Source organism: Mesocricetus auratus, unplaced genomic scaffold (assembly GCF_017639785.1).
Source record: "Mesocricetus auratus isolate SY011 unplaced genomic scaffold, BCM_Maur_2.0 Super-Scaffold_100021, whole genome shotgun sequence".
In the NCBI taxonomy this organism is placed as follows: Eukaryota; Metazoa; Chordata; class Mammalia; order Rodentia; family Cricetidae; genus Mesocricetus; species Mesocricetus auratus.
The window spans coordinates 21,572,380-21,644,468 of NW_024429202.1; positions in this window are offsets into that span (position 1 = coordinate 21,572,380).

Below are 72,089 nucleotides of genomic sequence, written 5' to 3' on the forward strand. Positions count from 1 at the left end.
CTGTGAATCCCTTGTGTAGCTTGAGTATTTGAAAGAATATTTTATCATTCAATTTCATATCATTTGAGACATAGTCAATTCATTTCCATTTATTTATTGGAAAGTATTTGTGTTTTTGCTAATCCACATTTAGATGTAAAGTAAGTATGATGAATAACAGTGTCAATTTGAAAAGATGTAGAATTATTAAGGACAAAAATATGATGACTTATGGGTGAAGTAGGTTATTAATTAGATCAAAAGAGGTGGGAAGGCCAACTATTGCGTGCATCATTCTCTGACTGGGAGTTTAGACTCAATCAAAACTGTAGAGTTGAATGTTAACATTCAGCCCTCTACTTCCTGAATACAGAAGCATGGTAACAGGTGTTGAGCAGCTAACTTCAACTCCTGTTACCATGAAATCTCTGGAATGATGATGGTAATTTTGAACTGTTAGCCCAAATAAACCCTTCCTTGTATGAATTGATTTTGTTAGGCTTTTCAGCATAGTTATAAAAACTGGAACCAATTCAGTGTGTGATGTTTTTCTACTTTCTTAATTTTGTCTTTTCATGTTGGTGACTATTCCTTGTGTTCTGAAAATGCAGAGAGTACCATGTTCCAGAGCTCTTTTCTATATTGTTGTTTGGGTCAATTATTGTGTGACTCTTATTGGTTGCTATTCATTTGTTTAAACAGTTTATATTATATAAATATGTTTATATTATATTATTAAACGGTTTATATAGACACATATACACAAATATATAATATTGCTTACATGATATTGATTTGATATTGGCAACTCTCGTGTGGATATATATTAATGAGTTTCTTCTAGATTTGATAATATTTTAGAATATTGTTTTCCAATGCTTTCCTCAATCGTTTTCAGTATTTTATCAGATTTACTGTTTCAGTTCTGTAATGCTTATTCTTCCTGCCAACCATTTGGGCACTGCCGTGATGTCTGAGCCCCCAAATAACACACAAGACACTAATTTAATTAAGAAGCTGTTGGCCATTAGCTTGGTTTCTTAGGGCTAGCTCTGAATTAATTATTAACTCATAATTAATAATATGTATTATTATAAGGACTTATATTTTGAAGTACACAGCTTCATGCATCCTTTCCCTGCAATTACATGGTGATGACCCATATCATTACATTTCCCAGAATCCTCCTAGACTCCTAGTCCCAACTATCTTGCTTCTCTATTGGATAACAGTTCTTTATTCAACAACATCCAATAAGAAAACATATACATAGAATGACATCCAGAATCTCAGTTTTCTAATTATTTTGGTTTAGAGTTTTTCCTCTTGCATTTGCTTATTTTCCTGCAAATTTTAAGATATTATTTTAACTTAAAGAAGAAAATGCTTGGTATACCTACTCTTTTGGTATTCATTTTATTAACTTTTACACTGATCTGTTAAAATTTAATTTGTCCATTGATTTTGGACTTGGTAGTTGACATTTTGCTAAGACACAGAGATGGATCATTAAGTTATTATTTGACAACTTTCACACTTTTCATATAAGAAGAAACACCTGTAAACTTTCTTATTGGAGCAGCCCTGACTATGTCCCATATGATGTAATATTATTATGATGTAATAATATGAATACTTCATTTTCATCTGAGTTTAAGAATCTCTAAATTTCTACCTTAATATTTTCAATTACAAACTTACCCTTTAGGAGTGTTTTCTTTGATATCTATGTATTTATGCAATGTCTGTGATTCTCTTCGCTGTTCACTTCTAGTTTTATTCTGCTGTGATCTAAAAAGATAGAGATAACATTTTTATTTTGTATTTGTTTTATTTATTTATTCATCTCTCATACAATCCATCCCAGCCACTATCTCCCTCTCCTCTCCCTAATCCACTCCTACTACTCCTCTCTCCTTTATCTGTTTCTCTTTGCTTTCCCTTCAGAAAAAGAGCAGGATTCCCAGGGATATCAACTGAACTCAGCATAACAAGATACAGTAAGATAGTCAGATACCCTCACATTAAATCTGCAAGAGACAATTCAGTAGGAGGAAATAAGTCCCACAGAAGGTAAAAGAATCAGAGATACCCCCATTAACATTTTTAGGAATCCACAAAAACAACAAGCTTAAGAACCACAGAATGTATGCAGAGGGCCTGTTTAAGACCCATTGTTGCTTCTGTTTCTGTGAACTTCGTTGAGGCCAGCTGAGTTGATTATTTGAGCTGTGTTATCCTCCTTTCCTCAACACCTTTGCTCCTACCATCCTTCCTTCCACTCTTCTGTGGAGTTACCTTAAATCTGCCTACTGTTTAACTCTGGGTCTCTGCATCTGCTCTGATTAGCTGCTGGAGAAAGCCTCTCTGACAGTGTTTGGGCTAGGCAACAATCCTACGACTATAGCAGAACATCTCTAGGAGTCATTCTACTGGCATATTCTTTTCTAGTTGTGTATAGTTCTACCATAGGACTTGGAGCCATCCAGTTTCTGAATCCTGGATGGTAGGAAAGGCTAATCAGTCACACTACAATCCACAGATCCATACAAGTTATTTGAAGATGAGAGACCTAGGGGGGGATACATGGATATCTTAGGAAAGGGGAAATGTAATTGATTTTATGGGTAGACTGGTGGTGGGTGGGGATGCGTAATGAGAATTCATCCTGCCAGCCTTGTCCTAGTGCCACTTTAGTCCCCAAAATAACACACAGAGACTCTATTAGTTACAATCCTTTTGGCCAATGGCCAGGGCTTCTCATTGGCTAGTTCTGTCTTAAGTATTAACCCATGAATATATACTTCTATAAGTACTTATCTTTCCAAGGACACCCTTCTGAAGTGTCCTCACCTCCCAGGAGATCACATGATGACTTTCCTCTCTTGACCACATTTCTCAAAATCATCAACTCCTTGTCTCACCTATATTGATTCCCTATTGATCAACAGTGCTTTATTTACATATACACAGAAGGACATCCCCATCACGGATGACAATGGAGGATCAGGGCAGGAATGGAGAGATGGACAGAGGGAGAGAGTACCAGAAGAAAAGGTTGAAATAAGAGGACATTTAGGGTGTTATATGCAAACCTAGTACATTGTAGGTATGAAGAATTGCATAGAACATGCCTTAAAAGACATGCAGAAATATATAGATATATTCAAAATTAATGGTTTTAATGGCAGATATATTAAATGGCAGCCATTAAAACCATTAATTTAGAAGAAAGGCAGAAAAATTAAAAACAGAGAAGGGAAACTTCTAAAAATGAGAATGAAATGAAGGAGAAAATCATATATATCAGCATTTCTTCTGTTATGAATGGGAGCAGAGTTCTTCATCAACCAAGCACCCATTTTTCCTTTGGGGTGCAATATACTGATAGAAAGAAGGGTGCCATTGTCCAGTCCAGTAACTCCAAACAAACTCCACCAGTTTATCTTATCTGCTGGCTTTGCCTCCTACACATGAATTACCTACTCTTCACAAATATTTCCCAATTCAAAATATGGAATACCTGCCCTCCCTCAACTCTCATCACTTTTTTTCTGCTATACTTCATTTTCCTCATTTCCTTCTGTAGTTATTAATCTCTCAGTATTATGAATATCGACAAAGGCACCGTTCATATATTTGCCTTTCTAGTTGGTTTCTCCTTCTCCTATGATACCTTGGTTTTGTTTCCTTGGAAAACCCACAGTCTTTCTCAGCTTGACACATTGAGACCCACTGACCTGTTTCAGATTCAGCTCACTCCTATTTCTGTGATTACCAGCATCTTCATTTTCCTAGAACATAAAGGGTATGGTGTTTTGGAGATAGTTTAAAGTCATATCATCTTGTCTCCTCAAGAAAATCCCCCACTTTTTTTCTTCTCTTTCAGGAACTGGTCTCTCCTACAGTTCAGTCTGAGAGGAACTGAGAAACATAATGTGAGCAGATCTGGGATGAGTTGGAAGAGGGAGAAACTGAGATTAAAACACATTGTGTATGTGGGTTATGGGGGTTGTGCTTCTTTATACATGTTTCTCTTATTGGTTAATGAATAAAAGAGTTTGGCTAGGGGCCAAGCAGGAAGGATAGGCAGGGCTCCCAAAAGAGGAGAATTTTAGAAAGTGTAAGCAGACAGCAGTCATTATGTAGGCCCGCAAGGGAGTAATAGGTATGGACCATTCTCCAGTAAGATAAGACAATGTGGAAATACTTAGATTAATAGAAATGGGTTAATAATTAAGACAGAGCTATCTAAAAGGAACGCCTTGTCACCAGGCAACAGGATTATAATTAATACAGCATCTGTGTGTTTATTTGGGCTTGAGGCACCTAAGGGACCAGGCTGTAAAGAACCTACATCAATAAATATATGGGAGAAAAAGTATCTACTTTCAAAAAAAAGTGAGAGTCCACTCTTCGTGTCTGCTTCACAATTACCTGTAGATTTGTGTCTCTAGCTTCATTCCTCAAGCTTAGGAGTCATATCTTCTTTTGTTTCTGGCTCAAGGTAGGTTACTGGGGTGGTCTTCTGTCTTTGACTATTTTCAACTTATAGAGTGTATCATTTGCTTTGAATATGTAATGCTATGTCTCGTTTTGTTTAACTCCCTTCTCCATATACTGTTTCCTCTGGTGGTTTTCTGTCTTTTACTAATATCAATTTCTCTGAACTCACTGGTTTTGTGTTCTCTATGGGATTTGTAAAAACATAGCCGAGTATTGTTTATCTCTGTATCACCATCTTCTAAAATCCCCAGAATGATTTACTTTATCTGTTGTAAGAGTTCATAGTATTTTCTCATCTAAGTAACTGAGGCATGAAAAAAATGAACCTGTGAACTTCCTGAGTTAGCCTGACACAGTCATATGATAGTCACATTTGTAACAAGGATCTAAGCATTTCTAACCATTGCAGTTGCATACAGGGTTATTCAGACATGTGAAATTGTTACAAGCGATATTGTAAATATTTTCATCTCCTGAGAATCTGTGAGAGGAAGAAGATTTTATAACATATGAATCACATGTTTCCAGACTATAGTCTCTAGAAAATGAATCTCCTACTTTGGACAAAGTGCTCTGCTCCTTTGTGCAGTGCTGACAGCAGCAATTGATTCAGTTCCTTGCTCAGTTTTTATATATGAAGAATAATTGAAATAAAATTTTGATTATCTACGTAAGTGGTTTAATCTTTACAGAACAATCAATTGAGTTCAGGAATTAGAGCATAATGTAATCTATGATTAACATAAAATGTTATTATTTTATCGGAACTGAAATGAAGAATCAATGTTTTCACTAGAAAATTGGCAACAGAACAAAAGAAAAACAACAACAACATCTTTCTCCAATCTGTGCTGTATTCAAGCATAATTTGTCATATTCTAGTGTATGATCTGTTTGTCTATAACCGTATTTGATCTCTGCTGATCTGAATCATACTTTTTAAATCATCAACTACTTACTTTGTGCTACTTTATCATGCTAACGCATTTTAAGGAATTTACAGAGGCTTTCTAATACTTTTATTTTGGCTTGGAGCTATTGGCTGCATTTCTTATTTCTATTAAAGCAATTCTATGCATCTGTTTTCCCTACTTAACTGTAAGTGTTGTGAAGGCAGAAATCTTTCTCTTCAGCTGTATGGTGCTTTAGCAGATTGCATGTGAAAAAAGAATACTCGAAATGTCAGTGTGATGTTAATTGACTAGTTAACTTTCATGATTGAAATCTTAAAAACCAAGTGACTTGGATATTCGTATAATATAATTTATTGAAACAGTTATTATTGATTTCCCTCTAAAATAGTAACTAACTGGGTGTATAGTTGTATATTCCTGTCTATAGTGAAAATTTTGGAAGAAATCACAGTTAGTGACATTCTAGGTACCTGGCAAAAGTGGAATCAATAAATTCTGGTTGCGTCAAGGCTGAGCATGGCATCTCCTCACAGGAAATGGGCTCAAACAGGCTAGCTCATGCACCAGGCTTAGATCCTGGTTCTATTGCCTGGGGCCCCTAAGATAACCCAAGCTTCACAATTGACTCCCATATACAGAGGACCTGGTTCAGTCCCATGGAGGCTCCACAGCTGATGTTCCAGAGTTCATGAGTTTCCAGGAAATTGATTCAGCTGTCACTCTAGATTTCTCCATCATGAGCTTGACCTTCCTTGCTCATATATTACCCCCTCCAGGTGTTTGGTTGTGGATTTCTGTATCTGGTACCATCATTTAAAGGATGACAATCTTTGCCTGTAGCTGGTGTATTCACCAATCTGCTTGCAAGGGAAAACCAGATAGGGCATACCCTCCACTGTTGCTTGGAGTCTTAGCCTAATTCATCCTTGTGGATTCTGGGAATTTGCCTGGCACCAGGTGTCTTCCTAACCTCATAGTGTTCTCTCCCTCGAGATATTACTTTCCTTACTCTCCCTCTGTCTTCCCCTACAATCCCACTGCCTCTTGTTCTCACTCCCCATCTCCATCCCCACCTTTTTAGTGATCCTTTTTATGCCCAGTTTACCCAGGAGATGTCTTCTAATTCCCTTTCCCAAGGAGAACCATGTGTCCCTCTTAGGGTTCTCTTTGTTACCTACCTTCTTGGGAGCTGTGTATTGCTGTGTGGTTATCCTTTGCTTTATATCTAATATCCACTTATGAGTGAATACATACAGTGTTTGTCTTTCTGAATCTGGGTTATTTCACTCACAATGTTTTTTCTCGTTCTGGGTATTTGCCTGCAAATTTAATGATGTCATTTTTTTCTTATAGCCAAGTAATATTCAATTGTGTGAATGTACCACACTTTCTTTATCCATTCTTCAGTTGAGGGACATCGCGGTTGTTTCTAGTTTCTCACTATTATGAATAATGCTGCTACGAAAGTTGTTAAGCAAATGTCCTTGTGATATAATTGAGAATTCTTTGGGTATATGCCCAAGAGAGCTATCACTGGGTCTAAACGAGGATTGCTTCCCAATATTCAGACAAACCCCTATACAAATGTTCAAAGTCACTGTACAAGTTTGCATTCTCACCAGCAGTGAAGGAGTGTTCCCCAGACTCCACATCCATTCCAACATAAGCTGCCCTCAGTTTTTTTGACCTTAGACATTCTGACAGATACAAGAAGGTATCTCAGAGTAATTTTGATGCATATCCCTGATGATTAGGAATGTTGAACAATTTCTTAAATATCTTTCAGCTATTTGAGATTCTTTTGATGACAAGTCTCTATTTAGCTCTGTAACCAATTTTTAATTGGATTAATTTTTTATTTTGATGTCTAGTTTTTTGAGTTCATAATATATTTTGGAGATCACACATTTGTCAGATGTGGGGTTGGTGAAGATCTTTCCCCATTCTGTATGTTATCATTTTTTCTTATTTACCATGCCATTTACTTTATAAATGGTTTCCAGTCTGTCAATGTAATCCACCATATAAAACATACTGAGAGGGAAAAAAAAGTACAAACGTTCATCTCATAAGATGCTGAAAATCCTTCAAGAAAATCCAACACCACTTCATAATAAAGGTCTTGGGGTGGATCAGGGATACAAGGAATGTATATAAATATGATAAAAGCAATTTGTAGCAAGCAAGCAACCAACATCAAATTAAAAAGAGAGAAACTCAAAGTGATCCCCTAAAATCAGGAACAAGACAATGCTGACCACTCCCTATTTACTCAAAATGTATGGAAATACTATCTCTCTATATGATTAAGTGTAATCATTGATTGTGATGTTCTAAAAAGTGCTAATCATTTTGTCTTAAGAAAATGTATGTGGTCTATAAAATCAATTTAATTATTAGTTTACAAGCAGTTTTTAAATGAGGAACCATATCTGTATCACTGGCATATTTTAATTGTTAAATTATTATTTCCTTATATTTAAAGTGCATCATAAAAAGTGGATATTGCAATTATTAAGCTTATAAAGACATATCTTTTCATCTTGCTGTGATCTACACATTTTTTTTGGTTTTTCAAACAGAGTTTCCCTGCATTGTTTTGGAGGCTGTCCTGGAAATCGCTCTGTAGACCAGGCTGGCCTTGAACTCACAGAAATCCGCCTGCCTCTGCCTCCTGAGTTCTGGAATTAAAGGCATGTTCCACCAATGCTTGGCCAACCTACACATTCTTATCTTGTGATATTGCCCGTATTAGTTCCAAGCACCTCTAGGTAATGTCTTCAAAAATATCTCCACATTTATAGCAATGTAGTAGAGGCAAATAATAAAAGAAATCCAAACTATATTCAGTGATAGTCTAATATTTGGAATACAATATAAAATAATTAAATGTTACAATAATCTAATATATATCTTGTAGGATAAGCAAAGATGTTATATTTTTTTAATTATTTGAGAGAGGTTCTCAGATCTTCAAGCCACTGTTCCTATCAAACAGTAAGTTGTATTTTTTCAGGTTTTGAACTCACACACAAAATTAATATAAAAGTCTTGACAAAAATATCAGTCTCAAATATATTTTGAGCACTGGTAGACATTATTTGGTACATGGTCAAATTTTTGAAAGAGACATTTTCTTCCTTGTTAGTGTTACCTTTAAGTATATCAGTTATAAAGTATATGATATTTCTTTTTTCAATATATAGCCTTAGAAAATATTTTATTTAGGTAATATGTTCTTAGTGTTTATTTCAAACAAAGTGAGGCAATCCCTAGTAAATATACCTTAAGCGATTAGAATCCCTCATTACTTTTATGATCATACAGATGTCCCCTAAGGGGCTCTAACTTTCAGAGCTGGAATGAGGCAATTCAATCATGGTAGCAAGCAAATTGACCAGGGAAGCATATATCCGTGCCATATAGTACCTGATGAAATGTAAAATGAGTAATAAGAGGATTAAATACTCACACATTTCTAAATCAAGTGCTTCATGGTTTAAGTATTACTTTGACCTCCACCACTCTTTGAAAATTATATGCTGTTAAATATTTATTTCATGTTAGTTAAATTTCAGTAATGTAAAAGTGATATAATTTGTCATCATATCAAATGCCACATCAAAGTTAAAACATACACTTTCTGATATGATCTGATATTTTTACATGTCTAGATTAGGAGCCTCCATGTAGAACTTGATTAGGGAAATGATATGTGGTAATGAAAGTTAAGATACTTTTGTAAATGGATATCATGAATCCATATTATCAAAATGATAAGGCAAGAACCAACCTTTTTATGTTGGTTGACCTTCACAAGTAATCAAAACCTCTCAAGCATATCCTGAAAAGGCTATGTAATCAAATACAGTAACATGGTAACTTGATAGTTATTTTTATATGGCTATTTGTTCCAGTACAGTTTAGTGATACTTGTTATTTTCAACACATGAAAAGTTTACAATGCCACCTTGTACCTAACAACAATAGAATGATATTTCTCTGATGACTTTTGTTAGTACTTTGTAGCCCGTTGTCTACGTTGTCCTCAAAGCTGCCCTGAAACTTCACCTGATGAATTTGATCCATGGGAAGATGGGACTTACCAATCTTGCAGTACCCCTTAATTCAAGAGACGTGAAAATTCTTGTACATATTGTCTTTTAATTCTAGATGATCAACCTCAGATTCAAAATTTATGTATCATTTAATTTAAGTTATGGCAGTGCTAGTTAAGTAGACTTGGGTATTTAAAAAATGCTCCAAACTAAGATTTTTTCATGATTGTGTCAAATGTAATAGTTTACTAATTTTATGATATCATAGACAAGAACTGAATTGTGTTTAATATGAACTGGGAGTACAAAATCAGGTATCTGTAATATGAGTTGAGAACAGTAATTTGATAACCTAAATGAAAGTGAAAATAGTTTCCAATGAACCATCAAGTGGCATAGTAATTCCTACGTTTGGTGGCTTATGGGTTTGCACTGTATCTATTGACAAATTGCTAATAAAATAAAGTCTAAGAATGAATACTAAATCCTCATACAACTCTACCACAGAGATACCTACAAAGGTAACAGGTGTTACAACATTTGGTTTCTGGAAGAAAGGGAATAATAAACTGAGAGGTATGGTATGTAGATATAAAATAATATATTCTGTATAAAGAACAGCCTATTGCAGAGCATAGTAATCTATGAAAATCAGTGGTTCAAGATTTTGAATGTAGATATATAGCCCTTGTTTGCATAAGGATCACACTTGTCTACTATTAAGCATCATACCAACCATCTAATATAACTTCCCTAGAGTAATAAATGATATTTCTGATACTCTGCATGGTAGTAGAGAAGGAATGCCGTGTCTTTACTGCTTGTTGTACTTCTCACAGCATTGTACAAATATCCAGCACAAGGCTTTGTCTTTCAGGTTACATATATCCTTGCCCTGGAGAAGTCAGGTTGTTTGCTCATAATGTGATACTATCAGGTAAAATACAATTGGTCCTGAAGCTAGAAAGTGGGAGGCATGGGTGTTTAAATTCTGTATTGAAAAATTATTTTTTATATTTAAATTAGAAACAATTTTGTTTTACATGTCAAAGTTCCCTTTCCCTCCCCTCATTGCCTGACCCTAACCAACCCTCTATTCCCTTACATTTCTACTCCCCAGTGAGGGTGAGGCCTTCCATGGGGGATCTTCAAAGTCTGGGATATCATGTGGAGCAGGGCCTAAAGACTCACCCATGTGTCTAGTCAGAGGGACTATCCCTCTATGTGAAATGGGCTCCCAAAATCCACTGTCAAAGGCCTCATATATTGCCAGGCATCATAACTGACACCCGCATACAGGGGATCTGGGTCAGACCATTAGCACCCCTTTGTTTAGGTCAGCTGTTTCTGTTGGTTTCTGGAGTATGATCTTGATATCTTTGTTCATTTCTCCTCTATCTTTACAACTCGATTCCAGGAGTTAGTTTCATTGTTTAGCTGTGGGTGTCTGCTTCTGTTTCCATCAGCTACTAAATGAAGGCTCTAGAATGGCATATAATGTAGTCACCAATCACATTATAGGGGAAGGAAATTTAAGGTAGTCCCTCCACTATTACTTAGACTCTTCGTTGGGGTCATCCTTGTAGATCTCTGAACATTCTCAAAGTACCAGATTTCTCTGAAAACCTGTAATGTTTCTTTCCATTATGGTATCTCTTTTCTTGCTCTCCTCTATTCTTCCTCCAACTCAAACCTCCTGCTCCCTCATGTCCTCCTCTCATCTCTGTTTCCCACCTTCTCTTTCTCCTAACTTCCTCTTCCCTCCCAACATGCTCCCAATTTGCTCAGCAGGCTATGTCCCTTTCCCCTTCTCCAAGGGACCATGTCTGTCTCTCTTAGGATCTTCCTTGTTTCCTAGCTTCACTGGAAATATGGATTGTAAACTGATAGTCCTTTGATTTATGTCTAATATCCATATATGAGTGAATACATACCATGTTTGTATTTTTGACTATGTTACCCCACTCAGGATGGTTTCTTCTAGTTCCATTCATTTGCCTGCAAATTTCAAGATTCTATTGTTTTTATTCTGCTATGTAGTACTTCAATGTGTTAATGCACCACATTTTCTTTATCCACTTCATTTGAGGGACATCTAGTTTGCTTCCAGGATTTGCCTATTACAAACAATGCTGCTATAAACATAGTTGAACAAATGTCTTTGGTGTACTAATGGGTGTATACAAAAGAGTGGAATTTCTGGATCTTCTGTTAGACTGATATACAATTTCCTGAGAAACTGCAAAAGTGATTTCCAAAGTATCTACACAAGTTTGCATTCCCATGAAGTAGTGTTCCCCTTTGCTCTCATGCCCTCCAGCATAACTGTCATTGATGTTTTTGATTTTAGCCATTCTGGCAGGAATAAGATGGTATCTCACACTTGTTTCGATTTGCATTTCCTTGATGACTAATGAGTTTGAGCACTTTCCTAAGTGTCTTTCAGCCATTTTAGATTTCTCTATTGAGAATTCTCTATTTAGTTCTGTACTCCTCTTTTTAAATGGCTTATTTGGTATTTTTGTCACTAGCTTCTTTCATTTTTTGTATATTTTGGAAATCATCTCTCTGTCAGATGTGGGGTTGGTGAATATCTTTTCCATTTCTGTTGGATGTTGTTTTGTCTTGTTGATTGTGTCCTTTGCCTTACACAAGTTTCTCAGTTACACGAGATGCCATTTGTTAATTGTTGAATTCAATGTCTGTTCTTCTGGTGTTATTTTAAGGAAACAGTCTCGTGTACCAATTCCTACAAGAGGACTTCCCACTTTTACTTCTAAGAGGTTCAGTGTGGTTGGATTTATGTTGAAGTCTTTGATCACTTTGGACTTAAGTTTTATGTATGGTGATAGATATGGATATACCTGTAGTATTCTACATGCCAGCATTCAGTTGTAGCAGCACCATTTGCTGAAGAAGGATGGAATCTGTCTTCTTATCCATTCTGTTATCCTGAGTCTTTTTAAATGCAAGTTTAGACCATTAATGGCCATTGACTGTTAATTCTTGTTTGTTTTGGACTTACTGTTGGTGGTAGTATTGTCTGTTCTCCCCTCCTTTTTCTTCTTAGTACTGTTGGTAAAGTGGGATTACCCATTGCATATATTTTTGTGATTGACGTCAAGATCCTTGTGTTGAAATTTTCCTTCCAGAAATTTCTGTAGAGCTGGATTAGTGGATATGTATTGTTTAAACCTGGTTTTGACATGGGCTATCTTGTTTTCTCCATCTGTACTGATTGAAGGCTTTGCTGGGTATAGTAGTCTGGGCTGATATCTGCGGTCTCTTAGTCTTGGTAAAATATCTATACAAGAGCTTCTGGCTATCAGAGTTCATGGAGAAGTGAGGTGTACTTCTGACAGGCTAGACTTTATGTGTTACCTGTTCTTTTTCCTTTGCTTTTCTTAATAGTCTTTCTTTATTTTGTATGTTTGGTGTTTTGATTATTACATGGTGAGGGAATTTTTTTTGTGGTCTCCTCTATTTGGCATTCTATAAAGTTCTTGTACTTTCATTGGCATGCTTGTCTTTAGGTTGGGAAAGTTTTATTCTATAATTTTGTTGAGTAGGTTTTCTGCACCTTTTTGTTTGGTTTCTTTACCTTCTATATTCTTAGGTTTGACCTTTACAAGGTGTCACATATTTCATGGATATTTTGTGTTAGGGATTTGCTGGACTTAAGATTTTCTTTAGTCAATGAATCTATTTCCCCTACTGTATCTTCAACACCTGAGTTTCTCTCTTCCATGTCTTATATTTGTTTGCTTATACTTGCATCTATAGTTCCTGATCAGATTTTCTTTTTCCAGCATGCCCTCCAACTGTGTTTTTTTATTCTCTCTTTTTCAGCATTGAAGCCTTTAAGAATTGTTTCCTTCACTTGCTTGGTTGTTTTTTTCTCGGTTTTCCTTGTTTCCTTTAAGAAAATTTTCTATTTCTTGCAATTTTTAGTTTGTCTTTTCCTGCATTTCTTGAATTTTTGTTTGTTTTTTATACTTCCATTTCTTTCAGGGATTTTCTAATTTTCTCTTTGACTGTCTCTATCATCTTCTCAAAGCTACTTTTAGAATTGTTCTCTTCTGCTTCTTCCGTTTTGGGATGTTCAGGTCTCACTGGTGTGGAGTCTATAGACTCTGGTAGCATCATATCCATCTTACTGTATCTGTCTGTGTTTTTATACTGTTGTCTTCACATTCCTTCTTGCAGTGTGTCTGCAGCTGGGTGTCTCCCTCCTGTTGGGTATGGGTCCAGGGTTCTCTTCTGGTGGGTGCAAGCAGGTCAAATACTCTGATGGCTCACTTCTTCACACGTGTGGAGATAGGACTGGATAGACTGTTCTGTAGTGGGTTCCTTCATGTGCAGTCTCCAAGCCTCAGGAGGCTTTGAACAAGGCACTGGAAGACTGGTCAGAAACAGACCTATGCTCACCTCCTCCCATGTGTAAAGGCAGGACTGTTACCATGACACATTCATTGATACATGTTGTTATAATTTTGGAAGCCTAAATAATCTGGATCTTCTATATGTGAAGAATGCAGTCTCTAATTTTCTTATCTTGTTGTATACCTATGAGAAGAGTTGCTGCATAATGCCTGGTCTAGTTTATTTTTCTTATTAATATATAAAGTGAAGATTAAGATTATTCACTTGCTTAAAAATCAGTGGTGTGCAGGAAAGAGATCAGCCCCTCCAAGACCCCAACCCAGCGAGTCCAGCTTCAGGTGAGATTGGGTCTCCAGCGGGGACCGCCCGCCCATCACCCATCCCCCTCCATCTTCAGGGCCGCCCCTGGCATCCAGAAGAGCCGCCCACACAGGAAAGAGATCAGCCCCTCCAAGACCCCAACCCCAGGGAGTCCAGCTTCAGGTGAGATTGGGTCTCCAGCAGGGACCGCCCTCCCATCACCCATCCCCCCCCCGAGATCTTCTGGGCTGCTCCCAGCACCCAGAAGACCCGCCCACACAGGAAAGAGATCAGCCCCTCCAAGACACCAACCCCAGGGAGTCCAGCTTCAGGAAAGTGATCAGCCCCTCCTAGACCCAACCCCAGGGAGTCTAGCTTCAGGAAAGAGATCAGCCCCTCCAAGACCCCAACCCCAGCGAGTCCAGCCTCAGCATCCCCAGCTTCAGCTGCAGTAAGGAAGGAGACCAGTGGAGACGGAAAGACCCCACCAGCACCCACTGGAAGAAGAGATGGGAAGAAGACAGAATAAGAGATCACTCAGCAATAGAAACACCAACATGAACCCACCAGAATCCAGGGGTCCAACACCAGCAAGACCCGAAAAGCACTACATAGATGAAGAAGAGGATACAGACCTTAAAAATTATTTCATGAAGATGATGGAGACCCTCAAAGAAGAAACAAGGAAATCCCTTAAAGAAATAGAAGAAAAAACAAATAAAAAAAAATCCATGAAATGGGGGAAAAATTCAAGAAATAAACAAATTTCTCGAAGAATCTAAAGAGCACCAAAAAAAAAAAACAAACAAGAAAATTAAGGAAACAGCTCAAACAGTTGAAGGATTGAAAGCTGAAATAGAAACGATAAAGAAAACACAGAATGAAGGGATGCTGGAAATAGAAAAGCTCGGTAAACGGTCTGGAACTACAGATGCAAGTATCACCAGTAGAATACAAGAGATACAAGAGAGAATCTCAGGTGTTGAAGACTCATTAGAGGATATAGAGTCGTCAACCAAAGAAAATCTCAAAACCAACAAATTCTTAACACAAAATATCCAGGAAATATGGGACACCGTGAAGAAGCCAAACCTGAGAATAATAGGTATAGAAGAAGGTAAAGAACTTCAACTTAAAGGTACAGAAAACATATTCAACAAAATCATAGAAGAAAACTTCCCTAACCTAAAGAAAGATATGCCTATGAAAGTACAAGAATCTTACAGAACACCAAATAGGCTTGACCAGAAAAAGAAGTCACCTCGCCATATAATAATCAAAACATCAAACCTACAGAGTAAAGAGAAAATATTAGGAGCAGCTAAAGAAAAAGGCCAAGTAACATACAAAGGCAGACCTATGCGTATTACACCTGACTTCTCAATGGAAACGATGAAAGCCAGAAGATCCTGGTCAGATGTCCTACAAACGCTAAAGGAACAAGGATGCCAAACCAGGCTACTATATCCAGCAAAGCTCTCAATTACCATAGATGGAGAAAACAAAATATTCCATGACAAAGCCAGATTTAAACAATACGTATCCATGAATCCAGCTCTACAGAAAATGCTAAAAGGAAAACCTAGAGCCAAGGACGATAACTACATTCACAAAGACACAGGCAATATATAATCATACTTTACAAAACACCAAAAGAAAAAGGGAGGAGAAACTACACAAAATAACGTCACTAACAATAAATCAAGCGCAAACAAGGATCACCAATCAATGGTCATTAATATCCCTCAATGTCAACGGCCTTAACTTGCCTATAAAAAGACACAGACTAGCAGAATGGATACGAAGACAGAACCCTTCCTTCTGCTGCATACAAGAAACACATCTCAACACCAAAGACAGACGTTATCTCAGAGTAAAGGGCTGGGAAAAGATCTTCCAATCAAATGGCCCCAAGAAACAAGCGGGCGTAGCAGTTCTAATATCTAACAAATTAGACTTCAAATTAAAATCAATTAAAAGAGATGAAGAAGGGCACTTCATATTCATCAAAGGAAAAATACATCAAGACGAAGTCTCGATTTTAAACATCTACGCCCCAGATACAAAGGCACCTACATTCGTGAAAGAAACATTACTAAAGCTCAAAATGCACATAAAATCTCACACACTAATAGTAGGAGACTTCAACACTCCGCTCTCACCGCTAGACAGGACCTCCAGACAGAAACTTAACAAAGAAACAAAAGAATTAATAGAAGTTATGGCCCAACTGGGTTTAACAGACATCTATAGAACACTCCACCCAAATACAAAGGGATATACCTTCTTCTCGGCACCACATGGAACCTTCTCTAAAATTGACCACATAATAGGAAACATAGCAAATCTCCACAGATACAAAAAAATTGGAATAACCCCCTGCATCTTATCAGACCACCATGCATTAACATTAGAATTCAACAATAACACAAATCACAGAAACCCTACAAACTCATGGAGATTGAACAATGCACAATTGCACCATCCCTGGGTAAAGGAACAAATAAAAAACGAAATTAAAGACTTCCTCGATTTCAATGAGAATGAACACACAACATACACAAACTTATGGGACACTTTGAAAGCAGTGCTGAGAGGAAAGTTTATAGCACTAAGTGCCCACATGAAAAAACTGGAGAACAGTCATACTAGAGAATTAATAGCACAGCTGAATGTTCTAGAACAAAAAGAAGCAAACTCCCCCAGGAGGAGCAGATGCCAGGAAATAATCAAATTGAGAGCTGAAATCAATCAAGTAGAAACCAGGAAAACACTGAGAAGAATCAATGAAACAAAGAGTTGGTTCTTTGAGAAAATCAACAAAATAGACAAACCTCTGTCCAAACTAACCAAAAGACAGAGAGAGAACATGCTAATCAACAAAATCAGGTATGAAAAAGGGGACATAACAACGGACTCTGAGGAAATCAAGAGAATCATCAGGGCATACTTTGAAAATCTGTACTCCACAAAATTTGAAAATTTAAAGGAAATGGACAATTTCCTGGATAGATATCACTTGCCAAAACTAAATCAAGAACAGATAAATAATCTAAACAGACCTATAACCCCTAATGAAATAGAAGCAGTCATCAAAAGTCTCCCAAACAAAAAAAGCCCAGGCCCAGATGGCTTCAGTGCAGAATTCTACCAGAAATTCAAAGAAGAGCTCATTCCAATACTCGTCAAAGTATTCCACACAATAGAAGCAGGAGGCTCACTGCCAAACTCTTTCTACGAGGCTACAATTACCTTGATACCCAAGCCACACAAAGACACAACTAAGAACGAGAACTATAGACCAATTTCCCTTATGAACATTGATGCAAAAATACTCAATAAAATACTTGCAAACCGGATTCAAGAACACATCAGAAAAATCATCCACCATGATCAATTAGGCTTCATTCCAGGAATGCAGGGATGGTTCAACATTAGAAAATCTATCAATGTAATCCACCATATTAACAATCTGCGAAAGAAAAACCACATGATCATCTCACTAGATGCTGAAAAAGCCTTTGACAAAATCCAGCACCCATTCATGATAAAGGTCCTAGAGAGATCAGAGATAACAGGAACGTACCTGAATATAATAAGAGCAATATACAGTAAACCAACAGCTAACATCAAACTAAATGGAGAGAAACTCAAAGCAATTCCTCTAAAATCAGGAACAAGACAAGGCTGTCCACTCTCTCCATATCTCTTCAATATTGTACTTGAAGTTCTAGCTACAGCAATAAGACAACAAAAGGAGATAAAGGGGATACAAATAGGAAAAGAAGAAGTCAAAATTTCACTATTTGCAGATGATATGATAGTTTACATAAGTGACCCAAAAAACTCCGCAAGTTTACTCCTAGAGCTGATAAACACCTTCAGCAATGTGGCAGGATACAAGGTAAACTCAAAAAAATCAGTGGCCCTATTATATACAGAAGATGAAGTGACTGAGAAAGAAATCAGAGAAACATCACCTTTTACAATAGCCAAAAACAGCATCAAATATCTGGGGATAATGTTAACCAAGGAAGTGAAGGACCTGTATATCAAGAACTTTGTGTCTTTGAAGAAAGAAATCAAAGAAGATACCAGAAAATGGAAAGATCTCCCATGCTCTTGGATTGGTAGGATCAACATAATAAAAATGGCAATCTTGCCAAAAGCAGTCTACAGATTCAATGCAATCCCTATCAAAATTCCATCACAATTCTTCAAGGACCTGGAAAGAACATTAATCAACTTTATATGGAAAACAAAAGGCCCAGGATAGCCAAAACATCCCTATACAATAGAGGAACTTCAGGAGGCATCACCATACCTGACTTCAAGCTCTATTATAGAGCTATAGTCCTGAAAACAGCTTGGTATTGGCACAAAAATAGGCAGGTAGACAAATGGAACCGAATCGAAAGCCCTAATTTTAACCCACACACCTATGAACACCTGATTTTTGACAAAGAAGCTAAAACTGTACAGTGGAAAAAAGAAAGCATCTTCAACAAATGGTGCTGGCATAACTGGGTACTGGTATGCAGAAGACTGCAGATAGATCCAAGTTTATCGCCTTGTACAAAACTTAAGTCCAAATGGATCAAAGATCTCAATATACATCCAGCCACACTGAAACTTTTAGAAGAGAAAGTGGGAGATACTCTTCAACGAGTTGGTACAGGAGACCACTTCTTAAACATAACACCAGTGGCACAGGCACTGAGATCGACAATTAACAAATGGGACCTTCTGAAACTAAAAAGCTTCTGTAAGGCAAAGGACACAGTCAAAAAGACAAATAGGCAGGCCACAGAATGGGAAAAGATATTCACTAACCCTACATCTGTCAGAGGGCTAATCTCCAAAATTTACAAAGAACTCAAGAAACAAGTCTCCAAAACACCAAAGGATCCACTAGAAAGGTGGGGTACAGAGCTAAATAGAGAATTCTCAGTAGAGGAGGCTAAAATGGCCAAGAGACACTGAAGAAAGTGCTCAACATCCTTAGCCATCAGGGAAATGCAAATCAAAACAACTCTGAGATACCATCTTACTCCTGTCAGAATGACTAGAATCAAAAACACCGAAGACAATTTATGCTGGAGAGGATGTGGAGAGAGAGGAACACTCCTCCACTGCTGGTGGGAATGCCGACTCATACAGCCTCTTTGGAAATCAGTATGGAGATTCCTCAGGAAAATGGGAATTAATCTACCACTAGACCCAGCAATTCCACTCTTAGGCTTTTATCCAGATGAGGCAGGTTCATACAACAAGGGCATCTGCTCTACTATGTTCATAGCAGCATTGTTTGTAATAGCCAGAACCTGGAAGCAACCTAGATGCCCCTCAACTGAAGAGTGGATAGAGAAAATGTGGTACATTTACACAATGGAGTATTACTCAGCAGAAAAAAACAGTGGAATCTTGAAATTTGCAGGTAAATGGATAGCACTGGAAGAAACCATCCTGAGTGAGGTAACCCAGTCGCAAAAAGACAAACATGGTATGTACTCACTCATATATGGATTTTAGATATGGATCAGGATAGTGCCAGTCTGCACTTCCACAGATAGAGAGTCTGGGAAACAGGAAAGAACCTAAAAGATATGCATATATGCATAGTACCCAAGAGAAGAGGATGGAGACAAGATCCTCTGAATGGATGGGGAACACGGTGAGGGGTGGGGGGGAGTGGGACCTGGGAAGAATAGAGGGGGTAAAGAGGAAGGGAATTGGTCATGGGGGAACAGGAATTGAGGGGGTGGGAGTAGAATAGGGGGAAGAGGGAATCATAGGATTGAAGACAGATCAGGCACCAGAGTGACCTCGAGCGATCTAAAGGTATAACATCAACTGGCAAGCTAAGCAATAGTGGAGGGACCACCTCGAATGCCCATTCCTGATAATGAACTTGATGTCTATAACCATCCGGGAGACTTCATCCTGTGACTGATGGAAGCAGAGGCAAACACACAACTAATCACTGAACTGAACCCAAGGAACCCAGTGACAGAGAGGAGTGATGAGCAAATTGGCAAAGAATGGGCTGGCAAAACCAGCAGAGACAGCTGATCTGAACAGGGGAGTGCTCTTGGACCCCAGACCGACAGTGGGGAGGCCAGCATGGGACTGATCTGGACCCCCCAAATGTGAGTATCAGTGAGAAGGCCTGGGCATGTCAATCCCAGTTCCCTCTCCCTCCCCTCCTCCCGCACTCCCCTTTCCCCCCACCCTCCCACCCTATTGCCAAATCCTTCCACATAGGGGATATCAGAGTCTGTCATTTAATCTGGGTAGGGTCCAGGCACTCCCCTAAGAGTCCAGGCTGAGAGAGCATCCCTCTTTGTGCTATAGGCACACGAAGACTGTTTGTATATCAGGGATAGACACTGATCCACAGCTCAGGGCCCCATAGGTTGCTCTGGCCTTCTCGCTGACACTCACATTTGGGGGGTCCAGATCAGTCCCATGCTGGCCTCCCCACTGTCAGTCTGGGTCCAAGAGCTCTCCCCTGTTCAGATCAGCTGTCTCTGCTGGTTTTGCCTGCCCATTATTTGCCAATTTGCTCATCACTCCTCTCTCTCTGTCACTGGGTTCCTTGGGTTCAGTTCAGTGATTAATTGTGTGTTTGCCTCATACTTTTGTAGCAAACCATTTACCAATGTAACCATTTCCTTATCTCCTAACAGAAATAGTTTAAAGAATGAATTTAAAAAGGGAAGGAGTCAGAGAAGAGGAGAGCAGAGGGATGCAAAAGAAAGTGAACAGCATTAAATTTACTTAAACTAATACAAAGACCATCATATAAAATGTACATATTTGCAGTTGATGTAAACATATTTAGATGAATATAAATGTGAATATCACTAAAATTAAATCCTGTTTAGCCTACCTTTTTCAAAAATGTTATTTAACAGGGAGTCATCAGAAAATAAGCTGATATATATATACATTTATATATGTATTTTTAATTACAAAGTGAGTATTTTGAAATACGTAATGTTAAAATAACTAAGTAATTATGATTAATAATTTTGTGCTATGTGTAAACAAAAATATGTGTACTATTATAACCTTATGATTCCAGCTATGTAATTCAGTAAAAATATGACTTCATACATTAGGTGTTATAAAAAAAGAAACCAGAAAATTAACATTCCATGCTTTATGAGAAACAATTAATGGCTAGTTGAGTAAAAGTAAAATATAAGAAAATAATTTCCAAAGTTGCTAATAGCAATCAGAATAGAGAAACAATACACAAAAAATGAGGATGATAACTGGAAAGACAGATCAGAAGCTAAATACACTTAACATAATAAACAAATAGAAATCAAGTCTTTTGATATATATAGTCATCGTCCTAAATTAATGGTAAAATTGGCAGTTGCTACTCATTTTGGCAAGCCCAGACTTTTATGCATTGAACAGGAGAAGGTGGTTAAATCTATAACAGTTACATACAGCAAGCCAATGATAAAGTTTCCATTGTTTTAACAATATTAGTTGAAATTTAAATGTTGTATAATACTTAACGTTATTCATTGTTAAATTTGAAGTTTAAAGCCATACCTTTCATTTTCTCTTATATAAAGAGGTTTTGAGATGCCTTTAACTTTGTCACCATTATCAACTTATGACTCAAATGGCAATAGAAAAATCATTAAATGATTTTTATTTTATTCAGTCTATAAGAGTTGTAATTGTTTGATTAACTCTAGAACAGAATTATAATTTTGTAAAGCTATACACAATGGTTTGAGTTATTGTAAATGTATTATTTTTATTTGTTTTAAAAATGTTCATTGGATGAGGAATGCTTGATCAGTGGTTAAACCTACTTACTAGTCTTCCAGAAGACCCGGTGTCGATCCTCTATATTATATCAATCAGATGATTACTTATCTAGAGTTCCTTGGCATGTGATCCCTCCTTTCTGGTATCAATTGGCATGTACATATATATGCTAGCATATTCAGAGATATCTACATTAAATAATAAATAAGTAGTACAATATATTATATATACCTATGTACAAAAGCTGTAGCTTTGCCCATCATGTAAACGTGGCTAACATCAGTGTCAATGACTTGAATTCAGTTTCCAGGTCCTTCAAGTTTGAAGGAGAGAACTTACATCCTCAAGTTGGCTTTTGACAACCACCTATACACTTAGGTATACCTAAATAAACCTGAAAGTTTTTAAGTATTTAAATCAAAATGTGATCCTTAAAAATAAACAATTTGAACTATGTACTGAGACTATTGCTTAAAGAGTAAAGACAAATAAGTAAATGAGTTAATAAAATATCAAGATAAGCATTTAGCAAACTATTAACAAGAATCATCTCAGCATTCTAATGTTGAAAAATATTTATAGAAATTACTCCTAAAAAGAAAAAATATTTATAGGAATGACCCCTAGAAAGAATAATAATTTAATTAAATAACTTGACCAAACTTATGTGAAAGAGGTGACTTGATAATTGGAGATATTCTTTGCCCTGAGCAGTACATCTCATTTACTGTCACAGGTGATATTTTATCTAAAAATTTACGAGGGAAATATTGCTGCTTTACTAAGATTTGTTCATAGAACAAAGAGATAGAAAAAAATAATGATGCTGAACACATCTTTTTCAGTTAGCAGGATTCTACCAACTTCTCTCCACTCACCATGTTCCAAAGCCTTCCCAACTTCTAGTAATTAACATTTTACAACCAAAATCACATATTTTAAACTTCCATATATGAGAGAGAACATGCAGTTCTTTTCTTTCTTTGTCTGGTATATTCAATTAACATAATGTCCCCCAGTTCATTCATTTTGCTACAAATGAGAGGATATCATTCTTTTTTATGGCAGAATAAATTTTAATGAGGACACAAAACTTTTATTTTTAATGAGAATCACTAAAAAGTCTTGATGAAATGGACTTCATTAAGATTTTGGATTTATGTTCATTCATAGACACTATAGTATTGAGGGATAGAAAAAGAATCCAGGCATGATAGTGTACACTTAAAGTCTCAAAATTGAAGACACTGAAGGGGATTGTGAGTATAAAAACATCTGGGATATAAAAAGGACCTTTTCTCAAAGACAAAGAAATACAAGGATAGCTAAATAAATGAGAGAAATATTAATATTCATAAGCAAAAATGATACATAAATCTCAATATATACCCAAGCAGGCATTTGGGGCTTTAATAGACCTTACAAACTACATAGGAATTTGCCTCTGTAACAGAGGCTCGACTATTCTTTATATAATCAAATGATTTCTGATTGGATCTGATACACACTACAGATATATAATCATGTCAAGGACTACAGACCTTTTTACTGGTTTGTTGCTGGGAACTAACAGACATGAGGAGTTGACCACCTTTTTTTTAGTTTTGATGACTGGACAAGCAGTCACACTACCTTCTAAAATTTATTTTAACAACCATAGATTAGAGAAATACCCAAATTTCTTTCAAAAATGTTCTTCTTGTAATAAGAAGATTTAATAATGACTATCTTGGTTTGTCAATTTACTGAATTCTTACCAAACAGTCTACTCTAAAATCAGGGAATGTATTGGAAAAAGAAATGAAGAGTAGAAGAAACAAATGATAAAAGAGAAAGCTGTGATATGTTGCCTTTGGTTAGTGAAGTAGTATTTATGGCACTCATGAAATAACAACATCTATGGTTGTCTACACAGCAAGTACCAAAGACTAATCCAGTAAATATTCAGCTACAAGTTACAGAGGTACTCAAGGGCCCTACAGACACTCACAGGAGACAATGACAATTGAGATTTTAGGAGGATGAACAGAATCATTATCTTCAGTAACATATCTGTTGTTTAAGATAATCATGCTCAGGTGGTTACAATTGCATCTATGCACATGTGACAGACTCTGGTTAAACACAATAAACCATAAATGAAAGAAATAAAGACAATAAAAAGACGTGAGGACTTTGCAAGACGAATGGAATTAGTTGGTATGTGTGGGAGAAGGGTAGAAGAAGGTTGAGGACTGAGTGTGTACTGCTTGTATTATTTACATGTATGAATTAGTCAAATAATAAATTTAAAACACAGGTAAACAACTGGAAGGCTCATTTAATATCAGACTACTAAGTATTTCTTTAAACTCTTATTTTCTTAAAAGGCAAAATGAAACTCCATTCAGTTTTTCTATATGCCTGCTGGAAGAAATAGAAATGAATACTAGCACAGGTGTTATGTAGTATTTGAATATGAAAATATCCTATATGATGATATCCTTGAAGTTGTTATACTCATTATTGTGATGGTTTGTGTTACCTTATGAACCTAAATAATAAGTTATATGAATTTAAGCAATGTAATTAGAAAAGAAACTTGGGGGGAACACTTGAGACTCTTCATAGAAAAATATGTGTTGATTATTATTCCAGATAATAACTCTGGATTCAGAACTCAGATGTACATAATAAGCACAGTGAACAAAAAGACCTTGAAGTATTAAAATATGCAAATCCTAACCACATGATGCTACCTGTGAGACAGATAATGAACTCATAGAGTAAATAAGTTAGAAAACATAGAACACACTATGCAGTTTTCTATTTATGTGAAAAGTATGAAGCAAGACAGTGGCAGTATATCATTCATGAGAGTAATCGTATGTGATGTGCCTGCTTCATTCTTTCATATGTATATAGAAGTTCTACTAGAAAATGATGTCATAAAACCGCATTAGGTTATATGATGAATTTGCTTGAATATTATGTTCAATAATCAGGCAAAAATAATTTATGCTTTCAGAAAATTGATATATGTTATTTTAATAATAGTATCTTTTTATTAATTTATTAGAATTTTCTAGAAGGAACCACTCCCTTCCATATGTAAGATCTTCAGTGAGAGGAGAGATGAGATCTATGCGGTAAAACTTTCCTTTAAATCATCTTTTTACATTTACTGTTTGTACTGTATCATACTTTTTCTTAATTTATGCTATTTTGAATTCACTGGCTTGCTTTTATTCTGATTTAATAATTTCAAAATGAGACGAAGAACACATGTGTAGTAAAATAAAACTGGAAACATACTCAAATCCCACAGGTATCTAAGTGTTACATAATGCAGGTGGGTATAAGAGCTTTTTCATATAGCAGGCCAATATATTACCATATGTTGCAGTACAAAGAAAATGAGAGTGTAGTTTGGGGTCAATATATCATATTTACCTTTGTTTATGTCAATCTATAAAATAAATAACTTAGTTTGTTAAATTGATTAACCATGGTCTTTAGCATATTTTGGCTCAAACTGTGAATATGAATGATTACTTGGATGAAGCATGGCTGAACAAATGACTCTTTAGATTTACTCATTTGAATTACCTAGCCAAGACATGGAAGATTTTATAATGTTGGTGAATACATTCTGAAAGCACAGCACTTAATTAAATATCACCTTTTGTTAATTCTTAAATAAGAGCATTGTTTCCCTGCAATATCTTTTCTTATAAATGCAAATCCATGTTCTATTTTGTTAACCATCTGAAAACAATTTTGAATAAATGGCACATTTTAGAAAAGAGTGAAAAGATTCAGCTCTTCTATGAGTTCTTTAATGAATACCCAAACTTCATGAGGGGAAAGAAAGTAGATACTCATCTTAATATACATTTATACTCATCACACACAGAAATAGTCTCATAAGGAAACTATTTACAGATAGTTTATAATGTGAGGAGGCTAGATAGTCTTCTAAAAAATATGAAGTGGAGTGAAGGACAGATCCAGTTTTGAGAAATACGTGTTTTCCCTTTCAATCTTCCTTTATTGAAGAAATAGCATTATTATGTTTGCTATTGCCATACTATCTAATTTTATCCACTTGTTACCTACTAGGAAGCTGAAAGGGGTAGACACAGAATTGATCCATGAAACATTGTATTCAACTGGTGTTATTTTGTTAGCATATAGTCTACATATTAGTAAACAAACAAAAACTTTTAGAATAAAATAATCCAATTAATATATGAAAATATTTTGAAATATGTGCTGGTAGGAAATCTTGAACAAAATTAAACTTCCAAACTTTAGTGTGTCTATACCTTATATTGAATCTACAATTTTTAAAAGTATACTGTTTTTAGTAATCACGCCGGAATTATCATAAGCAAGTTGCTGTTTCATGTTCAAGGAATGAGTAGAAAAAACACATTATTCTATGCATTGTGCATAGAAATTCACTATGGTTTTCAGAGATCATTTCTGCTTTTTAAAAATATAATTCACTTACATGAGAGTTTAACTGTTGTGTGATATGCATATGTATCCATGTGAGCATGTTTTAAGATTTGCTTCATAAAACCATCCTTATATCCACAAGTAAATGAAATAGTCAATTTCCCATTGCTATGGATACTAATACAAAGATCAGTTTGGGCAATGGTAATATCATAGTTTCAAAAGTTCACATTATAACATCTTTTCTTAAAATAGATAAAACAAATCAAATTGTGTTTTTCTTATATTTTTGGTTGTGAGCCTAGCCTTTAATGGCTGAGCCATCTCTCCAGCCCCAAATTGTGTTTTTCTAATTGTTTTGTTTTAGCATTGAGGTTGCAAGCCTGACACATTGATTGTTTTTTATAGTTATGTTTTCGAGTCAAGAACGAGTTGTGAAAACATACATATAGCTCATTACGTCTCATCATGTACACATGTGCTATCAGAAATCAATGTATGTATGTTTACTACTGTGTATTGCTCTTATTTCACACATTATCTGGAATAATGATCTTCAGATACAATGCCTGTCTAATTTAGAAAGCATGAGGCATCTCTATGATTCCCTTTTCTGTTACCTTCAATGAGACAAATAATGTTATAAACATTTGTGAGCTAGTCTCTGAGATACACACATTGTGGGAATTAACACTATAAGCAGATAATGTTTTCTGGGTCCTTGAAACTCAAGTTGAATCTATGTGTACTGTAATCCTCCTTAAATGCATTTTGGCTGGGATCTTATATTATCTCTTTTCACTGCTACATCAAAATGCCTAAAATTGGATCTATTTATTAAGATAGACATTTATTTTATTTACGATATTCAAAGGTATGATACCAGTGTATCTTTGCCTCTGCTGAAGGTCTCATAGCAGATAGTATCATAATGGCAGTCCTATATGCAAAAGAAAGATGATGTCATCAGAAAGAAAGATAAGAACATCTTTCCTTCTCATACCAGGTCACTCTTCTTAGCACTAAAAAACAGTCTGTGAAGGACTGTTCAATTCCTGTCAAGGACTGGGACATCAATAACAGAGTTATCTTGCAGTCTCTACTTAGAGATGTCACAAACTTCAATTCCATAGAAGACATAAACTTTCAATGCAAGGTCAATAAGAAATAACCCATATATATATATATATATATATATGAAAATTATAACAGCTGTGCCAAGAAAATCAAAATGAAATTAAAGGAAAGTACTCTGATGATGTCTTCTAATTTGCTTAAACAGAAACTCTGAAACACAGAAGATAAAATCACACAATAAAGTACTGATAGAAATCATCAAATTCTGAACTGTACCTTTATCAAAATCTATATAAATGTCTATGTCATGGCCTAATCACAAGTAATATTTTTAAAAGTCTCACTATGGCTGGTACATGGAATAGTTCCAGTAATTAACATGAGTTACTAGCTGACTTTATTTTTATAATATTCTCGGAAGATATTCTTTTTCATATAACACAGAGGTTAGAAAATTACACTGAAGTCACTTAATAAGGTAGGACCTATAATATTTTCCTTGATGCCATATACATACATATATGTAGTTACCCTTCTCTGTCCATAGAATCCATGTTTTTAGCCTACTGATATCCATCTTTGTCTCATTCCTTGTTTGTGTGTTTACATGTGTGTCTATAGTGAACTGAGCACACAATCCTGATCTTGTCAATTTTCTTAAAAAGTTATCACTTAGATTTTATCACAAGTAACCTAGAAACAACGTAAAATATGTGTGAGATAAGTATAAGTTAGAAGCAGATAATTTTATATCTTGTGTATGTGACCAGAACATCCATAGACCCAATATATGAAGGTTTCTAAAACCACCACTCTGGGGAACTGAGTAAGAGAAAACTATAATTCAACTCATCCATGATTTATAATCTATATAGTCATGTTCATTCATACTCAGAGCTAATATATATTAATTTACTTGTACTTTTTGTCCTTTTGAAAATTTTTCATTGCTCAAGAATTTTGAAAAGCAGCCTTCATGGTGGCTATTTCAGAGTGGGTCAATCACAGATGAGGGCAGAAGGACTGCTCATATTCACACTTTTCATCTATATCCGACCATTCAACAAATGGTATTGAAGAAGCCGGTGACTATTTACTCTTTTGTATTGAAATAGCTGGAAATAATGAAAGTTAAATTTCAAAGGGGTTCTGTTGATTAGAACTTAAAGACAATATAGAAACCTCATATAATTCATTTTGCTTCTTCCCAGTTAAGTAAACACTAAATTTTATTTTATCTTACAATTTCTTTGAAATCCTTATTATATATATAAATACTTCATTCTACTCCTTTAAACATTTATAGCATCAGTAGTTCTGGTCACATACACAGAGGATGTTCCACATAAATATAGGAGCTCTAATTATACATAAAGTATCTGATAGCAAATTATATGTAATATTAATCTAAATAGAATCAGATGGCTGATCTGGGCTTCTCTTCTCATTATGGAATTACTTATAGCAAAGGAAAACAGAGACACAAATATAAAGCTGCAAAGAACTCAGCAAAGCCATTTTATTAATTGAGACACCTAAATACTTGTTGCAATCACAAAAAAGAAATTATTTCAGAAAGATTATGTCCATTTTTTGTTTGTTTGTTTGCATTTGTTTTGTTTTGTTTTTCGAGACAGGGTTTCTCTGTATTGATTTGGAGGCTGTCCTGGAACTTGCTCTGTAGACCAGGCTGGTGTCGAACTCATAGAGATCTGCCTGCCTCTGCCTCCTGAGTGCTGGAATTACAGGCATGCGCCACCAATGCCTAGCTAAGATTGTCTTTTGTGTTAGAAGATGTTACAGGCATTCATAATTAAATACCATATTCATCTTACAAGCTGAAAACTCTTGATATTCCTTTGTTGTCTTATTGTTCTAGCTAGGTCCTTCCCTGAATGATGTGACAGACTTTGGATATCCCCCATGAAGAGTCTAACCCTCCCTTGAGATTGGATGGGGGGTTGGGTTGGGGGTAAGTGCAGAGTCCCTCGGGGTAGAGTAGGGAGAGGAAGAAGGAGCTGGAATAGATATGTGAAACAAGCTTGTTTGTAACTTAAATTAAAGAGTCAAAATACTAAAAATAAACATATCTATAAAATTATTATTACATGATTTAATGTTATTACATTAATTTTATCATATGAGATATCATATGTAATACATAATTAATAATAGCGCATTGTATTCTTAAAATTTATTGATAAAATATGCCTAATGCTAAGCACTCGATCATAAGAGAAGAATATATAAGAACAAAGGGAGAAGAAAAATTTGAAGGTGATGAATATGTTTATAAGCTTGCTTTTGATGACACAACTTCTAATTAACAGTTATGCATATCAATTTTTAAAACAGTATATTTCAATAACATGAGCTAAAACAATTTAATAAAGCTGAATCTCATTATTCATAAATCATAATTCTATATTGTAAAGGTAAAGCACATATAGCATATTCATAACAATAAATTATCCAATAGTTATTTTGTATAAGATTATTCAATTGCTACTCATCAACATAAAGAGACACACAGAAACTTTAGTAAAATATAGTACAATTAAATGTTAAATATGATTTTGTTGTAAAAGTACTAGATATCCAAAAACTTAGGTAAGGACTGTTGAAAACAGAAATAAATATTCTTTTGCACTGACATGCACACTCACTGGTATTCCAGTAACAAATTGTCAGCCCTGAATACATGCATTCAAGTAACCTTAAACTAACTGAGCAGTTTGCATTCATGTGTTTTTTTTTAATATATAAGGATATGATCTAGGGGAACAGCTGTTCTGGCGGCAGGATCATGTACAACAGGCCCTGCCTCTGGGCCTGTGTTCCAGTGCCTGGGGATCACCTGGGAACTACATAGTGCTTCCAATCTTGGTGGGAGCCAAACACCCCAAACTCCAGGACTTCTCTGCCACTAACAAGACAAGGAAACCAGAGGAGCCAGGGAGACCAGGGGAGCAGCTGTTCCAGCAGGATCAGGTACAACAGGATCCAGCGAAGAGTCCAGGGGACCAGGTGGGAGGCTAAGCACCCCAGAATCCTGTTCTTTTCTCCACGCACGGGACCAGAACGAGGACAAGGAATAGAACTACCAGATTATTGGACTTGCTAGCACCCACCAAAAGGGAACTCTGGTCCCCTAACCACCAGACGAGTAAGGGGCTCTTTCTGCACCCACTAGAAGAAGACATGGGAAAGAGACAATACAAAAACACACTCAGCAACAGAAAAACAAATATGACACCACCAGATTCTAGAGACTCCACACCAGCAAGACTCCAACATTCCAATGCAAATGAAGCGTAAGAGAATGACTTTAAAATCACTTTCATGAAAATGATAGAGGCCCTAAAAGAGGAGATAGGAAAATCCCTCAAAGAAATGGAAAAAAACAAACCAAAAAAATGCAAGAAATAGAAGAAGAAATAGAGCAAAAAATGCAAGAAATGGAAGAAAAAAACACAGCAAAAATGAAAGAAATGTAAGAAGAAACATACCAAAAAAGACAGGAAATGGAAGAAGAAACAAAGCAAAAAATGCAAGAAATGGAAGAAAAAGCAAACCAAAAAATTCATAAAAGGCAACAAATGGATGAAAAGATAAACCGAAAATTGCAAGAAGCCATGCAAACACTGAAAGGGTTGAAAACTGAAATAGAGACAATAAAAAAAACACAATCTGAAGAAAGGCAGGAAATAGAAAAGCTGGGCAAACAGTCAGGTACTACTGATACAAGCATTACCAACAGAATAGAAGAGATGGAAGAGAGAATCTCAAGTGTTGAAGATACACTAGGAGAAATGGACTCATCAACCAACAAAAATCTTAAGTCCAACAAATCCTTAACACAAAACATCCAGGAAATATGGGACACCATGAAAAGACCAAACCTAAGAATAATAGGTATAGAAGAAGGAGAAGAAAACAACCTCAAAGGGGTAGAAAACATATTCAACAAAGTCATTGAAGAGAACTTTCCCAACCTTAAGAAAGACATGCCAATGAAGATACAAGAAGCTTACAGAGCACCAAATAAAGTGGACCACAAAAAAAGTCCCCTTGCCACATAATAATTAAGAACCCACATATACAGAATAAAGAAAGAATATTAAGAGCAGCTAAGGAAAAAGGCAAAATTACATATAAAGGCAGACCTATCAGAATTACACCTGACTTCTCCATGGAAACTCTGAAAGCCAGAAGACCCCAGATAGATATTCTACCAACACTAAGTGACGATGGATGCCAGCCCAGACAACTATACTCGGCAAAGCTCTCAATCACTATAGACGGAGAAAACAAGATATTACATGACAAAACTAGATTCAAGCAATATGTATCCACTAACTCAGCCCTACAGAAAGTTTTGGAAGGAAAACTCCAACCCAAGGAAGTTAACTACAACCAGAAAAACATAGGCAGTAGAGAATCCCTCTCTACCAACAGCCAAAAGAACAAAGTGGTGAAATTCCACACATAACTACACCAACAATAGCCATTGCATATCGAAGAAGGATGAGCGATCAATGGTCATTAATATCCATCAACATTAATGGATTTAAATCACCCATAAAAGCGCACAGGCTAGCAGAATGGATTCGACGACAGAACCCTTCCTTATGCTGCATACAAGAAACACACCTCACCCTCAAAGACAGACATTACCTGAGGGTTAAAGGTTGGGAAAAATTTTTCAATCAAATGGACCCAAAACAAGCAGGGGTATCAATCCTAATGTCTCACAAACTAGACTTTAAAATAAAGTCAATCAAAAGAGAGTGAACATGCAAATTAACAAAATCAGAAATGAAAAGGGGACATAACAACAGACTCTGAGGAAATCCAGACAATATCTTGTCATACTTTGAAAACCTGTAATCCACAAAATTCAAAAATTTAAAGGAAATTGACCACTTCCTGGATAGCTATCACTTGGCAAAACTAAATCAAGAACAGATAAGCAATTTAAATATACTTTAAACCCTATGGAAATAGAAGCAGACATCCAAAGTCTCCCAACCAAAAAAAGTCCAGGTCTAGATGGCCTCAGTGCAGAATTCTACCAGAAATTCAAAGAACAGAGTATACCAATTCTTTTCAAAGTATTCCAAGCAATAGAAGTAGAAGGGTCTTTGCCAAATTCTTTCTATGAAGCTTCAATAACCTTGATCCCAAAGCCACACAAAGTCACAACTAACAAAGAGAACTTCAGACCAATATTCCTCATGAACATTGATGCAAAAATACTCAATAAAATATTGGCAAATCGCATCCAAGAACACATCAAAAACAATCATTCATCACGATCAAGTAGGTTTCATCCCAGGGATGTACGGATGTTTCAACATACGAAAATCCATCATCGTAATCCACCATATAAACAAGATGAAAAACAAAAATCACATGATCATCTCACTAGATGCTGAAAAAGCCTTTGACAAAATCCAACACCCCTTCATGATAAAAGTCTTGGAGAGATCTGGGATAACAGGGACATACTTAAACATAATAAAAGCTATATACAATAACCCAACAGCCAACATCAAACTAAATGGACAGAAACTCAACTCAATTCCTCTAAAATCAGGAACAAAACAAGGTTGTCCACTCTCTCCCTACCTTTTCAATATGGTACTTGAAGTTCCAGCCATTGCCCTATGACAACAAAGGGGGATCAAGGGGATACAAATTGGGAAGGAAGAGGTCAAACTTTCACTGTTTGCAGATGATATGATAGTTTACATCAATGATCCAAAGAATTCTACCAGGGAACTCTTACAGATTATTGACATCTTCAGCAAAGTGGCAGGCTACAAGATCAACTCAAGAAAATCAGTATCCCTACCATATACAGATGATAAAAGGCCTGAGAAAGAAATCAGAGAAACATCACACGTTACAATTGCCACAAACAACATAAAATACCTTGGGGTAACGCTAACCGAACAAGTGAAAGACCTGTATCGCAAGAACTTTGAATCTTTAAAGAAAGAAATGAAAGAAGCCCTCAGAAAATGGAAAGATCTCCCATGCTCTTTTCTAGGTAGGATCAATGCTGTAAAAATGGCAATCCTGCCAAAAGCAACCTACAGATTCAATGCAATCTCCATTAAAATACCAGCACAATTCTTCACAGACCTTGAAAGAACAATAATCAATTTTGTATGGAAAAGCAAAAAACCCAGGATAGCCAAAACATCCCTGTTCAACAAGGCAACGTCCAGAGGCATCACCATCCCTGATCTCAAGCTCTATTATAGAGCTATATTCCTGAAAACAGCTTGGTATTGGCACAAAAATAGACAGGTAGATCAATGGAATTGAATTGAAAACCCGGATATTAACCCACATACGTATGAACATCTGACCTTTGACAAAGAAGCTAAAAATATACAATGGAATATAGAAAGCATATTCAACAAATGGTGCTGGCATAACTGGAGGCTGGCATGTAGAAGAATGCGGATCGATCCATGTTTATCACCATGCACAAAACTTAAGTCCAAATGGATCAAAGACCTCAACATAAATCCAGCCACACTGAACCTCTTAGAAGAGAAAGTGGGTGGTACCCTTGAACGAATTGCTACAGGAGACAGCTTCCTGAACATAACACCACTAGCACAGACAGTGAGATCAACAATTAATAAATGGGACTTGCTGAAACTGAGAAGCTTCTGTAAGGCAAAGGACAAAGCAAGACAAAAAGGCAGCCCACAGAATGGGAAAAAATATTCACCAATCCCACATCTGACAGAGGGTTGATCTCCAAAATTTACAAAGAACTCAAGAAGCAAGTATCCAAAACACCCAAGGATCCAATTAAAAAGTGGGCTGCAGAACTAAATAGAGAATTTTCAATAGAGGAGTCGAAAATGGCTGAGAGGCACTTGAGAAAGTGCTCAACATCCTTAGCCATCCGGGAAATACAAATCAAAACAATTCTGAGATACCATCTCATTCCTGTCAGAATGGCTAAAATAAAAAACACCACGAGAATTTATGCTGGAGAGGATGTGGTGAAAGGGGAACACTCCTGGTGGAAGTGCCAACTTGTTCAGCCACTTTGGAAATCAGTATGGAGATTACTCAGAAAAATGGAAATAAACCTACCACAAGACCCAGCAACTCCACCTTAGGCGTATATCCAAATGATGCCCATTCATACAACAAGGATGTCTGTTCCACTAAGTTCATAGCAGCAGTATTTGTAATAGCCAGAACTTGGAAGCAACCTAGATGCCCCTCAACCGAAGAGTGGATAGAGAAAATGTGGTACATTTACACAATGGAGTACTCTTCAGCAGAAAAAAAAAAACCAATGTAATCCTGAGATTTGCAGGCAAATGAATGACACTAGAAGAAACCATCCTGAGTGAGGTAACCCAGTCACAAAAAGAGAAACATGGCATGTACTTTCTCATATATGGATTTTAGAAATAGATCTGGGGAGTGCCAACCTACAATCCCATGGCCAGAGAGTCTCGGAAACAGAAACTTCATTTAGTGACTGATGGAATAGGCAGACTCCCACAGTTAAGTACTAAGCTGAACTCAAGAAAGCCAGTAACAGAGAGGGAGGACTGATGACCAAAGGGATTAAGACTGGGCTGGTTTAATGCCCAGAAACATCTGACCTGACAAAGATTAACTCCTGAATCCCAGGCATAAGCCTGGGAATCCAGCATGGGACTGATCAAGACCCCGCTGAATGTGGGTGTCATTAAGGAGGCCTACATAATCTATTGAGCCTTGGGCAGTAGATCAGTACTCATCCTGAGTATACACATGTACTTTGGACTCCCATCCAACAATGTGAGATGCACTCTCATCCTGAACTCTTTGGGGAGGGTCTAGGCCCTGCCCTGGATGAAATGACAGACTATGGACACGCCCAAGTACGGCCTCACCCTCCCTTGGGAAATGAGGTTATATTGGGGGGGGGTTTGGGGGGAGGGCATGGGAGGAGGGGAGGGAATGGGAGAGGGACCTGGAACTGACTTGTGAAGCAACCTTGTTTCTAATCTAAATTTAAACTGAAAAATTAAAAAAAAGAAAAAAAGGATATGATCTTACATATATATGATACAAAAATTAATGGAAAAAGATGCTATGAATTTGAAAGACAACAAAAGGACTATTAGGAAAGTTTTGGAGGGTGTAGGAAATGATATAACTAAATTTAAAATAGCAAAATATAAAATAAATTATTTTTTAAAATGAAATAATAAAGATGTTGGCTCATTTCATGAGTTTGTAATTATACAGGTGGCCACAGAGAGGTATGCCTACAGTGGTTAATTGATAGACGCAAAACTATTCGTGCTCAGCATCAATTTTATAGATGCATGGTTTGATTTTTCAGATATATACCTTTATTAGAAACAAAAACATTCCATAAAACTATAATTTTCCCAAAAATTGTTTACAGTCCCTTTCCTTTTACCAAATATTTTCTACATGTTATTGCAGAATATATGAGATAAACTCCTTAAACAATGAGCAGTGAAGAATTCTAACGGCCTACCTCTTCATTTTACATTTGAGGTTTGGAAGAGACAAAGTTCATTTAATCCCTGGCAGATTTATAAAAATAACTCATAGTCTATTTGAAGCAAATAAGATTGAATGTCAGTTTATTTCTCTCTAACCAATATTCAGAGATACACAGTTGCTTTATTTTTATCTAGTGGCCTTTTATTGCTTAAAATTTATAGGGTATTTTATTATGTGTAACTTATACATCTATTAGCAGCAATCATTCAGCGAAAGATAGAGATGGAGCTCATGACTTTAAGAGGTATTATTTGTGAACAACTGATCCATGCCAAGCAACCAAAATATTTTACCCCATTCTCATAAAGTTTTGTTTCTTTGGCAGAGTAATTTAGTTAAAATACAGAACTGGTGCTTGTTTCTATAGTTGCAATAGGCTGCCCCTCATGACTGAAGAATACGGGCCTCAAACTGCTTCTTGTTTCTACTGAGTTTCACCATGTAAGTGACAGAGGCTTATTAAGGAGGTCTCGTAACTATGGCATATATACAGTGTATGACTTGCACCTGTAGTCTTCAAACAATATATAGGTCTTTCTATAATGTTTAGATTATTTCCAAAGTATTTGCAATAATTGCTAATTCCTCATAATCCTCTCTCTGTGACTAACAAATTCCAGATGAATATCTGTCTGGCATATTCATGGTGAGAATTTTATGATAAGTTTTCTTGTGCTGTTAAATGATCAAATGTTAAAGGTTCTTTATTTCATGAATATATTGCAGAAACCATGTTAATCAGTTTACTTGGGGACCACACATTGGATTCTGAATGTGTTCTGCTTCCCTATGTTCTGCCCTTTGTTGTAGTTGTTTGGTTTGGTTTGATTTGGTTTGGTTTGATTTTGATAATGGACGGCCTTCTTTATCTCTGATCATATGCACATTGGATAGGTATTTTACATGACAAAATTGCAAATCTTTTGGTGGCTCCACCTCAGGTTCATTTTTCCAGTAAGAAGAAACTAACACTATCCCCTTCATTCTCTCTTTTCTGACCAAAGTCAAGATTAAGCCTCGGAGCTGGAACAGATTCTGGTAAAGCAAAAGGCAACAGCATGAGGATAATAATCACAGAACACTGGCCATGACTCAGTCAGGATCACAACTGGCTGCATCTGAAGATCTGATTTAATTGTAAGCACACATTTTGTTGTTTTATTTTGTTTTCTAAGAGAACGCACTAGGCATCTGCTACTTGTTTTACCTTAGAATACATGGCATCCACAAGCCTCCTAAGTGTAGGTTGGTTATAGCTAAATCATCACAAGTTTTTGTGTCATAGGTGCAAAGTACACTCAGGCTTAGTGGCTTAGAATGTACGTGGAAAGAAGCAACTGACTTGTATGTGTTCGGGAACAGAGTGGCTTCTGCTCTGCATGCATGACAGGGTTGTCCCAATCAGGAACAAAGTTTGATATATATGCATGGGGGGATTTGTAACTAGTGATCTAAACTTTTGATGAAGGCAAGTATCAAGGACATGAGAAAGCTGCAGACAGCGAAAGCCCCTCTGCTTTCTTGTAAGAAGTTATTCGAAATTTGGTAGTTCAGTTTTCTCGGGATGTTCTCTGAGACAGAATGAATCACCACTTTCTGCTTGTGCTTTAGCTGTTTGAGAAACAACTTGAAGACCTTCTAGCTGCTCTTTGTATCATTTTCTGCATTTCCACTACACCACATCTGGTTTCCAGGGGACTCCACGTGATAATTACAACACAAAGCATTTTATCGGTCTTATTTCTAGAGGATATGGGCCTAGGCAACTACATGTAGTGATTCCTCCTCTAAGACTAGATTTTCTGGTGTCTACTTCAGGGTGCTTCAACTCCCAGGACTTCACGTTTACAGCAGAAGTTAAAGGATGGTACTTACTGATTGCTGTCAATTATAACTAGATCTGTGGTATTCCCAAAGGCATGATCCTATCAGTATGTGCTTCTTCTGGCCTCTCTTCTGATGAACATAGTCTTAATTACTTACATTTTCAATTGAGGGTCTTGTGGATAATAAATGCTCAGATAGCATCCACTCAAGATATTTTAATCTATCTTAATATTCTGGAGGTATTTAAAAATAATTTTAAGTTAAATAGTATGCTATTCTTACAAAGTAATGTAATGTAGCATTTATATAAAAGCACTATATGCTTTCATATAACATATAAATAAAACATCCCAAAATTAAGAAGATAAATAAAAAGCAATTATCTAAATAGCTTTACATCTGAATTAGAGGGAAGTTTGTGTCTCAAGTTTTTAAGCACAAAATGAAGCACTAGTACATCAAGATGGCACATAGACAGTTTCACAGTAATATGTCTGTGCTCCAGGCTGAGAAGCAATAATCAGAATATAGTCTAAAGTAGAAAAATGAATATCCTTTAAACAGGTTGTAATAAGCAGAGGAATAATTCAAAGAAGGTTAAACCTTGTCACTTCTTGTAGGAGGCTCTGAATAGAAATATTTTCACAGAGCACAGTTAATTTAATTTGAATTTAAAATCTTGACTTCTCATTGACCCCCTTACTCTAAAACAGATGAACTAGAGACTTAATGGATTTCTTTAAAGTTAATTAGAATCCAGTTTAAACTGGACACCCAATCCCCGAAGAAAAACTTTAGCAGGTTCTACAGCCAAATGATTTTTAAAATACCTTATACCACACTGGAAATACATTTCATACAAAGGATATGTATGGCAGGACATGTTTCTTACTCTCATTTCATTTTGCAAGGCTAGGAAACATAGTTTCTTAAAGAAAAAGTAAATTTTATCAATATATAGAATCAATATTATATATGCATATGAAATACATGGATATACACATGCTTATAAATATATATGCATATATACACACATGTTTACATACTTTACTCCATTAAGAAAAGTATCTAATTTTAAAATCTAGTAGTCTTAATGAGTCTTAAAATTAAAAATCTCTAAAATGTGTATGATGGATAAATTTTCCTAATCTCATAAATTTTTGACTGTTTTATTGTGAATCAAGCTTTTAATATCTGAGGCTTCCCTTCTCATTCTCCAAGCACACTATAAAATAAAAGTTTGAGGATATTATATCCTGGGTTCATAACTGTACCTGTTTAGACTGCTAACATAAAGGATGGTGGGGGTAGAAGCTATTCATAAAATTCCACTTTGCCTTATAAATTGTAATAGGTTTAGTTTTCAGTTGCCTGTTTTAAGTTCACTTCAGTGCTTTTATTAATAAAATATTCATACATTTTTTCAAAATTTTAAACGATATAATTTCAAAAAACATTCCTCAGTGTAATGGACAGTGTATCCTCCAACTTCCCACAGGATCCTGTGAGCACTTGATCCACAAATAAAATCTTCAAAGTACCTGTGGAAAGATAACACATTTCTGAGGCTCCAGTAGACAATTCGACCTTGAAAAACAGAGAAAAGGTCCCGTCTTTTCATGTGTTCTTGAAGGGCTAGAGTCAGGTAAACAAAACCTGTATTTCCAACTCATCCCTGGAGATAGAGTGAAGTGCAGAAAAAGTGGTTCTGTTTTTAGCATCCCTTCATCTCATAAGGCCACATCACTGGTCAGCAGTGCCCATCCTCTGCTGCCTTTGACCTGTCATTCTTCAAGGGTGTATTACTGCTTTGTGCAGTAGGGTCCAGAATACTAGTCCGTTCCAAAAGAAATTCCAACCAAAGAAACATAAGGAAATAAGCATTAAAATGTAAAAGTTATGCAGAATGTCTCATCTCAAAATAGGTGATTGTTGACACCAAGATGGGGAAGAACAGATATTCTTTAGAGGAGGAATGGGGGAAAAAGCACCAAGCTCCTTTTGAATTTAGAAAATAAACTCATATACTGATGATATTTTTATCAGACTAGACAATAACCCTGAGGAGAAAGACCTCCGTCTGCTTATTGAGCCAAATTCTTAGGTGAGTGAAAGCATGTATGCGTCAGTTAACACCATTTTTATTCTATCATTCCTTTCATCAGTTTCTTCAAACAATAACTAGATTTCGTTACTTCATATAATAGAAACCCCAGAGTTACTGAGATATTCCAACTTTTCATTAAGTGCTCTGGTTTACAGGAAAGATCTTAGTTCTTTTTCTCAGACATCTGTGATTTTATATGGAGTCAACATCATCCCAAGCTCAGCTTCACCCCTCTTTTACGCTGGTACTTCAATAGTAACAGTTGTTCTATCTTTCAAAAGGTAAAAAAAGAATTATCCCAAGTGGAAAAAATAGGAATAGAAGAGAGACGAAAGAAAGATGGTTAGGGAGAGGTAGTATGAAAGACAAATGGAAGGGGAAGGAAAATGGAAAGGAAGGGCAGAGACATATGGAGAAGTAGGAGAGACAAAAGGATCCCTTCAAGTTTATTGCTGGCTGCCTTTTCTGTGTCTTTGTATTTCCTTTAAACATATCGCTAATTCAACACATGAAAAATGAAAAGCAACTAATACATAGTTTCCATACATTTTCATATTAGTGAACTAAATTTTTCTGAGATAGAATTCTTCTAAATAACCAAAAATTATTTTTTAAAACTTCATTAACCAAAATAGCTGTTTGCACATATTTTATTATTTACAAAAATGCTGGAGATAGCAATGTTTTGATGAATAGGGGAGGGGGATAAAATACGTAAAATTGGAAAAATGTTAACATTTTGATTGGATTAATGTTCAATTAGTGGCAATAATTATCAACATTGTTTGTACCCTGCTGGTCATTTTGCCATGAACACAATTATATTAATTTATAGGCCTTTTCTTTAAGTGTAAGGGTTTTCCTCTCCAATTGTCTATTTTACTTATAAATCAAGTGAATCATATTTATTTCTTCAACCCAAATAGATCAAAACACTTACCATCATCATAAATAGCAATATTTAATAATTTAATAGGCTCTTAGATATTAATTTATTCAGACTTATAACTCATTTAGCTTAATTTTTAATTAATATAGATAACATTTGAGTAATATCATTTTCACTTTCTATGGATAGTTCATGTGAAAATGAACACAAAATTGACCTTTGCAACAGATCAATCACCAATTTTATGTGCCATCCACATCCATCAACATACCAACTGTGGTAGAGCTGGCCTTGGCTCAAAGGTATTTGTCTCTCTGTTGGGACTCTGTGTTGACAGCAGCCTCCTGTTGCTTGTCCATTTGCTTTCCTTGGCAAATGTCCAGGTTTATGAGAAACTGTGTTAATATTCTTCCTACAGTGTGATCCGGATGTGCACGGAATGGCTAGATTTGGCTTGTCAATGTATATATTTAAACTTTATTACTATATGAATTAGAAAGGATACTTTTAGAGTATTGTATCTGGCACTCTCACAAATTTTCTTTCCAGTCTTTCTTTTCACATACAACCAGAATCTTGAGCCAGAGAGCTACTGAATTGCAGAGCGGGTGAAGAAATGCTACACAATACAGATCCAGAAATAACAGGTATACTATACCACAAGTTCAGAGTCTATAATTTCCACTAAAAGCATCACATGCTTGTAGACCATCAGTTCCAAAGAAGACTTAATGCTAGGAAGCTCAGTAACTTATTCCCTGTAAAAAGGCTGCTGAATGGTGTGAATTTACAAACACAAAGACAGTGCTAAAACAATGTTTATGCCATTGCTCACTCACATGAAGATTCTTGACACCACATTAGCAAACATATGAACCCATTTTCCCATACAGGATTTCTGGCGACTTGTACATTCTTAAGCTGTACAAAAAATGACAAGTAAGCATCACAGATTTAAAGATTCTTTGCAGAAACAACCCAAAAAAACCTGTGCTTGAAAATCTTTATTTGTAATTAAAAATGCCAATGATAATGGCATGTTTGGGTCTGTAGAAATATGTTTCACTCTTTCAATAATTGAAATTTTGAGTAAAAATTTTAATACATTAAGTCAACTTGAACGTGACAATGTCTTACTGTATTATTAATACCTTCATGAACACCTTTTAACACCTTTCAATTCAAAACATTGTCCTTTTAAAGTTTTATATTTTGATGTACTTTATAGGCTGACTTTTACTTTATGGTAAAGTCCAGGTGGCTTTGGCATTTGTATCCTCCTCACTCTGCATCCCAAGCATTGCAGTTATAAGTAAGTATGCACATCCTGGTACATTGTATGCAGTGTTTCAGATCTCTTCCAAGACACTCACTCTACTAAGTGAGCTTTAACATAACCTCATGATTCTTATTAGATCTGAATCGTTTTGGCTTTGAGACATTTTGAAATAGCCTAGAATGCTATCAGTTTCCAATGTCTACAAGAAGGACATATGGTCTATTATTAGACCTATGCCATCCTGATAATCATATAGTCAAATCATCCAGTATGACATATCAACATTCAAACCACAACAATCTTTAAGAGCAAAAATTACAAGAAAATTAATTGTCAAGGACATAAATAAAAATTAACTTCCCTAACATGTTAGCAATTAACAACTTAAAGAAGAAAATGACATCTCACTTTCTTCTTTCCCTAATAATCATTCACAAATCTGAAAACACCATATATTTTAGGTGGGAAACCTGAGTATTACAACTCACACTGATCAAGGCTGAGTTGCCTCATACAGCATTAAGAAGAACAAGCTGGCACTATTTCTCTCAGTGTATTTTATTAAGAAAAAAATGCCTTGGGGAGTGGAGCAATATATATTCCTGGCATACATAGGGACTCTGGGAGCCCATGCCAAGTGGATGGATGCTTTCTCAGCCTGGACACATGGAGAAGAACCTGGGCTATTCCTGGGATGATGTGACAGACTCTGGAAATCCCTCATGGAGGCCCTTGCCCTCCCTGGGGAGTGGAGGGGGGATGGAGTGGGGCTGAATGGTTAGGAGTATTGGGAGGTGGGGAACGAGGGGAGGAAGGGGGAACTGAAAGTGATATGCATAAAAGTTAAATAAACAATATGGACAAATAACAAAAAACAAAAAAATTGTCAGAAGTCCATGACAAGCTCAGGATAGAGGTATTTATTAGAGCAAATTTGCATTAATAATTGCTGAAGAATATCATATAAACAATACATAAGCACAATGAAGAACTTAAACATCTTAGAATTCTGTAACAAAACATAAAGAAATACACAGGCTATGTCAGTAGAAGGCAAAAGGAATGCTGAGAAAAATATTAAAATAAGCAACATTTTACCCAGCATATATATCATTTGTATCTATGAAGTTAGCATATATATAATTTATATATGTAATATATATATATAAGAACAAAAACACAAAACATGGAACAAGTTAGAGGAATTTTTAAACATGATACAGATGGATAATTTTGATAATTAGTGACAAATGCAATAAATTAAAACCACATAAAATTTTACATGGAATGAAGATAATATTTCTCCTATAGTTTGCAGGATTGGAAATATAAAGAAATGAAAATGAACCTGGATTTTTGGGTATTCAATAAGGTGCATGAATATTTAAATTAACAAATCATTATTCTAAATTAGGATTAATAAGAGGAGCACACCTACATATAGTAAAATTGTGAAGACTAGAGAAAAACAAAGATATCAGAATCAAGAAACAGTTAACATACTTTTTGAAAAATGTCGATGAAACTAAATGTCCTCAGTGACAGGACACTGGAATGATATTTCATTCTGATCAGATAATAGAACTTCATAAGAGAATGTCAAAGGCTTCACAGTAATTACTCTGTGTAACCTCCAATTTGCTTTTGTCATGTATTCATCCAATATGCACTTTACATGCATGCTATTTGAAAATATATTTTTTATCTTGTTTCTTAAAAGAACACTACTGAAAGCTAATTTCTACAACAGAAAACACTGGAAAGTGATCTGCAGTAAAATGAATGTGATAGAAGTTAATGATCTAGACAACAGAAGTAAGAGACCAACCAAATACCAAAGCTTTGTTTTAGTAAGCACATGAAAGCTTCCCTTCTCATCTGCTGAGGAGGCCGTGCTACCCAAGGCCCAGAATCCAGAACATTCTTCAGGTAAATGGATATGCAAAAAGGCTATTTGAAAAGGAAAATAAGAGCTTTCCTATACAGAAAACTATAGGTGTATAGAAAGACAAAGAGTCCAAAATATTTATTGTAACCAAATTTTTTACTGTCATCACAGTACAGGCTGTTTTTAGAACGTCTTGGATCTTTTTTAAAGAGATCTTTATGCAAGTATATATATATATATATATATATATATATATATATATATATTCTTATACATTATATCCCAAGGACAGTTTCCCCTCCTGACACTCCACCCAGTCCCTGCACCCTCTCCCCCAGATCCAGTCCTCCTCTCTTTTGCTACAGAAAAAAATCACGTTTCCCAGGGATAGCAACCAAACTTGGTATGACAAGTTACAAAAGAAGCAGGCACAAACCTTCATGCCACAGCTGGACTTCTGAATTTTTGAAGACTAAGATTTTAAAAGTTGAAACGTTATCAGTCCCTAATAAAGAAAAATGATAAAAATGTCTAAAAACACCATTGAACTCATTTTTGTGTTAACCATTTATTCTTGAACATTGTACTGAAGTTGAAATTTCATTACTGTACTACTTTGAAGAAATCTAGTTTTACACTATGAGCAGGTTTATATTGCAGAAAATTTCTTGGCTAAGGTTGGAAATCTATGTCTACTTCTTTAATTCCCGGGGGACCTAAGCAGCTTGAGTCTCTGCAAGAAATGTACTTGCTGTCAAAGACACTGTGGGTTCATCACTCTAGGTGTGTCTAGAAGACACTATTTTCTTGAAGTCTTCCATCATCTCTGGCTCTTAAAAGATTTTCACCTCTTCTGCAGATTTCTGAAGTTTGTAAGAAGAGTTTGAGGAAAACATCCCAATATGATTTAGTGTTCCAAGGTCTTTCACTCTGTGCATCGTCCACTTGAAGTTTTCCATGCTAGTTTCCAATTATTGCAAGAAGCTTTGCTGATGATGGTTTAATGATGGACTGCCCTAGGGATACTACAATATGTCATTAGGAGTCATTTTATTGCTAGAGTTCTTTATCAGAACCATAATACTTTGCTGTTACCTAGTCCCCTGGTCTATGTGGTCTATAGTTCATATCCCCTGTCAGACTTGGGTTCCATTCAGACACTTGTTGATTACTTCCTCAATATCTGTGCTACTGTTACACCAACATATTTTGAAGTCAATTTTCCAAGATACAGTCATCAGGGAGGAAGGAGTCTCAGTTGGGGAAATGCTTCCATGAGATTCAGCTATAAGGCATTTTCTCAATTAGTGATCAGAGCAAGCAGTTTAAATTTTCATTTCTCTGATGGCATTTCTTAGCCATTCTTGTTTCATATATTCAAAACTCTGCTTAGATCTCTACTCCATTTTTAGTTGGTTTTCTTTTAATGTTCTCTTTAAAATATAATTTAGATACTCAATTCTGTAGGCTTCCAATTTGTCCGATTGATGGTGTGTATTACTTACAAAAGCTTTTCTTTTACATATAGACTCATTTACTAATAGTTGTCCTTAGTACCTATATTATTGGTCTTTTTTCTGCAAAATGTCTGAGAATATTTATTACTTTTTCTTCTATGAGATTCAGGGTATTTGATGCTATATTGATGTTCTTATTCCATTTGGAGATGAGTTTTGAGCATGGTGGAAAAATCTATTTTTATTCTTCTATATACAGCCATCCAGTTTGATCAACTCTGATTGTTGAAGAGGGTGTCTTTTCTTCAGTGTATATTTTTCAGCATTGCTTGCTAAAAATAGGTTTACAAATATGTATGGACTTATTTCAGGGTCTTCAATTGGATTTCATTGAATAACATTTTTATGCTATTACCATGCTGATCTGATTAGTGTAGCTTTGTAGTACAACTTGAAATCTGAAATAGTGGTATCTGCAGCAGTTCTTTTAAGATTCAGAACTGTTTTAGCTACACTGTTTGTTTGATGTTTTTGTGGGATTTTTGAGGTGGAATTCTTCCTTGTTGGATTGTTTTATTAATATTTTGAGGAAAGTTAGAGAAAATAAAAGCAAAAGAGTTGAGTTAATGAGAAGGTGGTGATACACAGGGAACAACTAGGTGAGAAAACCATGATCAAAGTATATAATATAAAATTTCTTTCAATAAAAATATTGCAATAAAGATTGAAATATTTTATTGCAGATAATATGATATGAATATAATTTCTTGGGTATAAACACAAAAAGAAAGGTTATGGTTAAGAATGATGTGTTTCAATACTAAATTAGCAATGGGTTAATTAGGCATACTGAATTTATGTCAACTAGACACAAAGTAGAGACATTGAGAAGAGGGAACTTCCACTGATAAAATCCTTCCACCATGGTTGCTGTTAAACGATGCTTTGGGGCATGATCTTCATTACTGATTAATAAGGGGTGGGCAGCTCCCTGTGAGCAGGGCTACCTCTGTGCTTCTAGGTGTATAGTACAGCAGGCTGAGGAACTCATCAAGAATAAGTCATTAATGGGCACCATCCATGACCTCTTTATCAGTGCCTGCCCCCAAATACCTGCCCTGATTTAGTTCCAGTTCTAACTTTGGTCCATGACATACTGTGATGAAGAGATGGAATAGTGTTTCATAATAAAAACAAAGCTAAGACTGGGGCAGAAGCAGAAAGTTATAAAATATTGGCCACTATGAAGACTTTGTTTCATTTATGTAAGGTAAATCATATTCAATACAAATTTCTTTCCTTGGCTTGAAAAGAATCCATGGTTCTTTACATAGTTTCATATTTGCTTTTTAATTCTACAAGGAAGAATTGCAAGCTAAAAATTGTAAAACTCTTAAAGAGCAAAGAACAGGGACTTATACTTAAATAAAGACCATACACTGATCAATGCACAGAGTGTGTTAGCATGTAGAGTTGGGAAATGATTGAGGAATTACCAACAAAAAAGTCATATGCTGCACTCTGTTATAAGTTGCATTTCAGAGGGGACATTTTATGAAAACCAAGAAGGAAAGTTTAAGAAATGGACTGAACATTATAATTTTAAAAATTATCAATAATATTTAAAAACACAGCTTAATCTTTATTGCAAAATCATATTAAAATATTGACATATACTTTAAAGTGTTGGTTCTTGCCGTCTTGTGAGAAACTTAAATTGATTGTGATAAAAAGTAAAATTTTTGCAGCATGGTTAGAAGAGATGAGTAACAACTCAGGAAACTAGCTGAGAGAAATGTTACTACTGTTACTTTGGGCAGCCGTTTTGCAATAAAAAGTAAAGCTGGAAATGAAAAATATACATTTCATATACACAAAAAGGTTTCTATTTATAAACCTTAAACAACACCTCTAAAAGAATGTTCATGGAACATTGTTCACCTGAAACCTTAGAAAGAAGTATGTAAATATTGGTAAAAGGAAAATCGTTAATTTCAGCTATTAGAAAATTATGCAAAATTGAACATAAGTTAATACCATTTATCAATATAATAGATATCGAAATATGTGATTGATTTTTGTAAACATTGGATGCATGCAGAGTATTATTTTCCACATTGGAAATAATTATCAGAAATCAGAAGTAGAAAATAACTACTTGAAAAAGTCAAGCCTGATTATTGATAATTTTATCCATTATATTATATTTCATTTTAAGTATAAAGGCACAAATATTTTTTTAAAATTCTGTTATTCCACTTATATTTTCCATGCTAAGTAGACAGATTAAAATTGCTATATAGAATCCATGAATAAACACAGTCATTCTCCATCACTTCTTTGCCAAGGGCTTCCCTTTATACCTTGAAAAAAATATTTGTTCCTGGTGTGTGCACTTGCAACTTTATGGAAACATTTTTGAAATATACAGCCTTCAGAGGTAGCCAGAACAACCCCTCACTAATTCCTCATTTGTAGTTTTCTTCAGGAACCTTCCAACTGTGTGTTCCCAAGTTCAGCTCTTGTCCAGTGAGCAATTCCATCACTGTAAATAAAGGATATGCAAATACTTTTGTGCACACCTTCTGTAAAAACTTAACTTTGTCTCCATTTCTCTGTCTCTTGCTCTCTCTATACAATTGTTTATAAACATATATATATGTAAAATATTCCTATGTATAAATTTATTTAAAATATCCATTTTTTATCTTAATTTTAAATAGCTTGTTTTACATGTCAATCCCAGTTCCCTCTACCTCCCCTCCTCCTGCACCCCCAAGACATCCCCCCCAGCCTTCCACCCTATCCCCATTTCCTTCCACATAGGGGATATCTAGAGTCCGTCATTTCACTCAGGGCAGGGTCCAGGTACTCCCCTAAGAGTCCAGGATGAGAGAGCATCCCTCTTTGTGTTATGGACACATGATGTCTGTTTGTATGCTAGGGATAAAGACTGATCCACTGCACAGGGTCCCATAGATTGCCCAGGCCTCCTCACTGACTCTCACATTCAAGGGGTCTGAATCAGTCATGCTGGCCTCCCAGCTGTCGGTCTGGGGTACAAGAGCTCTCCCCTGTTCAGATCTGCTGTCTCTGTTGGTTTTGCCAGCCCATTCTTTGCCAATTTGCTCATCGCTCCTCTCTCTCTGTCGCTGGGTTCCTTGGGTTCAGTTCAGGGTTTAACTGTGGGTGTTTGCCTCTGCCTCCATCAGTCAATGGTTGATGGCTCCAGGATGGTTATAGACATCAAGTTCATTATCAGCAATGGGCACTCAAGGTGGTCTCTCCACTATTGCTTAGCTTGCCAGTTGGTGTCATCCCTTTTGATCACTATAGGTCACACTGGTGCCTGATCTGTCTTCTAACCTATTATTCCTTCTTCCCCATATTCTACCCACCACTCAAACTTCCTGTTCCCCGATGACCTACTCTGTCTTTCTCTTCTTCCCCTCTCTTCTTCCTAGCTCCCAGTCCTCCTTACCCCTCCCCGTGTTCTACAGATTCAATGAAATTCCTCTCAAAATTCGGGCACAATTCTTCACAGACCTTGAAAGAACAATAATGAACTTTATATGGAAAAACAAAAGGCCCAGGATAGCCAAAACAACCCTATACAATAAAGGAACTTCAGGAGGCATCACCATACCTGACTGCAAGCTCTATTATAGAGCTATAGTCCTGAAAACAGCTTGGCATTGGCACAAAAATAGGCAGGTAGAACAATGGAACTGAATTGAAAACCCTGATTTTAGCCCACACACCAATTAACACTTGATTATGACAAAGAACCTAAAACTATACAATGGAAAAAGTAAAGCATATTCAACAAATGATGCTGGCATAACTTGTTATTGGTATGCAGAAGACTGCAGATATATTCATGTTTATAGCCTTTACAAAATTTAAGTCCAAATGGAACAAAGATCTCAACATAAATCCAACCACACTGAAACTCTTAGAAGAGAAAATGGGAGATACTCTTCAACCAGTTGGTACAGGAGACCACTTCCTGAACATAACACCAGTGGCACAGACACTGAGATAGACAATTAACAAATAGGACCTCCTGAAACTAAAAAGCTTCTGTAATGCAAAGGACACAGTCAACAAGACAAAAAGGCAGTCCACAGAATGGGAAAAGATATTCACTAACCCCACATCTGACAGATTGCTAATCTCCAAAATTTACAAAGAACACAAGAAGCAAGTCCCCAAAACACCAAAGGATCCAATTAAAAGGTGGGGTACAAAACTAAATTGAGAATTCTCAATAGAGGAGGCTAAAATGGCCAAGAGACACTTAAGAAAGTGCTCAACATCTTTAGACATCAGGGAGATACAAAGATCTGGACCCCCCCCAAATGTGAGTGTCAAGGAGAAGTCCTGGGCAACCTATGGGGCCCTGAGCTGTGGATCAGTGTCTATCCCTGGAATACAAACAGTCATCGTGTGCCTATAGCACAAAGAGGGATGCTCTCTCAGCCTGGACTCTTAGGGGAGTGCCTGGACCCTACCCAGAGTGAAATGACAGACTCTAGATATCCCCTATGTGGAAGGATTTGGCAATAAGGTGGGAGGGTGGGGGGGGAAGGGGATTGCGGGAGGAGGGGAGGGAGAGGGAACTGGGATTGACATGTAAAACAAGCTATTTAAAATTAAAATAAAAAATGATAATAAAAATATCAAACCAATTTTGAGATACCATCTTACTCCTGTCAGAATGGCTAAAATCTAAAACAGCAATGACAATTTACGGAGAGTATGTGGTAAAAGGGGAACTCCTTCACTGCTGATGGTAGTGCCAACTCATACAGTCACTTTGGAAATCAGTATTGAGATTCCTCAGGAAAATGGGAATCAATCTACCACAAGAACCATCAATTCCACTCTTAGGCATATATCCAAAAGAGGCAAATTCAAACTATGTTCATAGCAGCATTATTTGTAATAGCCAGAACCTGGAAGCAACCTCGACGCCCCTCAACTGAAGAGTGGATAGAGAAAATGTGGTACATTTACACAATGGAGTATTACTCAGCAGAAAAAATAACAATGGAATCTTGATATTCGCAGGTAAATGGATGGTCCTAGAAGAAACCATCCTGAGTGAAGCAACCCAGTCACAAAAAGACAAACATGGCATGTACTCACTCATATATGAATTTTAGACATGGATCAGGGTAGTGCCAGTCTGCACTTCCACTGACAGAGAGTCTGGGAAACAGGAAAGAAACTAAGAGGTATGCATGATACCCCAGAGAAGAGGAATGAGGCAAGATCTTATGTAAAATATCTTTACAAGAGGATATAAGGGTTATAATGATCATTTATGATGTCAGTTCATAATGGAAATGGAGTGAAATAAGATAATAATTAATATGGCTTGAATTAGTTCAAGTTCACTGAATATGCTTGTTGTTTTGAATGAATGCAAACAGTAAATTATTAATGTTCATTCTGGTGGTCCTGACAACAGGATCACCTAGCCACAGAAGAAATTAATGACTTTGAATCCTTCCTGTCCTACCTGATTCCATGTCTTTTTCAATTCTGTCTTTCAGAGCCACCATTGAGCACAGTTTTTTTTAAAGGCATCGACATCACTTATTCTCTTTTGCCATCACTCTTTTGTCCTTAACTTTGAATTCTTTATTTTTCTTCTTTCTTTACTGCTTTTACTTTCTGTCCAAACATTATATCTTTGATACATTATTTCCTTGTGTCTGCCAACCCATTCTGTAATGCCAATCTTGTGTTTCAAATCTTTAATATCTTTTTACATCAAAAGGTATTTCCATCTGTCATAAGTATTTGGTTGCATCACACCACTGGACATAATGCCCAAAACTACCTCATTTTCAAAACTTTAATTTATTAAAATTATTCTTATGATTCCTTTCTTCTTTAAACAATTCTACATTTTCTTTCTAAGCAACTATAGTAAGAATAATCAGAAACAATAAAAGTGAAGTGGCTGCTCTTAATATTTTTCAGAAATATCACCACAACATTGGTCTAAGGGAACAAGAGAATGAGATGCTGTGTAATACAGCAAAGAACGGCATGCTTCAATTGCTTTCCATTGCTTCAGAACTCATCTCTTTTCCAATGTTCCTAGTCATCTTTCTCTAATAATCCTGCATGTTTATTTCTTTCATTGGGCGCTTCTGCATCAACTAATAGAAAACAGGCCACAGATTCTCAGCGTCCATGTTTATAAATCTTAACAGTCATAGTAATTTATGATTCGAGACATTTCTCTACAACTGATGTAATTTTATAGGGAAGGAGTGAATGTTCTGTTTTATTATTATTATTATTTGATTTGTAACTAGATAAGAACAGAACATACTTCTTCATTGTGAATGAAATGTAACAAATATGTAAGCTGTGATCATAGTTGTGTATTCATGTGGTGTTTAAATCTGATATACCTTAGCAAGGGGATGTTTTGAAAGAAAATAAGAAAATTATAATGCTACTTTTAATGAAACTGATTTCAGCTATGAAGCTGCAAACAACAACAACTACAGTAAAACCTCAGAAAACACTAAGCATCAGCTGTCCACCTAGGAGCTAAGCTCTTTTTCAGCTTTCTGCCCATGATAAATCTGGCAAGCTCTAGACGATTCAAGAACAAAGTTACTAGTTTCAGCCACTGGGAAGACTTATGTGGAGCGGCCCTATCTATTTGCAGAAATATTTGTAAAGTAATAGATAGCCACAAGACAAAGATCATAGTAATCCATAGAACTCCCAGTGAAACACAACCTGGGAGAATCACAGCACAGCTGCAGTGTTTCAGGACCAGAGTCTAATATAATCTTCACCAGAGAGACCAAGTAGATTTCATCCAGCAACTGATGAAGAAGATGTAGAGACCCACAGGCAAATATTAGGAAGTATTTTGGGGGGTCCTGCAGAGGATACGAAGAAAGGAGGGGTCAGGGACACCAGAAGAACATAGTTCAGGAAATCAACGGACCAGGGCTCGTGGGGGTTTGAAGAAATCAGGAGCCTGAACAGGTCTGACCAGCATCCTCTGCATATATGTTGTGCAAATGTAGCTTGGTGTTCCTTTGGGATTTGTCAGAAAGGAAGCAGGGACTTTCTATGTTGGACCCTTTCCTTCCTGCTGGGTTGCCTCCTCCAGCCTTGATGTGAGAATTTGTGCAGGGTCTTACTGTACCTTGTTTGTTGTATTTTATTGATGTCCTGGAAGGCCTGCTGCTTTCTGGGGACAGGTGGAGGGTGGGTGGATCTGGGAAAGAAGGTAGTTGTTTGGGAGAAATGTGGGTGAGGGAAGGGAGGGGAAACTGAAGTTGCGACATAATATAAGAGAGAACAATTTTTTAAAAAGAAAAGTAAGATGCTTTTTCTATTAGAAATAAAGAAAACCCTTTTTCACAAAGCAGACGCGTTTTTGACGGAAACAGAAGCGAGAATCAGTGTGGAAGGATATCTGAAAAACTGATGTCCTAGAGCAGTGATTCTCAACCTTCCTGATGCTGCAATCCTTTAACGCTGTTCTTCTCATGTGGTGACTGCTACTAATAAAATTATTTCATTGCTACTTCATAACTGTAATTTTGCTATTGTTATGAATTGTAATGTAAATCGCTGATATGCAGGATACCTGACATGTGACCCCTAAAGTGTTATTCAACCACAGTTGAGAATCACTATTACAGAAATCATAAGTAACTCCCGTTTGCTAGCACTGGACCTGTGAATACTATTATAAATTACTGTAGCACCTAGGACATGTTTTAGGTCTCACCATTTAGAATTCATTTTAATAATCATATAGGTATTTATCACGTGCATGCCTTCCTTTGATCATCTTGTGTATATCTTTGTCCGTGTCTTGAAACCTGGATAGTAACACCAGATAAACACATCTCAGAAACTGATGTAGTTCCGTCAAGATGATTGATAGCTGCTTATGAGACACAGCCCTGGCATGAAGGCAATATTCTTCCTGGAAAAGTCCCAGTGGGTAAGAAAAAAATTCTACTTGAGAAATAGATGAAACAGGATTGAAACGAATAGCTTGAATCGAGTGATAGAGGTATCAATGTGGAATCTGGATAGAAAGGCACTGCACTGGTTTCACAGTTTTCTTCATGGTTGTGCATGAGAATTTAATCACAGCAGTAACAGGACCAGAACCAAAGCATTATTTGAAACATTAAAGTGATTTTACCTTCTGGATTTGCTTCTAACTATACAATCTGTCCTCTTTCATATTTCAAATACACATTTAATTATTTTTTGTTTGTTTGTTTGCTTCCTGGCTTTGAGATACTTTAATTACTTGTGCTACACTAGAAAAGACATTTCTGGAAAACTGAGATTACTAAAAATTTCTAAACTTTGTATTTGCTATCAGGATGAAGATGTCTGTCTACGCTAAAACAACCAGAGAGATGTCTGCTGCATCAAATAATTTTCAAGGGATTGAGACTTAAAGTATTCAGTCCAAAAACCTCTTGAATCAGATATAAAACATCCATACTGTCAGAAGATATACAAAACTATTCAAGTGGCATGCCAGGTTTTAATTAACACTTGCTCTAATCATTTAAATACCTATATTCTTCAAAGTATTTACAGTGTAGAACCTTAAAGGATATATAGAATATTTTTTAAAAAAACATACACAATTCAACCTCAATGTTCAATGCAAAGCACAGGAAGATAATTGATTTTAAAAGTTAACGTAGAGTTTCTGAGTGATTTTTATGCAAATGAACACAGTCAGCAATCAATTTCTTGACATGTATCATACTTTTATGAAATAATTTTATTTTATAGGGAGGCAGAATTATCTAATGAAAATTAATACACTTACAACAATGTGAAATTACTTTGCTTGGTAAGTTTTGTAAGATAATCATAATCCAAAAGAAAAATTTAAAAGAGACAAATCAGTGAACATTGTAATATTTTAACACATGCAAAATGAAAGAGTTTACGAGAAGGTGTTTAGTTTTGGTGGGTTTTGGTGATCAGTGTTAGATATCACCAACTGTCAAGTTCCCAGTTCATGGTATGTCTTGATTTCAGTACCTACCTGTGATGCTCTATAAACTGTCTGGAGCAAAGACAAACCAAATGGCAGAAGCTGACTATTTCTGTTTTCTGTGTCCCTAGTTACTCCAATAAATATTCTTTAGTTAGCAAGAGGATGGTCTATTAACATTAAAAAATTTTTAAATTACCATTGATTATCATAGTACATTAGAGTTGTCAGGGATTATTTACTAGATATAATAAGATATTTTATGTGGGTTAGAAGTATGAAACAACATGACTTACTAGTAGAAATAGAATATCAATGTCAGATTATAGTTATTTTCTTTTTAAAAAGAAAAGAATTTGAAGGAAAAGATGGGATTGTATGGGAAGAGAAGAAAGAGAAAAAAATGATAAAATCATATTATAATTTCAAAAATAAAACATAGAATGAAAATGGAAGTGTGATTTTTGATGAATTTACCATAGCCACTGTCTATGAATTAGAACACTAGTGGCAAGAATTTGACCTATGTGTAATTGAGGTCTCTGTCTCTGCACATTGTCCCATGTGACTTCCTTCAGTGTTTTTTGTTAGATGACCATGGTTTGTTAGCACCGAATATACAGTAGAAGATGTTTGCTCTTCCCCTTAATCTTGCAGCTTTACAAAAACCACACAAATTCCTGATAATGGGAGAATTGTTTCCCCAGGTACACTGTCACTCTTGTCCAGCACCTGGATGATTGATGGAGTGTATTCATATACTAAGCACTGGAAGTTTTATGAAATAATGTAGTTTGAAAGAAAAGGTAAGTAATGAAGTTATTCTTTTTTTCCTAGTTTCAGTTAAGCTATGAATAAATGATAATTTGCTACCAAGTTCTTTTATCAAAGGTTATTTGTTACATTTATTTTTAATTTCTGATGACATCATTCTGTAAATCCCAAGGATACACATGCACAGGATTCATCCTGATATCCTGCAGAATTGATGTGAATGGTCATACTTAAGATTTACATCTTTAAAAAGGTTGATATAGCATGAGGCGGGATTACTATACTAGAAAACTCTGTCATCCCCATTAGAATATCTATCATGTACATAATTGAAACCTTGGGGATGTTCATTGACTCAAAGTAGACGCTTTTTTTACAAACCCAGTGTGAACACTCAGATTGATGCACATAAATCTCGAGATCTATTCCACACAAATTTTGAAGCAGAATTCCATGACAAATTTGCAAGCTGACAAAAAATGTAGCATTATCAAACTGGAGTGAGGGAGTCTTGAATATTTATAAATTAGAAACCATGTTATCATACTCACTAAGGTATTCATAAAAGATTATAATGAACAAGTAGCTATTATAAAAATAACTGTGTGATATAGGACAGGCATCATTCACCTCTTAATCCTATCACATGACAATTTTATAGTTAACAATTACATCATTTATGAAGTATACATTTTAAGTGATTAATATCATAGTATAAGACTTGTAAATATTTCATTTATCTATTTAAAATATACAGAGAAAATTAAGGCTGAACTTTCATGCAATTTGAATGTAATTCAGAAAGTCTAATCATCATTATTAGTAAACTCTCACCTAATATTTAAATTTTTTTAATGTTCTTATAAATATAACATTAAGGGAAATTTAGCAATCAGTAGTGTCCAGACATATATTTTGTTTAGAATGTGTCTTAGATCTGCCTTTTCTGTAAATATTATGAGTTTTCCGCTTCTTATTTTCCTAGTAAGGAGAAATACTGTCATTTATTTTCTAAAGTATTACTTATTGTGCATTACATCTTTTATCTCTGTACTCTGTGTGTGTGTGTGCATGTGCAAGTGTGTGTGTGTATGTGTGTGTTTTCCTCTGACTCACACTAAATTTCTAAAAATTAGTCTAATTTCAAAGGTGTGCTTCTATTAGTTTCATCTTCTGCTTCTGCACTCTGCATCTCTTCTACTGCATCTACTGGCATGCAATGCCCAGCGGTCATTCTCTTAATAGATCACTAAGAATGATTCATGACTGATTGAGGGATTGATTTCGCTGTTAAATACCTCCAGTAAATGTGACATGCCAATGATCTAGGCAATGTTTTTGTAATATATTGATGACTATTTCCTAGACTCATTATCTTCCTGAAGAAATAAGAATGGCAATATTTTAAGAATGCTTTTAAATCTATCATATAGTAGTATATAAAGTATTCAACATATTTAATGTTTAAAATAGTCTATTAATGGGGAATCAGTTGTCAGATCAATGAATTGGTCTAAGATGCAGCAATTCCATGCATTAGATCATAATACTAGTACTGGAGAGTTGTGTTCCTCCACAGTGTTGCTATGCCTCAGCATTGATTATGAAGGCACACACAGATATTCCTACTACTGCTATTTGCCCATTGATCTTGACTCCTTTAGGTTTTCCACTGAGTTTGAAGGAAAAGCAAACAGAAAACAGTTGCTCATACCTGTGAAAGTTTTAAGTAGATCCCTCATGGAAATTAGACAAATTGATGGCCAGTGGTATCCTAAACATAAAGGTATTCTGGATGACTGATAGAGCAGCCATCTCTCAGAAGTCATCATCCAGGTTAGTAGACAAAGCACTCTGATCTATAAATACCAGAAACATATACAGACAAAGTTTAAAAGACCTTATATAGAAATAAATGTTCTTTCCCTAAGTAGAACTTATTGCCTGAATAAAAAAACTAACTGCTAAAATTTCACTAGTTTATTGTCTTATCATTCATACATACCTACATATACATAAAGAAATAGTATTGGTAAAATGTTTATTTATAAAGATCAACTACATTCATATATTGTGCTATAGAAAACTATAGTAACCATATATATCAGGTCTACATGGGATTAAAAGATATTCAGGATGTAGCATCTTGTTTATAAGAACTATACCCAGCTCTGTTATAGCTTGTGTTTGAATGTAGGGCTTTCAGCATCTCTGGGTAACATGAATACTAAGAGCTTGATGCTCTTTGCTCAGCATTTTCTTTCTTTTATCATTTTTTTCAGGGTTATTTTTAAGTGCAGATTTGCAAGCATTCGGGTCAGCATTTCGTACACTCATCTCAACTTCAGAAAAACATTCACCAGCACTTCTTGCTTCCTCCGGGACCAAGTGCAATGAGAAAGAGGACAGTAGCGTCAACTGTAGCTGTTAGAAAATGAAAACATTTCAATTGATGGTTTTTGGTTTGATTTTTCTTTTGCCTCGTTTCATGTTTTGACATTGAACATTTTCCTGGTAAACACAATGAAATGACAAATGTATTGGGATAATTTGAAGTGAAAAACATAAAACTTGATTACAAATTTGTTTCTATCACTGATAAAAGGCAGTGGGAAGTCTAGAAATGAGGTGTTCTACAAGTCTAACCTTGTCTCCCATTTTCAAAGACTTTTAAATTATCTAGACATATTGTCTTCGAACTACAAAAAAATAGTATCACTACTCCAAATTTGGAGTAGGGAGTCGACAGAATATTAGGACTCTTAAGAACAGGTTTTACCACAGATTTAAGTATATGGATTAAAACACAGATAAGTGATTAAATAAAAGATTACATACTTAAGGCATGGAATACACTTATAAAGAGAACCAGATAAAATGTGTTAAGATATCTCAATCATTATCCTTACCTTAGAATAAACTGATTGATTTTTATTTACCTGAATATTATCATGTTAACTTTTTCATTAATCTTTACTTTTAAATATTCTATTAAATAGTGGCAGTTTTATATCTAACAAATCTGTGTCAATGCTGCTTAGAAATACTTTTCAAAACTTTATATTATGACAAAATATAATACACTCCTTGATACAAGGGATAGAGATGGTAGGCATGTATATATATAATAGTATCTTTCTATAAATGAATAGAAAGTAATTTAAGTATATCATGTATGATTCCATTTTACTTTAAAATAAAAATTGGAAAACAGTAACTGAGTTCCTGCAAAATAAGAACATTTGGGCTATTAAACATACTATCACAATGAACTTAAATATGTAGGTATCTCCACATTAAAAAGGAGACTCCTTGTGTATATCCCCAAAATTGATAAAGATTAATCTTGTGGTAGACCAGTTTTCAGAAATTTGAGGAACCTGCACCGTAATAAGCAGGTGTTTCACTTTCCTTTCCTTTCACATTCCCATCAGCATTTGCTGTCATTTGTTGTTTTAAAACTTGTCCATGCTGAATGGGATAAGGTGACATGTCAAAGGGGTTTTAATTTGGATTTCCCTAATACTTAAGAGTGATGAAAATTTTGTGTGTTTTTCAAACACTTGGTTTTCATCTTTCAAAGAACTAACTCTGATTATTTGATTTATCTTAAATTAGGTATATATTTTCTAGGTATTTAGTATTTTAGTCATTTGCACATTCTAGACAATAAAAATATCCCAAATACATACTTACTAATCATTTTACACTCTCTCTATGGTGTCTCTTAACTCAAATGATAGTATCTTTTGTTATGTAGAAGGTTTATAGTTTTCTGAAGTCTCAGGAATTGGAAACAAAGTAGATGTCCATCAACTGAGGAATGAAAAGTGAAAATGCAGTACATTTACACAAAAGAATGTTATTTAGCTGTTGTAAAAATAAAACTTGCAGGGCAAAGGATGGAGCTGGAAACAATCATTGTAAGCTGGGTAACCAAGACTTAGAAAAATGAACAGTCCATGTTGTTCTCTCATATGTGGAGGTCAAAGACATCAATTACCCAACAGCCTTGTTTGCAGGTGGTTAAGAGACAGCCAAAGTGGTATGGGTGCTAGGAACTAGGGTTTGGTATTCTAACGGCAATACAGGCTCTTTAATACTGAACCATCCTTGGAGTCTTGTTTTTAATGAAAGCCAAACTAAACTATATCATACTGAGGCGAGTTTTAACTTGAAATCCTTAACATATCCATTTGAAAAATATATCGGTAAGAATGCATTGGTCTGGAGAGTCCTAAAGTCCTTCTAGAATTCCTGAGACACAGATTTGCAACATTAGATATCATTGAAAACTAAATACACAATGTTGAATATCATTAATGTGTACCAACATGTAATAAGGTGAAAATGGACTGACCTATCACATGCATTGATGACAACAGTTAGTATATTACAAGCAATAATGATCAGACTACTCTGACTAAGTAAGCAATTTGTCCTCAGTTTATAGCAATTGTTTCCAGCTGTGATAGTCTCAGTTGCATATTGCTGTCTCACAAATGATAGGAAACTTTCCATCTATCGTATGTAATTTTGAGACAACTTGTAATAAATAACTATAATCAAGTATTATGAAATTTAGTTCGCAAAATTACAGTTTGAAAATATTTTTATCATATTACAGAGCACAAACAATGCAATATCAACAATATAATAGTATAAATAAATTTTGTTACTTTTACTATAGCTTCAAAGTTGATTTCCAGGAAACTCTATAAAATCAGCTGTTCAATTTAAAAAACTTCTTTTTTTTTGTTTTTACGAGACAGGGTTTCTCTGTATTGTTTTGGAGGCTGTCCGTCCATCCTGGCCTCGAACTCACAGAGATCCGCCTGCCTCTGCCTCCCGAGTGCTGGGATTAAAGGCGTGCACCACCACCACCCAGCTGAATTTAACAAACTTTTAATAGAAAAGGATATTTTACTTAGAATTTAGTTAGCAGACTCAAAATATAAAAATAACTTGTTATAGATGACTGTTTTAATTTCAATGAATTAAGGTGCAATAAGTAGAAATACAACTATTTTCTTGTAAAATTAGGTGATTTTGACATATGCATAAACTTTTTCACACTAGAGTGACAGCAAGGCTTGTGCTGTGCCAGAAGGTACTTGTGTTTGTTCTCAGGAAGACTTTGCCAGCCCCAGGAAGCAAATATCCATTGACTTTCCTCCATTGACATGAGACCTGGGATAAATGCCAAGCAGCTGATGTAAAGGAAAACATCTGCAAACACTGGCTTTGTTCTGCCTTGCTTTTGTTCTACATTGCAGGTTCATAAACATGTGACTGACTCTTTTAAACCATTTCTAATTTATGATACACTGAGGTTTACTGTTTACTTGTGTATTTTGCTGTTGATGGATAATTGAATGATTTGCTTATTTGTTTTTATTTTACATTTGAAGCAAATGGTTATAAATTTACAAATTTTTGGTGAATGTTTTTAGAAGGATTTATCAAATGCACATTGGTATCTCTAAAATAACAAAATTCAATTCCACTGTGATAATGCCATTTGATGCTGCCTCAATGAATGCAGGATACTCTAGAAGCTATGTCTCTCTTCCAATGATAAACATTTGAATTTATAACTACAACATATTTCTTTTTATTTTAGTTTTACTGACTTAGGTACCCATGACACGAGGACATTTTCAAATACTTTAGTGGTTATGCTTTTACAAATCACCTTTTTATATTTTCATCCTGACATTAAAAGAACTTTTCATGATATTACTGACATGTATGTATTCCATATATATTCTGACTCAATATGACATTAATTTAATGCAAATAATTTCTCCTGCTTTATGCTATGTTATTTAAATTTTTTCTCAATATTTTTATTTGTTTAGTAGTATAAATATAAGCAAGTATAGTTTTATATGATAAAATATATAGGCCTTACTTTCTTAATTTTATAATCCTAGACAAATGTATTAACTACATATTAATTATTAAGATCATGATATTAGGAATATAAATCATCTAAGGTAGTGTTTTATTCTAGCATAGAAAAATGTCTACATTATAGTGTTAACTTCCAATTGATTCTTGTTAAAATAGATTATATTGCTCTTAAATCCTACAGAAAGAGAATAATATATGTAAGCCCATTTTATTTTCCACAACTACAGTATATATATATGCATATATATATGTCTGTGTGTGTGTACATGTGTGAGTCATTATTTGTGTAACTGTGTGTATAGTAATAACATTGTTATATAATTGTCAACATAAAATTAACTGAGCTAAAATATTACTTCATTTTACCTACATATCAGTGGCAATGATTCTTTTTTTTTTAATTTTATTTTCCAGTTTAAATTTAGATAAGAATCAAGGTTGCTTCACAAGTCAGTTCCAGGTCCCTCTCCCATTTCCTCCCTTCCTCCCGTGCCCTCCCCCCCCCCGTTATCCCCTCATTTCTCCAGGGAGGGTGAGGCCCTCCATGGGGGTGTTCATAGTGTGTCATTTCATATAGGGCAGGGCCTAGACCCTTTCCCAAGAGTTCAGGGTGAGAGTGCACCTCACATTGTTCTATTGGAGTCCAAAGTCCGTGTGTATACTTGGGATGGGTACTGATCTGCTGCCCAAGGCTCAATAGATTCCCTAGGCCTCTTCACTGACACCCAGATTCAGGGGTCTTGATCAGTCCCATGCTGGCTTCCCAGGCTAATGCCTGGGATTCAAGAGTTAACCTTTGTCTGGTCAGCTGTTTCTGGGGTTAAACCAGCCCAGTCTTAATCCCTTTGATCATCAGTCCTCCCTCTCTGTTACTGGCTTTCTTGAGTTCAGCTCAGTACTTAACCAAGGGAGTCTGCCTCTTCTTCGATCAGCCACTAAATAAAGTTTCTGTTTCCCAGACTCTCTGGCCATAGGATTGTAGGCTGGCACTCCCCAGATCTATGTCTAAAATCCATATATGAGAGAGTACATGCCATGTTTCTCTTTTTGTGACTGGGTTACCTCACTCAGGATGGTTTCTTCTAGTGTCATCCATTTGCCTGCGAATCTCATGATTCCATTATTTTTTTCTGCTGAATAGTACTCCATTGTGTAGATGTACCACATTTTCTCTATCCACTCTTCAGGTGAGGGACATCTAGGTTGCTTCCATGTTCTGGCAATTACAAATAAAGCTGCTATGAACATAGTGGAACAGACATCTTTGTTGTATGAATAGGCATCTTTTGGATATATGCCTAAGAGTGGAGTTCCTGGGTCTTGTGGTAGGTTTATTCCCATTTTTCTGAGGAATCTCCACACTGATTTCCAAAGTGGCTGAACCAGTTGGCACTCCCACCAGCAATGGAGGAGTGTCCCCCTTTCACCACATCCTCTCCAGCATAAATTGTCATTGGTGTTTTTGATTTTAGCCATTCTGACAGGGGTGACAGTCAGCAAGACAAAAAGGCAGCCCACAGAATGAGAAAAAATATACACTAATCCCACATCTGACAGAGGGTTGATCTCCAAAATTTACAAAGAACTCAAGAAGCAAGTCTCCAAAACACCAAAGGACCCTATTAAAAAGTGGGCTGCAGAACTAAATAGAGAGTTTTCAATAGAGGAGTCTAAAATGGCTGAGAGGCACTTGAGAAAGTGCTCAACATCCTTAGCCATCCGGGAAAGGCAATGATTCTTGATATTTAACTTTTGCTTTTATTTTAAGAAACAAAATATAGAACAGTGAACAAAATATTAGTTCATACCCTTGAACAATGTAGATTTAGTATTGGAAGGTATTTTTTTCAATTATAGAGTTGATAGTTATTAAGAATATTAGGAACAGATCCTATATCTATAGATTTGAGTGACTTTTGTGTAATTTTTGTTTCATTCTAAAACAACCAACTTTATTGAGTGAATTAGATTTTAATCAAGACATAAAGTAAATGTTTGTTTAATATATAAACAAAAGTTAGTAGATCTGTGATTTACCAGATTCTCAGATATAACCACTTTCCTATTCGTTATTAATTGTTCTAAACTTAGTATCGTTGATTTTAAAAAGTAATTGTTTTACAAAATTAACTTTGCCAGGCAGTGGTGGTGCACGTCTTTAATTCCAGCACTCATTTGACAGAGGCAGGCAGAAAAAAAATGAAGTTTGACAAAAGGGAATCTAAGACCCTCCATTAATGATGTACTGTGAAGGTGTGTTCTTTTGTGTTTGGGTTGAATGTTTTGTAAATATCTGTTAGGTTCATTTAATTCATAAAGTCAGTTAGCTTCTGCATTGATCTGTTTAGTTTTTGTCTGAATAATGCGTCTATGATAAAGAGCATGGTATTCCTTCAGTTTGTAGACAGAAGACAGTTGTGCAGTTTGGTCTGTTTGAGGGGTCCCAGGCAGTGCGGCCAGGATCTATCCCCGGTGTATGAGCTGACTTGTTTGAACCCATTCCCTGTGATGGGATGTTTAGCTCAACCGTGATGCATGCAGGATGAGATTGGTCCTGCCTCTACTTAATGAACCAGGCTGTTGAATCGCTATGGGAGGCCTTACCCTTTCTGGTGAGTGGATGGGGGTTGGGTGTTAGGGTAGGAGAAGAGGAGAGCTGAAGGATAGGAGGGAGGGGGCACTGCGGTTGGTATGTAACATAAATAAAAAAATTTAAATAAAAAATATAAAAAACAGTATATTGAAATCTCTTAAAATAAGTCTGTAGGGGTCCATAATTTAAGAAATATGGTTGCCCTCGCATTTGGGGCAAAGATGTTAAGAACTGAAATGCCATCTAGGTGGATATTTCCTTTGATGAGTATATAGTGTCCTTCCCCATTTCTTTCGAGGAATATTAATTTGCACTCATTTTTGAAGCTAAACCATTTTGTCTTTCCGGTTCAATGGCTTGTTACATCTTTTTCCAACCGTTTACCCTGAGATATTATGTTCTGGTATGTTTCTTAGATGCATCAGAATGATGGATCTTGTTTTGGCATCCATTTTGTCAGACTTCATGCATTTATTGGGGAATTGAAACCAATAAAATTGAGAGATATCAACTACCAATGCTTGTTAATACCTGTTTTTCGTTGGTGATGTAGGTAGTGGTGTGTGTGGGGGGGGGGGAACTTATTTATTTGCTGGTGTGAATTTATTTATTTCCTGTGTGTAAGTAGTCTTCTTGAGTTGGAGTTTTCTTTCAAGTGGTTTCTATAGGACTGGATTGGTAGACAGATATTGTTTAAATTTGAATTCATCATGTACATATTATTTTTTCCATCTATGACATTAAAATATGCATGTGGATTTAGTAATTTGATCTCATGTCTGTCATCTCTTAGAGTGGTCTGCACATCTGCTCAAACCCTCAGTAGTCTCCATTGAGAAGTCAGCTATAATTTGGATAGATCTGCTTTTATGTTACTTGGACTTTTCCTTATGCAGCTTTTAATGATATAACTTTGTTCTGTATGTTTAATGTTTTTGTTATTATGTGACAATGGGAACTTTTTTGTCTAATCTTGTTGCAGTTCTGTATGTTTCTTGTACTCTTACAGGCACTTCCTTTTGTATGTTAGGAAAATTTTCTTTTTTTATTTAACTTTTTACACATGTCACTCCTTTATCCTCCCCTCCTACCCAAACCCCCAATCCTCCCAGCCCCTCACCCCCACTCCATCAACCCCTGCTCCCCAGGGAGGGCAAGGGCTTCCATGAGAGATTTTTAGAGTCTGTCACATCATCCCTGTAAGGACCTAGGTTCTTCCCGATGTGTCCAGGCTGAAAAAGCATCTTTCCACTTGATATGGGTTTCCAGAGTCCCTCTGTATGCCAGGAAGAAATAATGTTCTACTCTCCAATGTCCCAATGATTGCTAAGGGATCCACATTGTCACCCAGTTTCGATGGGAGGGATGTCTGGATCAGTCCCATGCTGGCCCCTCAGTCATCAGTCTAGGTTTCATGTGTTCCCCCTTTTTAGGTCAGCTTCCTCTATGGGTTTCACCTGCCTGATCTTGATTCCTTTGTTCATAACTCCTCTTTGCAAGTGGGTTCCTGGTTCTTCTTGATTTTTTTTAAATTTAAGTTGAGAATTTAATGAGGAGTGGATTCTCTGTATGAATTTCCAGTGGCTAGATTTTTTAAAACACTTCTGTAGTAGTATATATTTAAATTAGAAACAAGCTTGCTTCCCATGTCAGTCCCAGCTCCCTCTCTCTCCCATCCATGCCCACTCTCTCCCACCAGCCAACCCCAGCCACCCACCCAAATCCCCACTCCAAGATATGTCATGGAATATTAAATTTAATATTATGGGAAAATATATTAAGATAAATATTAGTAAAAAGAATAATTATAATTAAAACAAGAAGAAATATTATATGTAGTAATTTAATCAATGAAATTACAAGCAAAATATTATAATAGAACCTAAAACTCACTACCCAATATGAAAAGAACCTATTAAAATATGAAAATGTAGAATTAAAATCAAGTACAACAAAATGATATACATTTCAGTAATATCAATGCATGTCAATATCATATACACTATTAAAATAGATTATAGAGCTGTTTCAGCAGGACCAGATAAAACAGGCCCTGCATCCAGACCTGCGTTCCAGTGCTTAGGGATTGCCTGGGAACTACACAGAGCTTCCAATACTGACGTGAGCCAAGCACCCCAGATTCCAGGTCTTCTCTTCCACTAATGAGACCAGGAAACCAGCAGATCCAGGGAGACCAGGGGACCAGCTGTTCCGGTGGGACCAGGTAAAACAGTCCCTGCAACCAGGCCTGTTTTCCACTGCCTGGGGATTGGCTAGGAACTGTGCAGAGCTTCCAATCCCGGTAGGAGCAAAACACACCCCAGATTCCAGGTCTTGTCTTCTACCAATGAACCAGGAAACCAGCAGATAGAGCAAAGGGACCAGGGGACCAGGTGGGTGGCTAACCACCCCAGATTCCTGGTCTTCTTCTCCACCCACGGGACCAGAATGAGGACGAGGAATAGAAGAACTACCAGATTATTGAACTTGCTACCACTCACCAAGAGATAACTCTGATCCCCTAACCACCAGACCAGTAAGGGGCTCTTTCTGAAGAACAGATGGGAAAGAGACAATACAAAAAAACACTCTCAGCAACAGAAAAACAAACATGACACCTCCAGATTCCAGAGACTCCACACCAGCAAGACTCCAACATTCCAATGCAAATGAAGCAGAAGAGAATGACCTTAAAACCACCTTCATGAAAATGATAGGGGCCCTAAAAGAGGATTTAGGAAAATCCCTCAAGGAAATGAAAGAAAAACCAAACCAAAAAATGTAAAAAATGAAGAAAAAACAAGGAAAAAGGCAAGAAATGAAAGAAAAAACAAACTAAAAAGGCAGTAAATGAAAGAAAAAACAAATCAAATAATATAAGAACTGGAAGAAAAAGCCAACCAAAAAAAAGCAAGAAATGGAAAAAAGAACGAACAAGAAAATTCATAAACTGCAACAAATGGACAAAAAGATAAACCAAAAATTGCAAGAAGCAATGCAAACAGTACAAGGGTTGAAAACTGAAATACAGACAATAAAAAAAAAAACACAATCTGAAGAAAGGCTGGAAATAGAAAAGCTGGGCAAATGGTCAGGTACTACTGATACAAGCATTACCAACAGAATACAGGAAATGGAAGAGAGAATCTCAGGTGTTGAAGATACACTAGGAGAAATGGACTCATCAACCAAAGAAAATCTTAAGTCCAACAAATCCTTAATACAAAACATCCAGGAAATATGGGACACCATGAAAAGACCAAACATAAAAATAATATGTATAGAAGAAGGTGAAGAAAACCACGTCAAAGGGGCAGAAAACATATTCAACAAAATCATAGAAGGAAACTTTCCCAACCATAAGAAAGACATGTCAATGAAGGTACAAGAAGCTTACAAAACACCAAATAGAGTGGATCACAAAAAAAGTCCCCTCACCACATAATAATCAAGACCCAAAATGTACAGAATAAAGAAAGAATATTAAGAACAGCTAAGGAAAAAGGCCAAGTAACATATAAAGGCAAACCTATCAGAATTACACATGACTTCTCCATGGAAACTCCGAAAGCCAGAAGGTCCTGGATAGATATTCTACCAACACTAATTGAACATTGATGCCAGCCCAGACTACTATAACCGGCAAAGCTCTCAGTCACTATAGACGGAGAAAACAAGATATTCCATGACAAAACTAGATTCAAGCAATATGTATCCACTAACTCAGCCCTACAGAAAGTTTTGGGCAGAAATCTCCAACCCAAGGAAGTTAACTACAACCAGAAAAACATAGGCATTAGAGAATCCCTCTCTACCAACAACCAAAAGAAGAAAGGAGTGAAATTCCACACATAATTCCACCACCAACAACCACTCCAAATCAAAGAAAAATGAGCAATCAATGGTCATTAATATTCCTCAACATTAGTTGCCTTAACTCACTCATAAAAAGACACTGGCTAGCAGAATTGATTCAAAGACAGAACCCATCCTTCTGCTGCATACAAGAAACATACCTCACCCTCAAAGACAGACATTACCTGAGAGTTAAAGGTAGGGAAAATTTTTCCAAACAAATGGACACAAGAAACAAGCAGGGGTAGCAATCCTAATATCTAACAAATTAGATTTTATAATAAAATCAAGCAAAAGAGATGAAGGAGGTCATTACATACTCATTACAGGCTAAATCCACCAAGATGAAGTATTTATCCTGAACACCTATGCCCCAAATACAAAGGCATCTGCATTCATAAAAGAAACATTACTAAAACTTCAATCACATATAAAGCCACACACACTTACAGTGGGAGATTTCAACACACCACTCTCACCACTAGAAAGCAATACCAGACAGAAAATCAACAAAAAAGCAAAGGGTCTAATAGAAGTAATGACCCAACTGGTATTAACAGACATCTATAGAAGATTTCATCCACATAAAAAAGAATATACCTTCGTCTCACCACCACATGAAACCTTCTCAAAAATCAACCACATACTTGGCAACATATCAAAGGTCAGCAGCTTCAAAAAAATTGGAATAACTCCATGCATCTTATCAGACCACCATGCTTTATAATTAGAATTCAACAGCACAAATTGCAGAAAAGCTACAAACTCATGGAAATTGAATAATGCAAAACTGCACCATTCCTGGGTCAAAGAAGAAATAAAAAAGAAATTAAAAACTTCCTAGAATTCAATGAGAAATAAGATACATCGTACCCAAACATATGGGACACATTGAAAGCAGTGCTACGGGGGAAGTTCATAGCACTAAGTGCCCACATGAAGAAACTGGAGAATAGTTATACTAGAGAATTAACAGCACAGCTGAAAGCTCTAGAAAAAAAAGCAAACTATCCAAGGAGGAGTAGATCCCAGGAAATAATCAAATGGAGGGCTGCAATCAATAAAGTAGAAACTAGGAAAACAATACAAAGAATCAATGGGACAAAGAGTTGGTTCTTTGAGAATATCAACAAGATAGACAAACCTTTGTCCAAACTTACCAAACAGCAGAGAGTGAACATGCAAATTGACAATATCAGAAATCAAAAAGGGGACAAACAATGAACTCTGAGGTAATTAAGAAAATCATCAGGTCATACTTTGAAAACCTGTACTCCATAAAATTCGAAAATTTAAAGAAAATGGACCACTTCCTTGATAGCTATCACTTGTCAAAATTAAATAAAGAACAGATAAGCAATTTAAATAGACCTATAACCCCTATGGAAATGGAAGCAGTCATCAAAAGTCTCCCAACCAAAAAAAGTCCAGGTCCAGATGGCCTCAGTGCAGAATTCTACCATTCAAAGAACAGCATATACCAATTCTTCTCAAAGTATTCCAAACAATAGAAGTAGAAGGATCTTTGCCAAATTCTTTCTATGAGGCTTCAATAACCTTGATCCCAAAGCCACACATAGACACAACTAAGAAAGAGAACTTCAGACCAATATTCCTCATGAACATTGATGCAAAAATACTCAATAAAATATTGGCAAATCACTTCCAAGAACATCAAAACAATCATTCACCACGATCAAGTAGGTTTCATCCCAGGGTTGCACAGATGTTTCAACATACGGAAATCCATCAAGGTAATCCACCATATAAACAAGATGAAAAACAAAAATCACATGATAATCTGACTAGATGCTGAAAAAGCCTTTGAAAAAATCCAATAGCCCTTAATGATAAAGACCTTTGAGAGACCTTGGATAACAGGAACATACCTAAACATAATAAAAGCTATATACAGCAAACCAACAGCCAACATCAAACTAAATAGACAGAAACTCAACGCAATTCCACTAAAATCAGGAACAAAACAAGGCTGTCCACACTTTCCTTACCTTTTCATCATTGTACTTCAATTTCTAGCCAGAGCCATAGGACAACAAACGGGGATCAAGGGGATACAAATTGGGAAGGAAGAGGTCAAGTTTCACTATTTGCAGATGATATGATAGTTTACATAAATGACCCAAATAAGTCTACCAGGGAACTATTACAATTGACTAATACCTTCAGCAAAGTGGCAGGCTAAAAGATCAACTCAAGAAAATCAGTAGCCCTACTATATACAGATGATAAAAGAGCTCAGAAAGAAATCAGAGAAACAACACCCTTTACAATTGCCACAAACAACATAAAATCCCTTGGGGTAATACTAACCAAACAAGTGAAAGACATGTATTGCACTAACTTTGAATCTTTACAGAAAGAAATTAAAGAAGCCCTCAGAAAATGGAAAGATCTCCTATGCTCTGAGATTGGTAGGATCAATGTAGTAAAAATGGTAATCCTGCCAAAAGCAACCTACAGATTCAAAGCAATCCCCATTAAAATCCCAGCACAATTTTTCACAAACCTCGAAAGAACAATAATCAATTTTATATGGAAAAACAAAAGACCCAGGATAGCCAAAATAACCCTGTTCAACAAGGCAACGTCCGGAGGCATCACCATCTCTGACTTCAAGCTCTATTATAGAGCTATAGTCCTGAAAACAGCTTGTTATTGGCACAAAAATAGACAGGTAGAACAATGGAATGGAATTGAAAACCCTGATATTAACCCATACACATATGAACATCTGATCTTTTACAAAGAAGCTAAAAATATACAATGGAATGAAGAAAACATCTTCAACAAATGGTGCTGGCATAACTGGAGACCGGTATGTAGAAGAATGCGGATTGATCCATGTTTATCACCATGCACAAAACTTATGTCCATATTGATTAAAAACCTCAACATAAATCCAGCCACCCTGTACCTCTTAGAAGAGAAAGTAGGTGGTACCCTTGAACGAATTGGTACAGGAGACAGTTTCCTGAACATAACACCAGTAGCACAGACAGTGAGAACAACAATTAATAAATGGGAACTCCTGAAAATAAGAAGCTTCTGTAAGGCAAAGGACACAGTCAGCAAGATAAAAAGGCAGCCCACAGAATGTTAAAAAATATTCACTAAGGCTGGGCGTTCGTGGCGCATGCCTTTAATCCCAGCACTCGGGAGGCAGAGGCAGGCAGATTTCTGTGAGTTCGAGACCAGCCTGGACTACCAAGCAAGTTCCAGGACAGCGTCCAAAGCCACAGAGAAACCCTGTCTCGAAAAACCAAAAAAGAATATTCACTAACCCAAATCTGACAGAGGGTTGATCTCCAAAATTTACAAAGAACTCAAGGAGCAAGTCTCGAAAACACCCAAGTATCCAATTAAAAAGTGGGTTGCAAAACTAAATAGAGAATTTTCAATAAAGGAGTCTAAAATGGCTGAGAGGCACTTGAGAAAGTGCTCAACATCCTTAGCCATCCGGGAAATGCAAATCAAAACAACTCTGAGATAATATCACCATCTTACTCCTATTAGAATGGCTAAAATAAAAAACACCAATGACAATTTATGCTGGAGAGGATGTGGTGAAAGGGGGACACTCCTCCATTGCTGGTGGAAGTGCCAACTTTTTTAGCCACTTTGGAAATCAGTATTGTGATTCCTCAGAAAAATGGTAATAAACCTACCACAAGACCCAGCAACTCCACTCTTAGGCATATATTCAAAAGATGCCCAGTCATACAACAAGGATGTCTGTTCCACTATGTTCATAGCAGCATTAATTGTAATAGCCAGATCTTGGAAGCAACCTAGATGCCCCTCTACCAACGAGTGGATAGAGAAAATGTGGTACATTTACACAATGGAGTACTATTCAGCAGAAAAAAACATGGAATCTGAGATTTGCAGGCAAATGGATGGCACTAGAAGAAACCATCCTGAGCGAGGTAACCCAGTCACAAAATTAGAAACAAGGCATGTACTCTCTCACATATGGATTTTTGACATAGATCTGGGGAGTGCCAGCCTACAATCCCATGGCCAGAGAGTCTGGGAAACAGAACCTTCATTCAGTGGCTGATGGAAGAAGAGGCAGACTCCCACGGCTAAGCACTGAGCTGAACTCAAGGAAGCCAGTAACAGAGAGGAAGGATGGATGACCAAAGTGATTAAGACTGGGCTGGTTTAACCCTAAGAAACAGCTGACCTGACAAGGGTTATCTCTTGAATTCCAGGCTCATACCTAGGAATCCAGCATGGGACTGACCAAGACCCCCGATTGTGGGTGTCAGTGAGGATGCCTAGGTAATCTATTGAGCCTTGGGCTGTAGATCAGTATTCATACTGGTTATGCAAATGGACTTTGGACTCCCATCCAACAGTGTGAGATGCACTCTCACCCTGAACTCTTAGGTGAGGTTTTAGGCCCTGCCCTGGATGAAATGACAGACTAT